Genomic DNA, 69333 nt, shown 5'->3' on the forward strand with positions numbered 1-69333 from the left:
TTCTTTCTTTCTTCTTTCTTTTTCTTTCTTTCTTTCTTCTTTCTTTGTTTCTTTTCTTTTTTTTTGCAAGTTCTTCTGGATCTGTAATTATTTCAAAGTAGAAAGTTAAACAAACAGAGACCCCAAATATCACTGGGAGGGGTCTCTTGCGCTTCAGTTAAGTTGTTGGAAATCGGTCAGATCTTCGACAGCAGAGGAGGTGGCGGGGAAGGGGGGGCCGCTGAACCTCAGCCAGCATCTCAGCTGTTTGCCCTGGCTCCAAAGCAAATGTCAGGTTGCAAAATTAAAGCCAAACAGAACAACACCAACAGGATGTATCCTTGAAAAAGAAAGGTCCAGTGGTGTGCTGGGGCAGTCTGGTTGCACTTCTCCTCCATTTCATGCTCCTTGAGTCATGCTGTGGCTTAAAATCAGCCACGGTGGGAGTATTTACACCACAGAAATTGGCAAACACTACAAATCAGGTTTGTTTTGTTTTTAATGCAGGAGGCCAGTTGTCAAATACTCACCAGCACCCCCCTGAGAATCCCTGGCCAGAACTGTCTTAGACGCGAAAGGACACATACCAGCATCTACAGAGAGGCTCTGAGGCAGGGTGCGCAGGGCTGGCTGGTGCGGTCAGCTGAATAGCGGCCCTCTGAATATACTTGCATCTGCGACTGTTGTAGTCACGTGAGCTGTGTGAACTGGCGCTGGACGCTTCATCCTCTGAACCCCCGTTTCCCTTTCTGGAAATAGGAATGGTGCTAATGCTGGCTGCCCTGCCTCCTGATGGCTTACTGGAATGAGATAAGAGGTGTGGAAATGAAAGGGCTCTGTGAACGGGCGGAGGCTCTGCTCCAAAACAGACCATCAGTACCCGATGCTCTACTGGTCCCACGCAGCTGGTGTGTTTACGAGTGTGTCCCTGAAGATTAAGGGCGGGGCAGATACTCCCCGCTGACGTTAAAAGCCACCCTCTAGAGATCCTAGGTATAAACTCACCGAAGAGGCCATAATGCAGGTGTAACCTATTTGGTCTACGTGACGCTGGCAAATCGTCTCCTGTCTCCAGACTCAGTTTCCCCATGTGCCAAATAAAGGCGTTAGCTGGCTGACATACTTCTGTGAGTACTGAGAGACACAAACCATGACGTCTACACTCGCAACCCCGTCTGAGCACCACTGAATTGTCCCTGCGAGCACTGCACTCTGCCCTTAACCTGCTTCAACTCCAGTGTCCTCACAACAACCTATTTCACAGGTGAGGCATGAGAAGCTCAGAGAAGTTCACGTTCCCGAGGCCGCAGGTCACAGACCACTGGGCCAGGACTTGAACTTGGGCCTACTTGCTCTGACACCTATGTGACTTCCACTTTCCAAACTTGCCATGAGATATTTTCATGTTGTTTTATAGGGAAACCAGATATATTTTCAAAACACTTGAGAGGGTCAAGACTGTGGTCATATAACAGGGTGAAGAGTGAATCCCCCCGACAAACAACACCCTGTTCATAAACTGCATCTACCATCCAGGCCTTTCCAGGGGGAGGGGGAGGGGCCTCAGGGAGGACGGACAGACACCCAGTGGCTCCTGCCAGGCCGGTGAAAGACACAGAGGTGGAAGAAGAAAGAGTAGGAAAGAGGTTTCTTCCCCGCTCAGGTTAGAAAGTGGGGAGAGACAGAGACAGAGCTCGAAAACCACTGGAAGTTCCCTCCTGTCAACCTCTCCCCGTCTTAATTAAGCAGCCAGGCCACACATCCCCCCCCCAAACTGCTTTGCACTCAGCACGAGCCGGGCCCAGCAGGCCCCAGCTAAGCCTTCAAAGGCCAACTGCCTCAGGAAATGCCAGCAGCCCACAGGTGTGGGCAGGGGGGCCCTTCCCGCTCTCCTGCACCAGGCAGAACAGCCGCGAGGTGGCCCGAGAAGCTGCGAGAACATTCCCCAGACCCTCCCCCACGGGACTGTGACCACCCCTAGGGGGAAATGCATTGACCAGGGAAGCCCGGCCTACACCTGCGAGCACCCACACGGGTAAAACTCAAACAAAACCTCCTATACTTAGCACTGTGATGTGCAACGCACACGTGTTTTCTACCCTCTTTTTTTAATGCTGGTGGCAGCTTCGACATTCATTTTACTGCTCATGGATGGCTTTTGAGTTTCTTTTTTTTTTTTGGCTGCATTGGGTCTTCCTTGCAGCACACGGGCTTTCTCTAGCTGAGGCGAGCGGGGGCTACTCTTCGATGTGGTGCGCAGGCTTCTCACTGCGGTGGCTTCTCTTGTTGCAGAGCACGGGCTCTAGGCACGTGGGCTTCAGTAGTGGTGCACGGGCTTAGTTACTCCGCGGCATATGGGATCTTCCTGGACCAGGGCTCGAACCCGTGTCCCCTGCACTGGCAGGCGGACTCTCAACCACTGCGCCACCAGGGCAGCCCCTTGAGTCTCATTTTTGAAAACCCAGCCCACTGGATGGAGGGACCAAGTCCTTTCTTTCTTTTTTTTTTTTTTTTTTTTGTTAAATATAATTTTTATTTTTAAAAAATTCAACAGCTATATTTATTTTAAAATTGCACCTAAGTTTGATTCTAAAAAAAGTTTCAGTTATGTGTACTTCCTTTTAACAAGCCAATCTGTAACTTGTTTTTAAAACTTATGTATACATTCTTTTTTTATACATTCTTTTCCGTTATGGTTCATCCCAGGAGATTGAATCTAGTCCCCTGTGCTCTACAGTAGGACTTGCTGTTTCTCCATCCTGTATATAATAGCTTACATCTGCTGACCCCAAACTCCCATTCCGTCCCTCCCCCACGCCCTCCCCCTTGGCAACCACAGTCTGTTCTCTGTGTCTGTGAGTCTGTTTCTGCTTCATAGACAGGTTCACTTGTGCCATGTTTTAGGTTCCACACATAGGAGGCGCCCAGGCCTTTTGAGGGGGCCTGGCCCGGTCCCCAGGCTCACCGCTCCATTCCAGGGGCCCCGTGCTCCTGCAAACCCTGGCGGTTCCTGAATGTCTCCAGTCCTTCCACACGTCCGGGCCTTTGCCCACGCTCGTTGCTGAGCCTGGATGCCCGTCCTTCTGTCTGCTGATGTGTCCTACAGTTGCGACCACCTTGATGAACATTTCCTGAAGTTCTCATCTGTGCCATGGGCCGTGTGCAAGCGCCTCTGTTCTCCCCTGATCACACGAGGTGTGGTCATCCTATGGGGCCCAGGCGTGAGCCCTCTGGGACCTGTTCCTCCTGCCTGGCCAGCATCCGACAGATCAAAGTTTCTCCATTAACATTTGTGAATAAGAGAGAGTGGCAGGTTGCAGAGGGAGGGCCGGAGGGGTAGGATTCGGACCTCCTCCAACGGCAGGCCCAGCTCCTAAGGAAGGAGAGCAGGATTTATGGGTTCGTCGCTGTGTCACGGACAGCGCCCACCTCTGTCTCCAGGTGGGGGCATGAGTCATCCTGCAGGTAAAATGTTTAAGAAAACCCTTAGAGATGCTTTGACAAACCTTCTTAGAAGAGAAAAGCACAACCCCTTGACTTAATCCAGAAAGGCAGGAATGAGGTAGAGATAGGGAGATTTGGGGGCAGGGGGCAGTGGGAGAGAGGAGTGAGGGGCCCCATTTCTAGAGCAGTGATGCCTGGCCTTGACCCTAGAGCCCCTCCCCCATGCCCACCCCGCCGACAGACCCAGCCTTTAGTGTCAGTGGTCCTTCAGGGGACAGAAGGGGGATGGAAGGGAGACCTTCCCCACCCGCACGTGACGATAATAATAGGACCCATCTCACAGGGTTTTGTGAGGACCCAGGGCGTTAACAGAAATAAAGCACTTAGAAAATGGCCTAGCATGGAGAAAGTGTTCCGTTCATTGTATTTCATCATCACGTCAACACTTCAAAGTGAATATTATTATTCCCAGTTTATAGAGAAGGAAACTAAAGCAGGGAAGTTCTCCAGGAGAATCAGCTCAAGGAGAAATACATCACAGAATCAACTCAGCGAAGAGGATTTCGTGAGCCTCTCTCACATGAAGGGCCCTGGGAGGGTTCCAGGAAACTAAAGGTCCTCCCTGCCCTGAAGGGCAGAGAAAACCCTGAGGGGAGGAAGGGGCTGTGGCTGTCAGGGAGAGCTTGGCAGGAGCGACCACACCTGGAAAGTTCTAATCAGGGTGTGATTAGGTGGAGAGAAAAAACCATCAAGAGCTCAGAGGCGGGGAGATGCTTTAGTTAGATTTACCTCCTCCACCCTCCAGCCCTGCACGAGAAGGTGCTGATTACAGAAGATGAAATTGCTCTGCGTGAGAGCAGGTCACAGGACCCACTTATCATGAGCCTCAAAGTAGGCTTTTGATCTCCAAGTGAGGATGCTACCCCACCTCACTCCACCAGGGTGGAAAAAAGCACCCACCCTCCATCCTCACCATTAAAGGTAAAGCCCTTCAACCTTGGGGGCACATTAGAATCCCCTGGGGGAGTCCCACCTCCCAGCTCAATTAAGTCTGAATCCCCGGGGGTGGTGCCCAGGTATCAGCAGGGCTGACACCCATGGCTGCTCCAAAAGCAAGTTTGCAGCTGTTTCTTTGGCTTATTATTATTATTAATTATTATTTTTAATGGAAGTGGCCAGAGCCTCTTTCCAGGCGAAGAACAGAAAGCAGGGAAGAACGGCTTCTCCTTGTGACCAGCGTCCAAACCTCTTTTTCTCTTGCTGAGGGATTCTTCCCAGCAACCTCCAAGCAACTGGCCGAGAGACGCTGCCCTGCGTTTTCGGTCCTCAGCTATAGAACGAAGAACGCTTAGAGGCCTAGTGAGAAGCTGCTCAGCACTCTGGCCCCTGGGCTAGTAAGATCTAGAGTGAGAATCCGGTGGCCCCTTCTAGGACAGAGCAAGCCCAGAACAGGGCTGGAGGACTGCAGAGGCGGCAGCATCTCTGCCACTACCTGCTGCCCACCTGTCCCAACCTTCAAGGGAAGCCTCAGCAAAACACGGGGCTGCAGGATACAACAGCCTCAGGCAGCGGGCCACACCCCGAACCCCATCCCTTAAATCCACTTGAATTCGACTGGTTGGTGGGAATCTCTGTCAACGGACTATCTCCCAAGGCCCCTGCTCCCCGAGCTTTGTTCCTCGGGGACGCGACTGCAAGCTCGTCTGAAGTGGTCCTGACCCACCTCGTGTTGGGGGTGGGGGGCTAGGCAGTGAGCGCTGAAAAGGACTTGGGTCACGTGAATGAGGCGAGGGGTGGAGGGGACATTGCGCCCACATTTTCACTCTCTCCAGGAGATGCTGTGTGGCAGGTGGACCTCTCTGAGCCCTAGCGTGGGACCTGCCAGTCACACCTTCTCACCCCTGCGGTTTCCACAATTCACTCTTGCCTGGGTCCTCTGCGTTTAGCTTTGTGAACATTTGTGTCTCTCCAGGGTCATCCTGCCGGCACCCACATCTCCTCCCGCCTCCCTTGCTCTTTCGGGGTCTTCACCTTCTGCTCCCGCCCAGTCCTTCCGCTGGACTGGTCCCATCAGATGACTTCCCAGACCTAGTCCACTCCTTTTGCCCAACGTCTCACGGCCTTGGGTATTGCTGACCACACAATGTAGCTGTGGTGGTAGGGTGAAAATGACGATCTTGATAGATGGATGGACAGACAGATAGATAGATAGATAGTTGATAGATAAATAGATGGTAGATAGATAGGTAAATAGATAATAGATGGATAGACAGATGATAAATAGACAGATAGATAATTGATAGATGGATGGATAGAGAGAGAGATGGTAGGTAGATAGATAATAGATAATCAATAGATGGTAGATAGATGATAAATAAATGATAGATAGATAACAGATGGATGGATAGATGGATGTAGGTAGATAGAAAGATAGCTAGTTAGCTAGTTAGCTAGATAGATAATAGATAGATGGTAGGTAGATGATAGATGATAAGTGATTGATAGATAACAGATGGATGGATAGATAGATATAGGTAGCTAGAAAGATAGATGGTAGATAGATGATAAATAAATGCTTGATTGATAGATAATGGATGGATAGATAGATATAGGTAGATAGAAATATAGATGATAGATAGAGATAGGTAGATATAGGTAGATAGAGAGATAATAGATGGATGGGTAAATAGGTATAGGTAGATAGAAAGATAGATGATAGATAGATAATAGATGGATGGATAAGTAGGTATAGGTAGATAGAAAGATAGATGATAGATAGATATAGATAGATAGAGGATAGATCGATAGATATCACCTAGTGCTTAAAGCATGCTTGCTCTTTTCCGCCATTTCTGCCTCCCCTCTTGCGGGTTTACGGTGCTAAGTTTACCTGGGGGCTGCTGCTGTGTGGGTCCGAGGTGGCTGGAGGAATGTGTTCAGAGACGACAAATCACTGGTCTGAGGCCCCATGGAAGTGGCCATCCCCAGCCTTCTGGGGCCGCCATCCCTGGAGTGGGAGAGTTAGTGAGATGGTCCCTGCCTCACCTTCCCATAGAAGCAGCACGACCAGGAGGTGGGACGCTCTTGCGACGGAAGCAGCTACAGCCCCGGCTTCTCCCCCGGCTGCGCTAATAAGGAGGCAATCTTTCTTTTCCTCTGTCCTTTGAAGATTTGGGTCTAATTTGCAAGGGAGCTGCTAGCCTGATTGTTCCATTTTAAGGACGTGTAGCCCTGGAGGAAAACACCAACTAAGAAAACGGATTATCTTAAAGAGGCAGACAAAGGAAAGAGAAGAAATGGCGAAATTTATAATTTTTTAAAATTTGGTAAGAGAAAAAGGAAAAATATTTGTGAATAGTTATGAGGTCAGGTAGGGAAGCATTTCTAAGCATACACATATTAAGAACATATAGGACTTCCCTGGTGGCACAGTGGTTAAGAATCCGTCTGCCAATGCAGGGGCACAGGTTCGAGCCCTGCTCCAGGAAGATCCCACACGCCGCAGAGCAGCTAAGCCCGTGCGCCACAACTACTAAGCCTGCACTCTAGAGCCCATGAGCCACAACTACTGAGCCTGCGTACCTAGAGCCCACAAGCCACAACCACTGAGCCCGTAAGCCACAACTACTGAAGCCTGCGTGCCTAGAGCCTGTGCTCTGCAACAAGAGAAGCCACCACAATGAGAAGCCCACACACCACAACGAAGAGTAGCCCCCAATTGCCGCTGCTAGAGAAAGCCTGTGCACAGCAATGAAGACCTGACACAGCCAAAAAGAAAATAAATAAATAAATACACATATTAAAAAAAAAGAACATATAATGGAAGGAGTGAAAGATTTGAATACTTTTTTTAAATGTAAAATTTCTCTATGTGAAACAGAACAATTTCTATAGGTAAAAAGAAAAATGTGTACAATTATAAATTATATAGGTTAACAAACAAAATATTAGAACATATATGAAAAAGTAAATGCCCTTCATATATAAAGAGCTCTTAAAAGTGAATAAGGAAAAAATGGAAAATTCCAGTTAAAGAAAAGTTCAATGAACATGTAATTTACAAATGAAGACATACAAGAATACAAAGTATATCCTGTCTAGTAATAAAAAAATACAAACTAAAATAACAGTGAAATTCTATTTTTTTCACTTAAATAAATACTCAGTGTTGCTAAGAGTATGGGAAACAGGAATTCTGATTCAAAACTACCAAAAATATAAATACATTTCTGGGGGCAGTTTGCTAATATGAATTAAACTCTTCACATCCCTTCACTTAGTCACTCTCACTTTTAGGAATGTTGCTTAAGAAAATAAATATGAAGATTTGCATATGAAGATGTTAATCACAGAGTTCTTCATGCTGATTTTATTTATTTTTTAAAAATTTGTATTGGAGTATAGTTGATTTACAATGTTGTGTTGGTTTCAGGTGTACAGCAAAGTGAATCAGTTATACTTATATGTCCACCTTTTTTAGATTCTTTTCCCATATAGGCCATTACGGAGTATTGAGTAGAGTTCCCTGTGTTCTACAGTAGGTCCATGAAGATCTTAAAATTAAGAACAACCTAAATGTCTGAAAATAGGAAATTGATTTAATATAGTTTAGCATAAATATATTGGATAAAATACAATACAGTTAACAAAACTATTTTCAAAGAATATTTAGGGATACACAAAAATGCTCACAATATAGTATTAAATTTTTTAAAAGGCTACACTGACTTCCCTGGTGTTCCAGTGGTAAAGAATCCGCCTGCCAATGCAGGGGACACGTTTCCCTGGTCAGGGAACTAAGATCCCACATGCCGCAGAGCAACTAAGCCCGTGCGCCACAGCTACAGAGAAGCCCACGCACCACAACAAAGATCTCGCGTGCTGCAACTAAGACCCGACACAACAAGAAATAAATAAAATAAATAAATAATACATCTTTTTAAAAAAATTGAAAAGTAAATTAAAAAGGCAGGCTACACACTTTGTATGCATTCGAAGGCAAATATGCCTTTTTAAGAAAACAAAAAAAAAACAAGCTAAAGGAGTTTGGGAAGCTCTGTGTATCCCTGAGCCAAGCACGGGGCCAGATAAACTGAGTGAGTGAGTGTTCCGCCTGGACCCCTTACCCACGTCTTTTTCAGGGGAGGAAGAGCCCTGGATCGGCAGCTCACCAGAGTCACATGGAGTCGGGCAAGGAGATTCCCCACGGGAGGGACTTGGGGAATACAGATATAGCCATCCTGCCTACAATGACATTGACTGTGATGATGGCAGTGGCGAGAGGGGGAGGGGCTAGAGGGGCACTGAAGGGATGCCACCTGCCGTGCTGGGGTTCCCAGGGGCAATCTAAGCATGTACTTGGTCACTGACAAAGCCGGGCGCCAAAAACTAATTTTTAAATGTTTCCCAAAAGCTTTGAACTAGAGAAAGACCAGAAATGATCGATTTCTTTATATTTATTTTGTAGCTATTATATTGAATTTGCCCTTGAGTATTGTTTTTCTTTTGAATTAAATAGGGCAGGGAGAGGAGTGGGGCTCGTCTGGCCCTCATTATCACTCTGTGTCACCACCAGACTGCTGGGAGGGGTCTGATCTCCAGCCCACCCAGAGGAGGGGGGCTACTGGCTGCAGGACTGTGGCCCCTCCTGCCTGGGAAATGGAAGGCTGGAACCAGAGTCAAGGTCAGGAGAGCCTGCTGGTGGGCACCAAGGCTCCCATACCAGAACTCAGCGCAGACCCTACTCACTGCATGAGACAATTGTGCACCTAGAAGATATTCAGGAAGCTAAGAGAAATGAGCGAGTTCTGCAAGAGCACAGGATATGAGGTCCAAATTAATACTCAATTATTGAGACTTCCCTGTGGTCCAGTGGCTAAGACTTCACCTTCCAATGCAAGGCGTGAGGGTTTGATCCTCGGTTGGGGAGCTAAGATCCCACATGCCTTGCAGCCAAAACACTAAAACATAAAACAGAAGCAGTATTCTAACAAATTCAATAAAGACTTTAAAAATGGTCCACACCAAAAAATCTTAAAAAAAAAAACTCAGTTATTATCTATAGACTATCAAAGAACAATTGGAAAGTAACATTTTAAAATGCCATTTATAATAGCATTTAAAAAAAAAACCAAGAAATACCTAGGAGTATATTTAACAGAATATATCCAAAATATGAAATATGAGTGTTTTGAAAACAACAAAATATTACTGAGAAAAATTAAAGACCTTAACAAATGGTAAATTATGCTGTGTTCATGGGTTGGAAGACTCAGAGTTGTTAAGATGTTAGTTTCACCCAAACTGATCTATGGATTCAACTTAGTCCCAATCAAAATCCCAGAGTCTCTGGTCAGAAATTGACAAGCTGATTATAAAATGTGTATAGAAATGTAAAGGACCTAAACTAGTCAAGAATATTTGAAAGAAGAATCAATTGGGAAGACATACCATCTGATTCCAAGACAGTATAAAGCTACAGTAACCAAGACAGTGTGGGACTGGCATTAAAGAAAGACACATTTATCAATAGAACAGACTAGAGAATCCAAAAATACACCCACAATCTATGGTCAGTTGATTTTTCAGTGAGTATGCTGGAAAAACGTCAACAGGGAAAGGAGAGCTTTGGAAAAGCTGGGGATCCACATGAGAAAAAAAGAAGTGAAACGTAAATCTAAACTTACACCATAGACAAAAATTAACCCAACGTCAATCAGAGAGCTAAACTTTATAAAAGCTAAACCATAAAAATGTTTGGAGGAAAAAGTCTTTTTGACTTTGGCGTAGGCAAAGATTTTTTTTTAGAAAAAACACAAAAAGCACTATCAAAAAAGGATAAATGGGGCTTCCCTGGTGGCGCAGTGGTTGAGAGTCCGCCTGCTGATATAGGGGACGCGGGTTCGTGCCCCGGTCCGGGAAGATCCCACATACCGCGGAGCGGCTGGGCCCGTGAGCCATGGCCGCTGAGCCTGTGCGTCCGGAGCCTGTGCTCCTTAACGGGAGAGGCCACAATGGTGAGAGGCCCGCGTACCGAAAAAAAAAAAAAAAAAAAGAATAAATGGATGTTTGACTTCATCAAAGTAAATACCTGGTCTTCAAAGATATTTCTTATTTTTCATTAAAGAATTGAAAACGAAAGCCACAGACTGGTAGAAAATATTTGAAATACAAACATCTGACAAAGGACTTGTATCCAGAATATATGAAGAGCTCTTTTAACTCAATAATAAGAAAACAAATGACCTAATTTTAAAAATAGATAAAAGGTGCTATCAGATATTTCCCCAAAGAAGATGCATTGATAACCAATAAGCAGACTAAAAGCTGATCGATGTCATTAGCTGTCAGAGAGATACGACGGGACATACTATACAGGCGCTAGAAGACTGAGAATTAAAAAGCCTCATCACTCCAAATGGTAGAGAGGACAGGGAACTCTCACACATTTTCATCCATTGTTAGCAGAAATATAAAATGACAAGACCACTGTGGAAAACAGTTTGGCCTTCTCTTATATGGTTAAAAACATACTTATATAAACTAACGCAACATTTTAAATCAACTATAATCCAATATAAAATAAAAAATTTTAAAAAGGGAAATTTAAAAAAACATATACAACTCAATGATTTCACTCCTTACTTAAGTGAAAACATATGTTCACACAAGTTATCAATGGATCTTGAAAGGAGACTTATGCATGATGTCCTCACACTGACAACAACTCAAATGTCCGTCAACAAGTGAATGGACACACAAGTTGTGGTACGTCCATACAATGACTAAGACTCAGCAATAAAAAGAACGAACTAGACACATAACAGGGATAAATCCTCAAAACTACCATGAGCAAAACAAGCGGACACAAAAGAGTACTTCGAGGGTGATTCATTTATCTGAAATTCTGGAATTGTCAACTGTGGATGAATTTGTGCTCCCAGGGGACATTTAGAAAGATCTGGAAACATTTTTGGTCTGTCTCAAGTTGGTGTATGCTACTGGCATCTGGTGAGTAGAGGCTAGGGTGTGCTAAACATCTTAAAATGCAAAGAATTATCTGACCCCCAAATGCCCAAAGAAACCCGGGCAAAACCAACCTATGGTGACAGAAAGCGGATTGCTGATTGCTCCTGGCTGGGCAGGGGGAGAGTGAAGATTGACTGCAAAGAGTAAAGAGAATGTTTTCTATCTTGATTGCAGTAAACAGAAGCATTTCATTTTATGCAAATTATACCTCAATAAAACTGATTTTAAAAAATGACCCTTAACACTACCTTGAAATCCTTTTCTGTTGTTCTCATGCACCAGGTCACTAAAAATGCCTGGTTCTAAGCGTAAAGTACCCTGAGCGATCTCTTAGTTCTGAAGATACGCCTCTCATCCTACAAAACGGAACCTATGTTTCCTAACTAGAATTTGAGGAGGGTGAAACCAGGAGGAGAAGCAAGAACAAAGACGTCTGCGGTCAATCCATCGTATTATAATATTCGATTATTACACACACATAGATGCGGATATGGACACATCCATTTCCACAAATGCCGTTTGCATGGTGCCCGACATCAGGAAAATATATGTGTTAATAACCTTTGCTGCAACCCCACATTCTTTATGCTTTGATCTCTCCATCCATGGATGTTTTCATAAAGCCAAAAGACGCTTTAACCTTTTGGTGAGGGGCAGGCTTTGGGAATGGAGGCAGGTGAGGAGAAAGCAGTTCTATGATCATCATCTCAGAAACGTTCATCTTGGAGCCCTTTTCCGTGGTGTCCTGGGACCAGCTCACAGAGGCTTGTGAAAGCTGACCTCAGGTTTCAGTCACAAAGCAACCGTGGTGGGAGCATTTACACTATGGAAGCTGGCCGACGCTACAAATCAGAGCTGGTTGGTACACGTCTGCCGGCACGCCACTGCCTCTGACTCAGAAAGAAATGAAATTCATACCCAAAAGAGGATGCCCACGGGGTGTGAACATGGACATTGCGGTTTGGAATCTTTTGCCTCTTAGGTCATAAAGACAGTTGCAACCGCGCTGAAGATGCATCTTCCTGTAAGACAGAGGGTGGGAGTGGGCGGTAGGGAGGAGCCTGGACCACATTCCATGCAGAGGTTTAAGTGAAAACTGTACTTGGTAGCATGGGGGCTTCTGGTTAAGCAGAACCCCGTGTTTATTCTACAGACCTGTTCTTTGTACTGCACTGAAGCTGGATGCGGCACAGAGTCGGGTGGGATCTCGGCCGTGACCTCAACGCGAGGGCAGAGAAGCCCTCATCTAGGGAGGGTCCCACCACAGCCTCTGCTCACTGTGTTTCCCGACGGTTCATGATCCTGCAGTGAGGCCGAGGAGGCAGGATTGCTCGAGGGGCCACACGGTGAGCCCCAGGCAGAGCTGAGGCGCCCTGCGGGGCTTCTGGGGCCTGACTCAGTGTCTGCTTTTCCACGCGAGTAAGGCCAGGAAGGAGAGAGCATCCCCAGGGAGCAGCTTCTGGGGAGCTGTGGCTCTGCCTCTGGCTTTCTGGGTGCCAGCCTGGCCCACGCGGAGAAGTTCGTTTCTTCCTGGTGCGGGGAGCAACGCGATGACCAGACGAGACCCCAAGTCTGTGCAGTCAGTGGCAGCCCACGGCGGCCTTGGGGGCGGGACATGCAGTCCTGTGGCTTGAGGGCCCTCCTAGCATGTATTTAAATCACCTTGAACACGGGACCTCTATTTTTTTTCATCAAGGAGCAGTTTGGGGTCCCGGCAAGATACTGGCCCATGTCCCTGGGCTTGGAAATCAGACCTGGAAACCTGAAGACCTTCCTGCCCTTCTGAGGGCAGATGCCAGGGCCAGGTCCCCTCCGTCATGCTGGGACACAAGGAGGAGCGGAGGGGGGCGGAGATGCCCACCACCAGCAGCCCCGCTGGGCCACCGGAGCTGGGCACAGAGTCTAGGCTGCCCCCCTGGCCTCCTAAAGGACCCTGGGCTACTCGGGCTCCCGTGGGACCTGGGATGGGGGGTGGGGAGTCTTCAGCTCCGTCCCCACCCTCCCAGCAGAACAGGATGGCAGGGCAACCTGCTCTCCTGGGTGAAACTGTGGGAGAAGACCCCCCAACCTGTCTGCCGCTGTCTGCCTCTGATAGCGGGATCTTAAAAACTTGATAAAAAGAAAAAGAAGAAGAAAGCAAGCATAAAGGATTGCAGGGGGGCAGGGGAGGCAGTTTGAGGAGTGGGGAGACCCTAGGTGGAAATCAATGAAGCCTTGAAATCTTCTGCACTGAAAAAGCCTGCCCTTCTCTGTTGTCTTTGGGAAGCCGCGGAATGGCTGGGAAACTGTTTTTAATAAACAAGAGTTCAAACGCTGAGGCTCCGTCACCAACAGTCACGTCTTAAACTCTAAACTTTACATGAAACTCTCGCGGTCCCTTTGAACTGGCCTCCCCTCTCCGGCAAGCATTCCAGTGTTTATGCATTTTTCGAGATTGCTGGCAGGATCTCGGGCGCTTTGAATACTTTCTCTCTCTTTAGCAATCGCCTGCTTTCAGAACCCATTACTGCTCCACTCAGCAGCACCAAGGTATTGCTTTGAAGTCCCTTCTGGCTACAGGCCTCTCACACTCTTTGGTTACTGTGCAATCAAATAATTAAATGGATTCTCAGGGAAAAAAAAATCATTCTTTTCCTTGGTAATTAAACACTCCGGGTTGGACAGGAGCGCCGGCTTGCCAAGGAAGCGAGGCTCTGTAAAGACGCGGAGCCCAGCAGTCTTTTCTCGCGGTCCCTGGGGAGAAAAATAATCACAAGCACTCAGCTCGGTTCTCACTTCCCTTCTGCACGAGCGGCTTCCCTGGGCTCCGGGCTCTGGTCTCAGGACCGCCCTTCCAGGGCTGGTGGCGAGGGGATCCCCGCCCGGGAGGCTCCCTGTGGGGGTGGGGGATGGCTGGGGTTGTGGGAGGGGCATCTAGAGGCCAAAATGGGCCTGTGAGAGATGGTAGGTGCAGGAGGGCAGGGACCGGGGCTGCCCCAACCCCCCTGTGAGTACTGGGAGGGGGAGACAGAAAGAGGAAGGGGAGAGGAGAGGGGGAGGGGGAGGGGAGGGAGGAGGGGGAGGGGAAGCAGGGCACGGGGGCAGAAGAAGGCTGCTGCCACCGGTTCTGTGTCTCCATCTTCCAGGTCTCCATCTTCTGTCTCCATCACCTGTCTTCCAGCCTCCACCAGGGTTAGCTTCTCCCAGAACCATCAACCCCCCACCTTTGATGGGGGTAGAGCCCCAACCTGGAAGACCCCAAGGTCCCCTTCATCACCTGCTCCACCTCTAGACCCTCCATTCTCACTTCTGTCCCACCTTCTGGCCTTGGCCAAAGTGGTCCCCTCTCCCATGACCACCCTCCCACTCTTTTCCTGATCAATTCCTAAGCCCCAGTAAGTCCCAGCCCCGAAGTGACCTTCCTCTGGGGAGGCCAAGCCAAGGTGCCCTCCTCTGCGCCTCCAGACAAGCTTCGTTCAGGCGACACCTCACCCCGAGTCACATCAGAACCAGGCCCTCCTCTAGGGCAGGGACCATGTCTTCATCGTCTGTGTTCCCCCATCCCAGTACGGGCACACAGCGGTTCTCACTAGGTGCCGGTGATGCTGGCGATGAGGAGGTCCAGCAGAAAAGAGCCAGAGTGGGCTTAGGTCCAAGAGTCACTTTAAAAAAAGGCCATTACATACCCGAAGCCTCTGGTTGCAAGCATGTAAAAGTGGCATCCTCTAGAACTTGAACTTGAGATAGCTCTTCATCACTCCATCCTGTTTCTCAAAGTGGCAAGCGTCCCCCCTCCAACCTCTCTCTCCCCACTTCGGACCATGTGGTGTGTGTTCTTGGTCTTGAGAACACATCCGCCCACTCCAGGCACAGGAGCTGTACTATTAGTCAGAAGTCTTCTGGTTGAGTAAAACAAAACCCAAGTCAAATTGAGTTAAGACAGAAAAGGGATGACAGGATTTACTGGCTCCCAAGGCCAAGTTTGGGGGCCGTTGAATCTGAGGATACAAGTGATGTCATGGAAGTTGGTCAGTCTTTCTCTCTGCCCCCCATCCCTTCCTCTGTGGCTCTGAGTTCTTCTCTGTTGGTTTCAACCCTGGGGGTGGGGTTGGGTCACTCTGCAAACTGTGGTCTCCAGGAGCTCGAGGATTCTGCGCCCATTGCAGAAGCCCCAGCAGAAGGAGAGCGTTCTCTGAATTCCTGGCACGAGCCCGTGTCTGACTCTCACTGCATCCACATTAGTCACGTGTCCGTCCTCGAACCCGTCATGACAGCCAGAGGGATGGAATGTATTAATTGCCCAGATCCTGTGCCGTTTGTATAGCTGAGGGGTGTTCCCCAAAGGAAAACCAAGGGACTATTATCAGGAGACAAAAACAGGGACGCAGAGCCAGCTAAAATAACAGTGGGGACAAATGCAAGAAAAACATCTCACCGGTGTCATTTATGGAGATTCTCGCAAGGAAGTGGGGCCCAAAGGGTGGCAATCAGCCGGGATCAGAAACGAGACGTCATCAGATGTGGTACAAAGTGGGAGACGCAGAGCAGTGGAACCCGGCAAGCAGCGGACGAATCAAGCAGGTGTGATCCAGAAGGAGGACCTCCCAACAGGTAAGGGGCGGGGCGAGGCAGGCAGGTGTGATCCAGAAGGAGGACCTCCCAACAGGTGAGGGGCAGGGCAAGGCAGGCAGGAACCCCAAGCCATCCCTTCCCCGTCCAAAAGTGAATTCCACAACTCCTGGGGAGTCAGGAGCCTCTGCTGGGCTTAGCCTGCCGCCTGCCTCCGAGCAGGAGAGCCTGTGCGATGGGCTCTCGTTGGAAGAGGAGGTCCAGGTGGCTGGTCTTCACAGTGACGAGGGCGGTCTGCAGAATGGCCACAAAGTTTGCTTGCAGCAATACAAGCCTTCACACATGTAGGGATTTATCCTCAAAAACTGGGAGATGCTCAGAAGACTGAGCAAGAGATCATGCCATATATTGGAAATATTATCCAAATATATGCCAAAATATTATCAGTTGGTGTCTATGGGTAGTGGGATTATAGATGGATTCGGAGGGTCTTTTCTTGTCATTCTATGTATTTTTCAAAATTTCTACCATGACTATTTATTTCTGTGGTTAGCAAAAAAAAAGAAAAAATTTAAAGGAAAAATCTCTAAGTAACTCATATCAAATGTTCTATAAGCCAGACTTTTACTATCATAATCCACTCTCCCATTTAATTCATTTTCTCCCCATCTCTCTGTCCCTTGCCCTGGGACCGGCTATCCCTCAGTCTGGATAATTGGCCTCCGGCTGACAGGGAAGCAGGTGGCCCGAGCAGCCTTACCCCCTAAAGCAAGGCTGGGAGGCGTCTCTGCTTCTCCAGGTGGCCTGGCGCTGAGGGGACAGGGCTCAGATGCACAGCAGCTGCGCCCCTCCCCCAGCTCACGCCCCTCCCCGTTCTCTCACCCGCTGGGCGTTTTAGGGCGGGAGGAATGGACAGCTAAGGCCTGCAGCCGTCTCATGTCTGCCAAGCAGTGGGTGTCATCTGGCGGCCCTTCCGCCCAAACCTTTTATGTTGATGAACCGTGTCCATCAGAGGACTAATTGAGCCTTGCTGTCTCCAGCCCGGCCAAGGGCTCCGCAATGATTCACAAACCATCTACACAACTGATGATCGCAGAAGACTTCACCTCCGTGGAAACAGATGCCCGAGCACCCAGTGCCTGGTTGAGGACGGGAGCTGAGGCTCGTTTTCCCGATGCAGGTCCCTGCCAGATCAGAAACCTTCCCCAAAAGTCAGTAAGACTCGCCCGCCACCAGCTCTACCTACCCCCATCCCTCCCAGCTGGTCCCCAGCAACCAGGGAGCCGACCGCTTCCCTTGGGAAACATACAGTCACCCAGGCCCGTGCCAAACTCAGAATCCCAGGGAGGAGGAGACGTGGAAAGCCCATCTAGTCTCGGGCGCAGCCTTCGGGCCTAAAGATGACCACGGACGTCGTCTTCTCAACCTGGCAATCTGTGGAGACAGAAATTCCGCAGTTTCTCCCAAGGGTTTTATATCCTGGTAGCCAAGAGGGTTTTTTGGAAAGATGGTGGCATCCTGCTTTTCGTCCTGTCGTGTCTTCCAGGAGAACAGAGGGAAAACGCCCAGATCCTGGCTTCATTTTCAGATGGTCAAAGATTCGGACAACCTGGAATTTCCAGCGTGACCCAGGCTGAGTGGAGATGAAAATCACAGGTGTGTGTAGTAGTCGGGATAGGGCGTGTGGACGAAAAGCCGGCAGAGTCTGCTGGGGTCTGTGACAGCAGGCAGGCTGGGAAGATGCAGTTACCAAGTTGACGGGCAGGCGGGGGGAGTGTGGAGGTCTTTCACGCGGTCAGAGGAAGTTTCTCCTTGAGACGATGCTTCAAGTTTTTCTCTTTGAAAGATGTGTGCTTTTCTTTTTCTGTTAGGACAAAATGTTTGGTGTCCCCATTCTATCGGTCGGGAGACAGCCACCACTCTAGGTATTTGTTATGGGTTGAAGTGTGTCCCCCCTCCGGGGAAGTCCTAATACTCGGTACCTCAGAATGGTACCTCATTGGGAAATAGGGTCTTTGCAAATGCAGTCAGATTAAGATGCGGTGGCGAAGGTGGGCCCTAACCTAAAATGACTGGTGTCCTGATAAAAAGGGGACATTTGGGCTTAGTCACAGACAGGTACAGAGGAAGGGCTGTGTGAAAAGACACAGGGAGATCGCCATGTGAAGACTGGGCTCGCGCAACCACCAGTCAGGAGCACCTGAGGCCACCGGAAGCTGGGAGAGGCAACGAAGCCCACTTCCCTCCAGGTTTCCAGGGGAGTCCGGTGCCGCTGCTACCTTGACTGGGGATCCAGCCTCCAGGACTGTGAGAGGATACATTCCGCTGTTCTCGACTACCCAGTTTGTGGTATTTTGTTACCGCACCCCAGACTAATGTAGCGTTCTAACATAAAGTAAACCCTGATACAGGGTAGGAGACGCTTAGAAACTTGGTGAACTCAGCAACAGGCCAGGCTGAGCCTGTGGTCATGACTTCCCAAGCTCCGCAGAGCTCACCTGCCCAGGCAGCGCTCCTGGGTCCACTGCTACGATCCTACACGTCCTACACGCACCACACACCCGCGAGCTGGTGGCCGGATGCCACCAAGGGGAGTCGGGCATCTCTCCCAGCTCCAAGCCCCTCGGGGACCAGGGAGCCGAGAACGGGCGCCCACAAGGCTGCAACAAGCCCTGTGGCTCCACCACTTGGAAGTCAGCCGACGAGCCAGAGGGAAGACACCTCTGCCTCCTACTGAGAGAAAGGAAGTGGTGGAGCCCACTTCACATCCAGACACAGAGGGGTCGGGAGAATGCGGTGCTCAGCTTTCCAGCCTCTGCCGTACAAGAGAGCGTGTCAGCAGCAAAACGGGAGGAGGACCAGGTGAGAAATTCACAGCACCCATCACAACTGGACTTGCCAGGTTAAACGCCCGACACCCCGCTACCTTTGAATTTCAGATATGTTTTTAGTATAAGCATATCCCGACTGTGGTGTGAGATATACTTACACCAAAAAAATATTCATTGTTTATCTGAGATTTAACTGGCGTCCTCTACTTTTATTTGCTAAATCTGGCAAACCCAAACACAATGCCCTAGGGAGCCGACCCCCGGCTTCCTCTTGTTGGTAAGATCACTTGGAGAGGGTAGGAGACAAAGCCAACCCTCAACTTCCTGACCATCGGACTGTCCTCTGATCCTCTCCATGCACCACGTCTGACACGTCCGGGGCTCCCGATGACATAATTGGCGCCGAAGCCGAGTTTGGGAAAACGGAGCGAAGTCGAATATGGGGTTCAGGAGGGTGGTGTGGTCATGGGATGTCTGGATGAACTTGCCCTCGCACTTTCTCTATCTCTCCGGGTGACCTTCTATCCGTAAAGTTCTTGCACATTGAGGTCTGAGCCACAGGCCTTGCTCTCCAAGTGGCTTATAGCTCAGGGGAGGAAAAAGAAAAAAATAGCCGACGTGAGCACAGGCTGAGCGAGTTCTGGGGTTCTGAGACGGAAGGCTGGGGAAGGGGGGAGCAACGGCAGGGGGACAGGGCTTCATTACAGGCAAGAGGAAGAAGGAAGAGGGCTGAGCAGAGTCAGGCCTGAACCCAGTCGGCAGGGGACAATAGCGGCCGACGTGTACGAGACCCTTATCGTGGGCCAGACTCTCTTCTGAAAACCGCGCACACCTCAGCAACTGTCATCAGCACGCTGAAGGACGCTCATGACTCGTTTTACAAAGAGGCAAAGCCAAGTAGAAGGAAATTCACTGGTCACGACTACCCAGCTCGCAAGTGGAAATCACGGCAGAGAGACGGGCTGGGCTCAGATTAGGGCAAGCCTCGACTATTCAGGCTTGAGAGGGAAATTGAAGCCACAAACCCGGCTTGAGTGTCGCCCGTGAGCCAGTCACTGGGGAGTCACAGTCAGGGATTCACAGACAGGATGTGGCCAAAGCCCTAAAAAGGACCTTCCGGGCTTCCCTGGTGGCGCAGTGGTTGAGAGTCCGCCTGCCGAGGCAGGGGACGCGGGTTCGTGCCCTGGTCCGGGAAGATCCCACGTGCCGTGGAGCGGCTGGGCCCGTGAGCCACGGCCGCTGAGCCTGCGCGTCCGGAGCCTGTGCTCCGCAATGGGAGAGGCCACAGCGGTGAGAGGCCCGCGTACCGCAAAAAAAAAGGTAAAAAAAGAGGAACTTTTTTTTTTTTCCACAAAAGAAAGAAAACAAACAAACCAACAACCGCAAAAAACCCAGTCTTACTTGATTATTCAGATACACTGGACTACTTTCTTTGGGGTGATTTCCAATTTCCTTCCTTTTGACAATACGATTACGGTCCCTGAGGCTGGGGGAGAAGAAGACGGGATCCTTTTCCCCAAACCCCACCTCTCCACGTGAACCGTCCCCCTAGGTGAGGGTCCGCACAGATTTCCCAGGTACCGTGTAAGGTCAGACTTGATAAGGAAAAGTTTAAAGATGTGCTGGGGTCAAAGCGAGGCTCCGGCTGAAAAGTCTCAGTTTCCGACTCCAGCCGCCTGCCAGTGCCTTGCCCCCCACTTCTAGGTTCTGTGCCAGGGCAGGAGAAGCCGGACGCCCGCGTCCAGATGTTGCAGGAGGAAGAGGGGCAGGGCTGGAATTTCCACGCGAGGAGCTAACTCACCCAGGGAGCAAGGATGGAGCTGTGAAAACTCCAACAAGCGCAGCCCAGTGTGGACTCAGCCCCGTGGTCCGTGCTGCCCCTCTGACGAGCTGGTCGGCAATTAACCAGGAAAATGAGGCCGGAGAGCCTAGGAAATGAAGATGAGGTTGGTGAGCCCGATTTACAGCTGGGGTTTCGAGAGGGAAGGTGGAAGAGGACCGGAGCAGTGAGGCTCCATCGCAGCCAGGCCCCCCCGGGGCGTGGACGGGGGCTGGGGGCGGATCTGGGGGGGGTCGCAGCCAGGCCCCCCCGGGGCGTGGACGGGGGCTGGGGGCGGATCTGGGGGGGGGGTCGCAGCCAGGCCCCCCCGGGGCGTGGGCGGGGGCTGGGGGCGGATCTGGGCGGGGCAGCTGTGTCTCACCAGCTCCCTGCTGAGACCGGAGGGCCCGGAGGAGGCAGGGCTTGCGTTTTAGCTTTTTCTTTCGAATATTCTAGTAAAGCCATAGACCCTCTCGTCAGAGGAAGGCACAGGTGATTCTGCAAACAATGTCAAGCGTTCAGGGATCCCAGAAGCCCATCCCCGCCAGGTGAGGAGCCCCAGACGGTGAAAACAAGAAGCAGAGGTACGGGGCCCCTGTGAAGAGGTACAAGCACGAGTGGTCACCTCATCTGGTTTCTGTCCCACAGATGCTGCTGGGAAGGTGCCCACGGTCCCCCAGGAGGTGGTGGCACCGGCACTTGGGTTCAGGTTTGTCCGAACCCCAAGCCCGTGTTAGACCTCATTACTCTCATGAGATGAACCCAAAGGCCTGAAGACGAAAAGCCCTAACCCCCCACACACCCCCAGGCACAATGGCTTGAGCCTCTTCATCCTTCCGGATTGGAAAGAGCCTTACGATTCTGGGAGTGGGTCTGGGATACCCCGGTATGAGCCCCCATTCCAGCCGGAGTGAAAGGGTGCAGCCACCTGCATCCTGAGGACCAAGGTCACCGAATCCTGCAGCCCGGACTCTCTCGGACCCTCGCCAGCTCCCCTGGCAGCCGCCCCATCACACCGCCACGCGGAGGCTGCGCACTGCAAGCCGGCCCCGCCCCTATCCCCGCGCGGCCCCCATCCCCTGCCTTCCTCTGCCTCTTCGGCCCTGAACCAGCTTACAGAGGAGCAAAAAGTCAACCAGATCCGCCGCAGACCCCGCTCCTGAGAAGTCAAGTCCAGCTGCCATCACAGACACTTTTTCTTACATTTTATTGTAGTTGATTTTCAATGTTGTGTTAATTTCCGCTGTACAGCAAAGTGATTCAGTTATACACATATAGACAATCTTATAATATATTCTTTCCCATTGTGTTTTATCAGCGGATGCCGAATATAGTTCCCTGTGCTCTACAGTAGGAGCTTCTTGTTTCTCCATCCTGTATATATAGTTTGCATCTGCTCACCCCAAACCTCCCACCCCGTCCCTCCCCCACCCCCTCCCCCTTGGCAACCACAAGTCTGTCCTCTGTGAGTCTGTTTCTGTTTCGTAGATGAGTTCATTGTGTCGTATTTTAGATTCCACGTATAAGTGATATATGGTATTTGCCCTTCTGAGTTACTTCACTTAGTATGACAATCTCTAGGTCCATCCATGTTGCTGCACGTGGCATGATTTCATTCTTTTGTATGGCTGAGTAGTATTCCATTGTATAGATCTGTACCACATCTTCTTCATCCGTTCATCTGCACATCTGTATGGCGGACATTTAGGTTGTTTCCATGTCTTGGCTATCGTGAGTCACGCTGCTATGAACACTGGGGTGCAGGTATCTTTCTGAATTATAGTTTTGTCCAGGTATATGCCCAGGAGTGGGATTGCTGGATCATACGGCAACTCTATTCTTAGTTTTCTGAGGAACCTCCATACTGTTCTCCATAGTGGCTGCACCAATTTACACTCCCACGAACAGTGTAGGAGGGTTCCCTTTTCTCCACACCATCTCCAGCATTTATTATTTGTAGACTTTTTTAAAGATTAAAAATTTTTTTTATTTTGAAGTATACTTGATTTACAATGTTGCGTTTCAGATGTACAGCAAAGTGATTGTCATATATACTTTTTCAGATTCTTTTCCATTATAGGTTATTACAAGATAGTGAGCAGAGTTCCCTGTGCTGTACAGTAGGTCCTTGTTTTTTATCTATCTTATATATAGCCGTGTGTATCTGCTAACCCCAAACTCCTAATTTATCCCTCGCTCCCCCACCTTTTCCTCTTTGGACATTTATTTCAAAAAGGGTTCATCATAGGACTCCTTTACATGGACTTGCCCTCCGGGATCTGAAATGCAGCCCAGCCCTGAGTGCTCTGAGCACGGGGACGGGACGTGTGTTTGTTGGATGAACAATGGCCACACGAAACAAACTGTCAGTGAACAGTGCACTCTTCTCACTGAACCGTCTGGTCTACCCAGCCATTGGGAGGACGGCTGAGTAGCACCGAGATCAAGGTTCACTGACCCCACTGGGCATTCACGACCTGCACACCATTTTCAGTGGCTTTTCACCCCCGAGACACCTATTAAAACACAAGTACTCCTGGGAGGACCACATCCCAGCTCCTCACCTGTACCTACCTGGCCAGATGGCAGGCATCTGCCTGGGAGGAAGAGGCTGAATCCAGGTGGCAGATGGGGGGAGGACATCAGAGGAGATGCTGTCCACACCTGTTCCACGACGACAAAACCCTCAGCCGGTCAGCGACCAGGTGATTTTGAAGAAATCGTTTTTCAAAACACCAGGAGGGTAAGAAGAGCTCCAGGTCAGATAGAAATGGGCTCGAGCAAAGTGGGAAAAACCAAGCAAAGAATGTTCACGTACAAAAGGGTGCCTCTGACCCACGTCCACCCCAGGGGATTCAAAGACGAGGCCGATATTTTGAAAAATATAAAATTTTAATAAAGGCTACATCTCTTAATTACAATAATTATTGTACCAAGTAATTTTCCTTAAATGAACTCTTTATAATGCATAATTTACAGTATAAGTAGGACAAGATGCCATGGCAAAAGTCATTGAGTACAAGACTTGTAATAAAAAGGCATAAAATATATTTGTACATAAACCCCTTTCAAAAAACAAGGGAAAGCTGGAGCCCTCAATATAGGGCGACACACGGCGTGGACACCGTGCAGGTACAGGTACTGTACTGATTCAAGGTCAAGCACTAGAGATAGTGGATTAATACTCTTTTCCGTACAATATATACAGACGTATGGTACAAGGAACGATGGCAAACAGAATGCACAGATTAAGTTAATGTAAAAACCCGAACGTCACGATGAAGGTGTCTGGAGGAAAGGTGCTGCTAGGTCTTCCCACAACTGTTCGCTTCTTTGCCGGGCGGGGCGCAAGGGGAGGGGGTAGTTTCCAGAATGGCTGGGGTCCAAAAACTACTTTTAAAAGACTCCCAAGGAGTTGTCCTCTCAAGAAAAGCACGAGTCGAACCACGTGGCTCCGGAAGGCCTCAGCCGTCGGGTGCTGGGCCCTGATGGGGAGCTCCAGGAAGTCACAGGGTGAACCTGGGGCCCCGGGGAGGCTCCCCCTCCTCCACAATGAACCATCCTGTCCGACAGGAGGGCCCCCAAATCAAACCTCAAGACCTTTATGACAAAATAGAGCAGCGCTGGGGAAAAAAGATGCACCATTTTCTGCGTGTGGCAACGGCAGGACACCGTTGTTTAAAAGCCTATGTTCACTTGGAGAAACGCACGGCACACCTTAAATCCTCTTTCCGTGAAACAGAACCACAAGAACGTCCTCTCTCCCCCTTCCGTGTTTAAAGCAGCATATCCACAAACTGGGGGCAGGATGTGGGGGAGTCGACTGTCCAATAAATAGCAGGAAGGATTCCTGTCCAGGTGAGCTACACACAGTTTCTCCTAGCGGATGGATCCGGAGCCCTAGGAAGTCATAGGTTATGCACGGCGGTCTCTCCAATACCGTCAGCGTCTACAAGAGCCAGGAGCCGTCCTGTCCGAGGCCGGTGGCCCGAGCCAGACGCCGAGGCTCAGTCGATCCTCTCCACCTTCCCCAGGATCCGGCCCTCGTACGTGGGCAGCACCACCTCGTCGTCCCAGACCTCCTCAAACACGGCTCCACACGCGAACTCGTTGCTCGCTTTTTTGAAGTAATACCTTAAAAGGAAAACCCAACACGCGGCTTGGTAAAGCTGCATTTTCTACTGGGTTTGAGAGGAGAGTCTGTCAGCGCTGGGGGCGAAGGGGTCTGAGAATGCCGCTACCGCGGGCGGCAGGGAAGTCTCCGCCCGGGGGTCTGCTTCGTGCGGCTGGTGGGAGGGCAAAGCCAGGCAGGGGCCCCGGAGGCGGCGGCGGCGGGCCAGCAACGCTGAGGCCCAGCACCGTCACCCGACACACACGCTGAGAGGGACCCTTGCAGAGGACGGCTGCTTCTTTCTCCCCACTTTATTTTGGGGGGAGGGGCGGGGGAGCGCAAGGCGTGCCTGGAGGGGTGGGTCCCTCAAAGAGCCCCCGACGCAGCCCCCCGACCCGGCAGGAGCCTGCGGAAGGCCGGCACCTCTCAGGCCCCCTGCCCTCCAGCGCCCAAGGGCCAGCCCTCCCGGCTGGTGTCGGGCACAGCTCGGGCTGGCGGGGCCAGGACAGGCTGCTTCCCCTGTGGTCACCGCAGGAGGCGGGCAGCCCACTGCTTCCCGGGGTTGCAGCCACCGAGACCCCCGCTGCTCTCCCCTCTGCCCGGCCCCTTCCCTCCCCTCCTCCAGGGCAAACGCTAAAGGCCCCTATTCTGCCCGCTGATTAAAAAAGCTCCTTCCATCCCACCCCGGCTTCCTGCTTGAAGCCTGTTTAGCTGTAAGGACGCAAACGACCAGCCTGTCCCAGGAGAGTCATGTGTGAAAACTGCTGTCCCGCTCGGCCAGGCCCACCCGAGACCCTTCCCAGGACACGAAGCCAAGGCCTATCCCTCCCGTCCCAGGCCAGGGAGACCCCTCAGACGCTTTAAACTCGCCCCTGCAAGCTGTCATCTTCAGCCAATAAAGGCCACTCGTGGAGGGAGGGTCACGGTCCCCTGGGGGGAGGGTAATAGCTTCTCAAAAAAAAAAAAGTAATTGTGTCTCAGGGTTACAGTGGTTTTCTGTTTTTGTCTTTTCTCCTTAAAGAGTTTTTTTCAATTCCCCTTGGTTAGAGCTAAATTTCTTTCCTCTTTAATGAAGGCCAGCCAAGTACTTTCACAGGAGATAAGGCTAAACCCAGTGAAACACCTGCATTTAGTCAAGGGTCTGGGTTTCTGGCGTTCCCGGCCAGGCCACGGCATCGGGGTGACCGCCCAGCTCGAGGGGGTCAGCGGAGAAGACGCTCTGGCATGAGGAGGGCAGAGTCCCGGGGGGCCCGATGAGAGCTGGGGAGGGGCGCCGTGCACGGGAGACCCTGGGCAGCGGGGGAGCTCTTTCTAAGTGAGAGGCTCCAATGCCTACGCCACCCCGGGCAGGCCTCGGGCCCAGCGTGGGGCTCTCCCGGCCCCTCTGAGCAGAGACACGCAGCGAGTGACCTTGTCCCTGACTGCGACCTCCTCCCCGGCCCTCCCCTGCGCCCCCAGACTTCAAAGGCACTGCGCTGCCCCCAGCCTCTCTTCCACTGCGACCTGCTTCGTGGCAAGCTCTGCTTCCTCCTGCCATTTGGCACGTCTGCAGGGGCTGCTCTGGAGCTCTGCCACGTTGGGACTGCACAGCGCAGCCCGGGCCCCCGCTCCCCGCCCCCATCCTCGCTGGGCTCCGGATGGCAGGCGGCGGAGAGGGGTGTGAGGAGAGTGTCGCGGTGCCACCCCGCCGGGAGGACGAGGCGCGGCGCGCGGCGCCCTCCCGACCAGCGGGCAAAGGGTCCAGCTCCGGCCCGGGAGCCGGTGGAGCCGCCCAGGGCGGCTGGGAAGGGCCGCAGCCTGACCCAGTCAGCAGGGCATGCCAGTCGCCCATGTGTGCGAGTCTGTGTGCGTGGAAGGGGAGGCCGGGGCTTTGAAGCCAGGCTTGCTGAGTGCGCCTCAGAAAACACCCCGAGCCAGACGGGGCTCGAGTGGCTGCGTGTGGAGCTGTCCCCGCAGCCTCTGCTCAGCGCCCTCGGCCCTGCTCCCCCGAAGGTCACCTGCGCTTCCAAAGTCCAGCCGAGCCAAAGCTGAGATCAAAATGAATCCCTGGGGGGCACACTTGTGTAATTAGTTTCACCTTGTGTCTGTTCAAGATTAAAAAAAGAAGAAGAGGAAGAAGGAGCCAGGCCCGTTCCCCAGTCCCCTGGTTCATTTCCAGAACTGTCTCTGCCCGGGCGTAAAAGGGAAAGATCTCAGCCCAGCTCCGGGCCCCGCTGTCGGTCACCTGCAGGGTCCCGGCCCTGAGCCACGTCCCTTCCCTGCAAACAGAGTCACTCTGGGCCGCTGCCCAAATCAGCACCTCCCCTCCCCCCGCACCGGCCCCGGTGGAAGTGGCTGCTCTGGGAGGGCTGGGGTCACGGGCCCCGGGGGTCCAGAGCCGGCACGCACCCAGCAGGTGGTGAAGTGTGTTAGAGCTCTCCGTGCCATCCCTGCTCGGGGCAGCAGCAGGGAGCACCTTCCGGGCCCGGGCTGTCTCCTCTCTGACCTCCTGCCTCTCCTGTCCCAGCCCTGCACACGGCACTCGGGACACAGCGGGATGGAACCCACGGGTTCCCTTGGGACGAAGGCTGCCGAGAAGGGGCAGGTAGGACTCTGGTCATCACCTGCCCCACGTCGAGGGGAAAGTGACCGAGAGACGCCCAGGGCCAGCCCCCGGCTCTTGAATCCCCTCCAGGGTCCGGCGGGCCAGGGTGGGCATCTGGACCGTGTAGAGGGGAGAGGATGCCGGGAGGGAGGACGGGTTCCCGTCCCGAGGCCCCAGCAGGAGGAGCGGCCAGCCCTGACCCCGCCCCCCCGTGCCCACCCACAGGTCCTGCCCTTCCTCTGTTACAGGCAACCCTGTCCCACATGACTTGGGACGCGGAGGCTGAGGGAAGAGGACGTTGCCACAGTGCAGGCAGTGGTCTCTGCCTGTCCCTGAGCCTTCGGTGAGGACGGCCTCCCCCAGACGTGCCAGGAGGGCAGCCTTTCAGCCTTCTCATCAGGCAGTCTCTCCGTCTGCCTGTTCCCTCCCTAGCTTTCCCCTGCACCCCTCGCCCCTTTCAGGCAGAGCCTCCACGAGACGGCCCCAGCCCAGCTCTCCTTCTGCTCCTAACCCTAACCCTCAGGCTCGTCCACCTGGTAAAAAGAGCCCACCAGGTGCCCAGAGCCCTCCCCGCCGCCACTGCTGCCGTGTCATCTCGGGGAGGGGGGAGGGGACGGCGTCAGTGAGACAGAGCGAAGCGTCGTCGCGCAGCCCCTCCAGCGGCCCCTCCAGGTCTGGGCCGGCCAGGAAGCGACCTGGCTCTTGGTTCTGAGCAAACCAAGTCCGGAGCAGAAAGAAGCCATGGGACGCTTACCTATAATTTCCCTTTTTGCTGAGCTGCTCTTTAAAGTGGCCCAGGGTCAGGCTCTGCGCCTTCAGCATCCGCCGGTACGGGATTTCCTCCCCGCAGAAGAAGTAGGTGACCACCAGCTCGCTGGCCTGGAGCGCGTGCACCCCTGCCAGCTTCTTTGGCTCTTTGTGACTGAAAATAAGATGGAAAAGCAACAAGTCCCGCATGTGAAGGCAGCAAGCACGTGTGCACGTACACAGCCGGCGGCGCTGTCTTCAGAGATAAAGTCGGGCTGCAGCTGTAAACCACGCGGGTGCGGGTCCCGATTCACAGAGGCAGCCACCTCCGGTGGACACACGGTCCTCCCTCGGGTCCTCTCTGTGGGGCAACCAGGAAGGGACCGTCTCCTTCCACCCAATGGGAGGACAGGGCAGCGTCCATCGGGGGGCACCAATGGGGTGCTTGCCAAGGAAGATGAGAAAGAAGAAACCCACCCAGAGCCACAGGGACACACCCAGGAGTGGCATGAGCCCGGAAAGCCAGAGTCCACTGGCGGGGGGTGGGGTCAGCCCTCAGTCATCTCAACTTCTGCGTTTTTGTGGAGTGGCTTAAAAAAAAAAAAAAAAAGATGCAGGCCCGGACAGCTGGTCAACTTAAGGTCCACCAGCTGTTGACAGGGTGGAGGTCTTCTCAGTTCAAACACTGTTCACTGCTCACAATGAACAAGCTAACCAAAAACACTTTAATGATTTAGGCCACTTTAGATCTCTGCAACCTAACGCTTTTTCAACGCACCACCCTGGAGTGAAACGAAGCCTGGCTTCCCCGCCCAGTTTACAAGAGTGTAATGGGACCAGTGGGGAAGATGTGCTGCTCCCCCCACAAAACAGCAAAGATGGTCCCCTCTCCGTCCCTGCAACAGTGGAGAGGCACCCTCCCGCTCAGTGTGACACAAAGATGGTTTTCCAACTCGCTAACTTTCTGGGCTAATGGGGACAAGTTTTCCATCTGGGTTTGGGGGTCCCTCTACCCGTCAGCTAAAGGCTTCCCGTCTGAGCTTGAGTCCAGGAACCCTGACATCCACCACTTCAGGAGGGAACACTTGTGTACAAGTCACGATGCGTTTCTTGGTGCAGGTGGGCTTTTTCGAGATCCTAATTTACGGCAACATCTGGGTTTACCGTTCCTTGTCGCTAATGTGAAAACGAAGGTGATTTTATAGACTAAAAAAAAGTTTTCAAAAACCACAGCCCCCGATAGAGAATTCCCTGAAAACTAAAGCCTCTGGGCGGATCTCAGCAACACCAGGTAAAGACACTCACTCTTCCGAAGCCAGGCTTGGGCTGGAGAAGGGCGTGGCTCCTGGCTGACCAGTGGCCGAGTGGTGCCTGTCCCTCTGCTGACTGGCCACGCAGCACCTGAGGACACCAAGGACTTAGACGGAAGCCTGCCGTCCCCGGGGCCAGTGGGAAGCAGTCAGAGAAGCGCTCTCCCCGGCCTCAGACTTGCGTCCCCGCGGAGACCCAACCAAGGCCTTGTGTTGAGGGCAGCCCCTGGAGACCCGGCAGAGCTGTGCTAAGCCCCCCAGGAGCCCAGCCCTGGACGCCGCAGCCCAGGCAGAGGGCTGAAGGCTCTAGAAGCCCCATCGGTCACGGCTCCTCGTGAGCTCACCTCACCGTCGGGACCTTCCTAAGGGAACGGGAGCTGTGAGGGCTGCCTCCTCCCACGCCTCGCCAGGTCCCGGGGAGCCCTTCGGCTAGCTCAGGGGAGCCGTTCCTAGAGGCCGGCGAGGGGACCCGCCACCGGCCGCCCCAGCCACTCACCGCTGCTTCGGGGGCTTGGACACCTCCGCCAGCCGGCGGCAGGCCTCCTCCAGCTGCGCCAGGGTGTTGGGTGGGGTCAGGGGAGGCACCGCAGGGTCCTGGGTGAACGGGTGGGCGCGGGGGGCGGCGCGGGGGTGCCCGCTGCTGCCCACCCACAGGTGGTGGCGGCCGGCTGGGGGCGCTCGGGCGCACTCCAAGGGATAGGCCCGCTTGGTGCTTTGGGCGCTGAACGGGCAAGGGCGAGAGAGAGCCGAGGGGAGACACGGGATTAGGGGGCCGGAGGGCACGACTTCAAGAGAAATCACAGAGACAGGGGAAAAAAGAAAACGCGACGGTAACACGGCTAGGCGCATGGCCCCAGCGCGGCACTCCTGCGGGCCGCCCAGTCGGACGCTCACGACTAGAAGGGCGGGAGCCGCCGGCCGTGGCCGCGCTCGGCGCAGAGGGGCCCCCACCCCCACCCCGCCCCGGGGGGCGAGCCGGCGTGTTCACCTGTGCGGCTTGGGCTTGCCGGGCCGCTCGCTCTCCAGCACCCACTGCCATACGTCCTGTGCCCGGTCTCCCTCCTCCCCGGGCGGCTGCAGCGGCCCCGCTCCGCCGGGGGCCCCTCCTTCCCGGGCTGGCCCAGCCGGGCCTGGCTCCGAGCCTCTCCCGCTCCGTCGGGGTGGGACGGCGCCTCGGCCGCGGCCGCTGCGGGGAATGAGGAGCGCATCCATCCCGGGGACCCCGGCCGCCTCTGCCTCCGCGGCCCCTCCAAGCCGGCGGGCGAGGGGCACCTGCTGCCGAGCCCCACGCCCTCCCTGCGGCCCAGCGCCTCTGCCCCCCGACCCTCCGACCAAGGGACACCTACCCAGCCTGCGCGGCCGCCGCGGGCTCCGGCGCCCCGGGGCGGCTCTTGCACTTGGCGCAGCAGGGGTAGTCGGCGCCCCCGGGGGTGGGGACGGGGCAGGGGCAGCGTGCGCGCTGGGCGGCCTCGGCCTCCACCTCCTCCCGGGTCCGGGGGCCGGCGTGGTGGTGGATGTAGTGGTGGTGGACGTGCTTCGTCGTCTGCCTGCTCACGAAGCCCCGGGCCCCGAGGAGGGGGCAGCCGGCTGGGGCGGCGGCGGGGGGGAGCAGCGGGCCCCCGGGGAGCGGGGGCGCGCGGTGCTGCAGGAGGTGGTGGCGGCGATGCTGGTCCGGGGAGCGCGCGCGGGGGCTGTAGCGGCCCACGCCCGGGGACTGGCAGCCGGGGGTCTTGAGGACCCTGGACAGGTGGTCGTCCAGGATGGTCTGCGGGTCCTCCTCGTAGCTGCCCGATGGCAGGAGGGAGAGGGGGTGCTGGGCGGGCCCCGCCTCCCGGGCGCTCAGTGCCAGCTCGGAGCCCTCCTTCTCCTCGTCCTGGAAGGCAAGGTAGCGGTCGGGGGGCGCCGGGTCAGCAGGAGGGCACCCCCCCCAGCCTCGGGCAGGGGGCGGGGCGGCGCCCACCTCTCGGATCTGCTGCAGGCGCTCCTCCAGGCTGTGCCGCGTCTCCAGCTCCAGCTTCAGCTTCTCCAGCCGGGAGATGAGCTCGGCTGCGAAGGCAGCGGGCTCCACGGGGGTCATCTCCTTGGGCAGGCGGTGGGTTCTCTGCGGGGCGCGGGGAGGACACGGGGCGAACGCAGTCAGGGGGCTGCCCGGGCCTGGGGACGGCACGTCCATGGCTGCGCGGAGAGCGGGCGGCGCGGGGCCCGGGCTGCTCGGCCGCTTTATGCGCCGCGGCCTCGGCCTCATGGAGAGCCATGGTCCCGGCAGCGCGTGCCGCAGGCAGGAGCAGTTGGTCGCACTGCGAGGGGCCCCGCTTGCCCTCCCTCTGGAGTACAACCAGCCCATCAGACGCTACTCTGAACTAGAAAATCTTCAAAGACTGTTGTCAAACATCAAAAAAAAAAAAAAAAAAAGGCAGCTCTCTGCGATGGGGAGGGGAGAGAGCCCACCTCAAGGAATAAAAAGTAGAGCCTAAACAGAAAGGGACCTGGAAATGTAAGAAATAAGATTGGAAGGGCGGTGGGCGGGGGGAGGAAAAAGGGAAAAAAGGGGGAGGGGGGAAAAAGAGGAGTCACAGGGCCCAGATCAGACGCAGCGGTAACGTCTCTCCTGGCCGCACACTGCGCACCTTTGAGGCGGCGCTGTCTACCGCTGCCCCGGACCCCCTCTGTTCCCCGCCCCTCCTCCCGTCTCTTTGTACAGAAAATGAAGCAAGTTGCTGCCGGCTAACGGCAGAACACTGCTGCGCTCAGCTGCCGGAAGCGCAGCTACCGAGGGAAAAGGGCGCATCTCCAAACCGGGATGGGATACAAACAGGCACGAGCACGCCGGCCACCGCCGCCAACAGGGAGGACCCCCGCGGCCGGCTTTCTGTCCCCCTGCCGTCGTCTGGTGCCCACAGCCCCCGCCCCTCATGGTTCTGCCCCCTACCCCTCGTTTGCCTCCTGCTTTGGCCCTTTTCTTTGGGAGGGGGCGGGATGGGGGCAGCAGAGAGCCAACCTGCAGAGGCTAGCATCTCCCCACCCGAGCCGCAGATGAGAAAACAATCGCACACCCCAGGACAGAGTCACCGAATTCACAATCCTGGGGGGCCGCACAGCTTTCCTTAAACACACATACCTCTCCCCAGTGCCCCCACCAAGTCAAAAAATATATATATATATACACACACACACACATATATGAATACATCATCAATACTGCTGTACGGGTGGGGGGGATGTTACTGAGGGGGGGATGCTGGAGGTCCCCAGAAAAGCAAACTTAGTAGGCTAATTTTACAAATTTAAGTCTTCCCTGGACTGTCTGAGGGGCTTCAGAGAGAAGTGGCAACAGTCCACACACCAACGCAACGTGGGATTAGCAACCCGATGCGTCCGCTTCCGACGTGTGACATCACCGACGGACAAACCGGATTCTCTGAAGCTGGCAGGAAGGACTCTGAGCAGAGATGCTGCTCTAAGCTGGGCACTCTCTTCCCCTCCCTAAGGAGCAGCTGGACCTCCGGGTCCCACAAGCAGCACAGCTCCTGAGACGCAGATGGGGCAGCTCTCTATGTGCGGGGGCCACGGGCTGGCTGCCCCCGGGACTTGGAAATCGTAGGGGAGGACCCGGAAGAGCCCTCCACGCCACACTGGCCTCTCATCTCAATCGCAGGAAGGAGCTGCTCACGGGACGCTCAGACACTTATTGGGACAGATTCAACAAGCAGGCACTAAGCCACGTGCTGGGGTTGGAAACAGACAAGAAGAGGGACGGCCGACCTCCAGGGCTTCGGAGGAGAGAACGGCCGAGCACAGAGATGAACAGTGACTGAAACGACATGGCCACGCGGGCAACGCAAGGAGAACGTCCCAGGACGCGACCCTCACTCAGAAGGCAGATCCCTCCAGCCTCATCCTCTCTCTCTCTCCTTCATGCAGTCAACCAGCAAGTGTTCAGTGAGGACCCACGACGTGCCAGGCACTGTTCTCGCCTCTGTGGTGGGATGGACTTAACGGGATAGCCCAACGCAAAGCACCGGTTCCTCCCACCCTCCCACCCTTCGCTGCTTCGCTTCTTTCTCATGGAGTTTTCTTTTTTGAATTGAGGAAACGGAAAAGGCCGACTAGGGCACCGTGGGCGCCCCTGCTCTGGGTTACACCGCAGTGAACCGCAGATTGCCCCTTGCGTGGCCCTCCCCTGCCCTCCGTCCCCCCAGGTCCCAGGCGCGCCGGCCCCCAACCCCCCACTCTTCCCCCCAGAAAAGAGCTGCCGGCCGACCGTACTCACCGGGAAATGAGGTAGGCACACCTGGCCGTTGGCCTTCACGCTGCGATGCATTTCTCTCTGGAGCTGTTTCTTATTCCCCCCGAGGTAAGGAGGGATTCCATCTCTAAGGGAAAGGAAAGGGCAGAACCCACCGGCTCACGAGGAGGCCTTAGCGCACGGGCCGACTCACGCGCGCCTGCCTGAGACCCCGCCGACAGACGGGGCCGCGCACCTCCTGGAGCTGGGAGCGCCCCCAGTCCCCGGGCGCTGTGGCCGTCCTTGCAGGGAAAGTCAGTCCAAGGCCCAACCGCCACATGTCCTGCCCCTCGAGCCTCTCTGGAAACGGCTCCCGCTCGGATGCAGGAGTATCAACCTGGGAAGAGCTCGTGTCTCAGAACTGCGCCCACCTCAGAGTGAAGGTCCCCCTATTTTACAGGTGCCCCAAGCCGGAGACTAAGACCCCTTTGGTCCCTCCGACGGTCTGTTACCACGGCAACCAGGGACCAGACCCACAGGAGACTAAGCCAGGCGCTGGTGGAGGGTGTGCGTTACCCTCCAGCAGTCAACCTCCCAGGCGTTCCCGAACGTCTCCTTTTTATCAGCCACCGGCAGGCATCTCTGGGCTCCTTCCTTCCCTCAGCTCCAAACCCTACTGCCCCCAACCAACGGATTCTCAGATCCGTGACCAACGTGGGCATAAAGGGAAAGCCCCTACTCCGCAGTGCTCTGTGCAGTTCATCCAAATATCTGAGTACCTACTACGTGCTAGACCTGGTTCTAGGCTCCGGGCAAGAGAGCAGCGAAGGACGGGGATAAAAGTGCAGACGACTGCCCTGAGGAAGCTCGTGTTCTAACGGAGCAGAACAGGTAACAGGCAAAAATTAAAAAGCAACATCTATGGTAAGTTCGAAGGTGGTACAAGCACTGTGACGAAACACGCTGCGGGAAATGGGGAGTGAAGACGGCTGGGGCGTGGAGCTGCATTTTGAACAGGAGGCGGTGGCCACTGAAATCCTCTCCGTGGAGGTGATTCTGAGCAAAGACCAGAGGCCAGAAGGGCCCCTTAACGTCCTTCTTCACTATATTTTTAAAAAGCAAATGGAAGAAGTTTAAAAACAACTCTACCACCACCACCTCCACTCCAGCTAGTCTACACTAAAAACAGGACCCGGAGTTGCTGTGATTTTTGTTTTAACTTTTGTTCTTGAAAGCAGCCGGACGGTCACGGGGGGATCATTTTCCCATTGCTGTTCCTTCCAGAAGCCACTTATTGACAAAAGCCTCAGGTTCACACATTTCCGCACTGAATCACCCTTCGAGGCTGTAAGTGTTGAAATCAGCTGCTTGGCTATTTCCCTCTCCCTGGTGTTTTGTTCATCGACGGGTGGCTGGCTCACCAGCAGTGGGTGACCATCAGTTGTGCCTAAAAATGCCAGGAGCGGCCTGGACCAACTGGTCAACCTCCGGCTCCTCTGCATGGCCACGGATTCCGGAAGGCTGCTGACCTGGGCAGGAGAAAAGGGCTGCCGCCCCAGGGATGCAGTACAGATACAGATGAACTGACCTACGAGCCAAACCTTGGAAAAGAAGCACTTTATAAAGTCCGATCGTACCGAGGGTACAGGCGGGGAAGACAGGTCGACATAAAGCAAGGACTGACGCGCGCGTGTGAGTCCTGTCCCAGGGAAAGGCTGAGGGGGGTCAGACAGCAAGCGCTGTGGAAACGGTCAGCCCGCTGACCAGTGAGGTCAGGTCTCCTAGGCAGCCTCCTGCTCACTAAGGCCTGGGATGGAACTGGGCCCGTGAAGGTCAAGTAGGGGAAAAGGTTCTAAGTCCAAAAACTTCCCAAACCACGTGGGGCTTCATTACAACTCCTCACCCCAGGATCACCCACGAGACGTGGGCCGGTCGCAAGCAGGCCTGGCTTGACCAGCCGCTGAGGGCCATGCCCGCCAACTCCAACCCGAGGCTGCCGGCCCCCCATGGACCGAGTGATGTATAATCCAGCTGCACCCTCACAAAAGCCCTAAATCCCCACCATTCATGGACGAGCAGAGATGCTCCAGAGCTCTCCTGGAATCAGCCGGCAGGTCAGATCCAGGCTTCTGACCCAAGCCGCTGGCGGACTCCAGCACAGGCGTCCTTAACTCAAACACGCACAGTCCAGGCCCAGCTGGAGAAGCCAAGCTCCCCAATGGTCTGAACGCGGGGACACCATTTCCTACGCCCCACGGGGTCACCTGGCATTCTGAAGGGGTGAATGGGGGGTCTGGGGAACATCCTGAAAGTCCCACTGACCACTCAGTGCTCGCTGGCTGTGGGGCATGCTGGCCCCCCATCTCCCGCCTAAAATCCCTTGTGGGGTGTGGGTAACGGCAGGGGACCAACAGACTGGGTCTCACAATGGTCTGAGCAACAACTTCTGCTGCCCCAGGGCTGCAAGACAAGGTCCACATCCCAACCAGCAACTCTTCCAAGGGCCGTAATAAGAGGATGGCTCTGCTCCAGGCCTCTTCCAGGCAATCCTGGGGGTGGGAGTCAAGCACCCCGTGGATCCCACCGTGACACACACGGGGCTGCACGAGTCCCAGGAGGCCCCCGCCTGTCCCCTCCAAGACTCTGACCTTGAGTGTCCCCCAGAAGCCTTTGCTCCTCCCCCTTGCCTCCCAAGATGAAACGAGTGGTAAGCCTTTCACACCTCTCTCTCATTCTCTGTATAAAGCAGGAGAAAGAAAAGTGAACTGGGGGAGGCAGAGGGAGCAGGTCCCTGGTCACTTGAAGGCAAGAGGAACAAATGCGTTTTTAAACCACTCCTCCAACCAAGAACGTGCCCACCACAGCCAGGGCAGGTCAAGGGTCCAGCTGTAGGCAAGGAAACGTGAGACCAGCACAGAAAAGGGAGACCGACTCGCAAAGGCTCAGAGGCTCAACAGGCACCTTCAAGGAAGTGTGCCTTTAACCCCACCCCCACCCCGACCCCCCAGCCAAGAATCTTCTTCCAACACAGCCCCTCATTCCAGAAAGGGGCCTCTCTTCTCTGTACCCAGACTCTGAAAGCCTGTGATCAGTTTCCTGGCTTCTCAGGACCATGAGCTGACCCGTGTCTGCGTCTCAGTCCCCGGACGGCCTCCTTTAATTATAAACATTTTAATTAGCGCGCCCGCTGCCGGGCCCAGCTGTTTCTGGGGAGCGCTGGTTCCGAAGTGTGGACTCCACTCAGTTGCCACTTAAGCCAAGCCAATGAGTTTAGCCTTTTGACTCGGCCGTGCCCGGCCTAACCTGAATGTCGCTTTCCGGTGGCCTTGAAATAGCGGGCTCACGTACACACGCGTCCACTCGCATTTTCGTCTGGCCACCACCCCGAAGGCGGCCTCTGATCACAGCCAACATCAAAAGGCCGGTTTGTAAGATAAGGCACTATTTGAAGTTCACTCAGATGCTTTCCCCGGGGTCCAAAGTAAACCCATAAGTAAGATATAAGGAAATAAAAATTATAAAATAACCTGGGCCACTCTCTGTGTGAAAGGCGACAAGAAGGTCTCGGGCTGATTTTGTGACACCCTGAGCAGAAGCACCCTCCGATCGCGCGGATGCTGATTTCAGGAGCAGCTCTGCGCAGAGAGAGGTGTCTGCCACCTCCATGCTGTCCTCCTAGCTTTCACTTCCTAACAGAGGCCACACCTGGGCGCCAGGAACCTGCTCCTTCTGATGTTTCTAGCGTGCCCCCCGCTCCCGCCACTGCAATCCTCCTACAGCTCCCCGCAGTCCTTCTGCCCAAGGGCTGGGGTTGAGGACTTGGCTGGGAGTCTAACTTTCCAAACAACAAAACAAAACAAAACTAAAACTAAAAAAGCCATTTCTTCTGACAATGTAGGTTTCAGAGCAACGGGCTCGCGAGAGGGCCTGCGCAGAGGCCTTGCCTTGTATGAAGACTCAACTCCCCAGCCATCTGAGACAGGGCTTTCTGCATGGCGGGGAACCAGAAGTCGGCAGCGGGCCCTGGACTCGCCAAGGACAAGGCCCCCCCCCGGCCCAGCTTCTCCCGGGCCTCGTGCAAAGGCCCTGGGACTTAACTGCTTCCCTGGCAAGTGAGACAACTGCTTGTGTCCGATGAACTCCACCTTCTGGAGTCTACTGAAGGCGTCCCGTGACCCCCGCCCAGCTGTGCCCCTTCCCCAGCCCCAGCAGGGCAGCCAGCCCCGCCCCCCGGCCTCTGTGCCCATGAGAAAGGGCCAGGGCTCCTTTCATGCCTTACGGGGCGCTCCTATTCACTAGCGCCAGGAGGTTTCAAAGGGGCCTGCTGCCCTCTCGTCCCGCTAAGCTCCCCCGACTCGGTTCAGCTCCGCGTCCCCCTCGCACTCCATCGCTCGCTCGGGCTCTGCTCTGTGCTGGGCCCCAAACTGGCCCAGCCGAAGAGGGCTCTAATCCCGGCCCAGGACCCCGGGGGACCTGCCCGACGGGCCAGCCGGCCCGAGAGCACCTCGGCCGGCCCGGCTTTCAGTGCCTGCCAAGCCTGCGGGCCCGCCTGCGCACCGTCGGAATGGCTCTCGTGCCGAGACCCCTCTCCCACGCTGATGGGAATCGTGGGCCCGGTGGCACCAACATGCCCACGTGGGTGTGGCTGCGCCGGCTGCATCCAATAAGCTGCCCTAGAGGCTGGGAGGGGGACCAGAGGCCCCCAGCGCTGACGTCAGAAGGCGGGCTCCAGCACACGAGCCCCAGGTCCCCAGGGACCCTCCCCCGCCCCTTGGGGTCCTGGTTTCCTCATCCCCAGCCCGAGGCAGCCGCGCCGAGGGAAGGGCTGGCCACGCCCTGAGGTTCTGCCACCTGGGACCCGGGGGCACCTGCTGTGCGCCGGAGAGAAAGTTGCCGAACGAGGGATTTGCCCTCTGTCTCGATTACCAACACGGACCCTCCTGGCCCACACGCTGACCCGTGCCGCCCAGGACAGCTGGCTTCTCTGATCCCGGAACGCGGCTTCCCCGGGTGGTGAGGGCCTTAAGCCCACGATCGCTCTAGCTAAAGGCGGGAAGGGCGGGCAAGGGCTCTAAAGTCATCGCTCGACAGAACTGGGGGTTTTTCTTCTGGGCATAAAAGGGGGTTAAAAAAAGAGGGGAGAAAGCATTACTTACTCCTCCCTCCCCCTCCCCCTTAAAAAAGAAAGCTGTGTGGTCACTAATAAATAAAAACAAAAGAGACTCAAGGTAGCTCAAAGGTCTCATTATCAACTGTGGGGCCGGAGGGAGCAGGCCAAGGGCAGGGGCCTGTCTGGCCCGGATCTGAGTTCTGTCTGTGACGGGAGTAGTTACGGGAGCGCTGGGCGTTCCTCCCTCCTCTGTAAAAGTCACAAGCGTCGGCCAACCTTTCCAACTGGGTCCTGCGGGGCTCACCCGGGTATGGGGACTACACCCGAGTTATCTCATCCTGAACCCAGAATCGCATGTCCGTGCCGGGGAGTCGGAGGCCAGCCAAAAATAACCTCGCAGAAAACTCAACGGAAGCCTCCTAGTCGAAAGGAAACTACATCCGGCGAAGGAGGGTCGCTCGATGCCCTCGTTCAAGTCCAGCTCACTCTTACTTTACACATGACGCTGACTACCTTGTCATCCAGACACTAGTTCAAAGCTAGAGGAATGGTGCTGCTGGAGACAAGCGCACGAGCGAAAAAACGACAGCAGGCAGAAGGGCAGAGAGAAGAAAGGAAAACCGTCGTAAGAAGGGGGTGAGGCACCAATATCTCCAGGGGCAGAAAGCCTTACACGATCTTGAATTCTGTGAGATGAAATTACAACGGAGAATGAAAACAGACCTTGGGATTAATTATTTGAATCAAGAAACAAATTATGCCTTGCCTGATACTACTGAATAAACCCAGAGCGAAAGCACGTTGCTTTAAGGAATACGTCCGCCAAAGGATAATATTTTTCAAGTACAGTAACTTAGAGTTCAGTCGATATGGAAAACTGACCTCTGTGGAAGCCCTCATTCCTTCACTTTGGATGAAAGGTGTGTTGTTCCCTCCCTCCATTTTCACTCCTGCCAAAGGGCTATTCTCCTATTAAACTGGAACTTTTCACCTTAAACATCTCCCTCCTTTTACTAACAGGGGAATCTGAGGTAACACAATAAAAGCCACCAGGAAAATCAACAGTCGAGTCCCAAACCAACCCGTCAACTTTCCTTTCAACTGGTTCCACACCGCAGGCCAAGCAACAGATCACTGGCCAGTGGACGCCAGATCATTTCAAACAAACTGGAAGAAGAGCCGGTCCCGTTCTGGGAAGCAAGCCAGAAGGAACAACCTCGACACAAGCACACCAGAGCTTACAATGGCTCCACGGGCCCGCCTTGCAACACGGTTCCCCTAGCAGAGGATCCTCCTCCAAAATGTGTGTAGAAAAGCCTCCAAAGACCACTTTTAGGACGGTGGTTCTCAACTGGGTGCTGGGAGACGTGCCCTGGGGAGTCTCGCCCAAGCCCAGGCCCCACCTCCTCCGAGCCTCCTGAAGCAGGAGACGGGGATGCCTGGTCCACCTCCCCCCTCCGCTCGCACCCACCTGAGACTCACAGAGGATCCCTGTTCTCCATCCACAGAGGTCACCACTGCGTGACCTCAAATGACCTCCAGCTCAAAGCATGACCCTGCCCCATGGCCTGCTGACCACATCAGACCACCCCGATGGCTTGGACTGCATCCAGCAATGCCAGCCGTACATCTGCAAAAGAGCTGAGGTCAGAAACTGCTTTGGAGCAAACCCCCAGCTAGGGGCAGAGCCCCGGCTGCAGAGGGAAGACGCCCGCCGACACCTGACGAGCTGAGCGACGGCCGCTTGAGCACATCCGTGAGCGAGCCTGGCACGCAGTGTCCTGGAGGGAACCCTGGCTTTCTGACCCCACCTTCACTGAGCCCCCAGACACATAACCTTCCCAGGCCACCCCACCTCCCCACCTGCTGGCTCTGCAGAGGGACACCTGGATTCAAGACCCTCTTCTGCCCACCGGGAAGGCAGGCGAAATGATAACCGAAAGAGGGTCTTTTAAACTCAGGGAATCTGTGCATATTCACCTTAACCTCCTCCCTTAGTTTGGCTTTCTTCTGTGAAGGTACCATTCAAGCCCCTTCCAAGGCTCTAAGCTTCACTCCACCCAGGCGACCACGGGAGCCTCCTGAGCCAGACCAGGCCCACCCCGGGGCCTACTCCCCTCCCATCCAACAAACGTCCACGTGGACACAGGTGGGATTGGCAAAGCCGGGTGAGCCTGGCGGGTCACACCGCCAGCCGCGTACGTGGTGGGGAAACCAGAATGTACTTACACGCTACTGTCCGTCATGGACATGGAATCGTCGGTCAGCGCGTCACTGGATATCTCGCTGTCGTTGGCGCTGGTGGCTGGCGCGAAGACGCAGCCGGAACCCACGTGGTACGGATTCACCGGATCGCTCCTCCTGAAGGACCACAGCACTGCATCACCGACTCTCACCCAAAACCCAGGGAACCGGGGGACCCCAGGACAATCCCACAACGTGCTCCAGGCCAGCCTGCTGCCAGGGCTGGGTGCTGCTCTGGGCGGAAAGCAGGGGCCACAAAGGGGCCTGCTGAGCCGCAGCTCTGCCAGGGGACAGGGGACGCCAGGGGCTCTTACAGAGTTCTTGAGAGACACCTGGAGGGAGGACCCTGCTCTTAGAGGGGAGGCTAGGGAATGACGGACGGGATGGAGTGTCCTCTCTCCCTGCGCCCACCCCCAGGCCTGTATGGGGAAGGAGACAAGAGGACAGCGAAACTTCCACACTCCCCTCCCGGGTTCTGTTAGCGGAGATCTGAGAGGCAAACAACTAGCGGCTGGGCCTGGCGAGCGGACAGACAGACAGATAGGCAAGTTCAGGATGCGGTCTGGGGCTTCCGTCCTGCCCCGAGCTGGGCCTCGGACCACAGCCAGGCTGCCCCCCCAGGGCCGCCGAGGGCCTCCGGACGCAGAGGAGCAGCACAGCGGTTTCCAAGGAAGGTCCAGGCCCTGCTCCGGTGCCTCTGGCCCTGTTCTGCCCCCCCCACCCCGACCTCCTCCCAGAAACGCCAGTGTGCCGGCCCAGCTGGGCTGCATTCCTCTTGTGTCACCTGCTGTGTCACCGCGAGGGCCTCAGTGCGGGAGGGAAGGGAGAGGCAGAACCCACCGTGGTTGGTGGGCTGCAGGAGGGGCCCTCGTCTGCAGAGACCCAGGCCCGCTCTGCCGGGGCCACTGAGTCCAAGTAAGGGAACTTACTCCATCAGGCCGCAGCCGCCAGTCTGTAAAGATGGCCTTGGGGTTGGCGGATGAAAGGGGCCCCTGAAAGGTGACAGCACCTCCTGCCCGTGCTCACCGAGCCCCAGCCCTTTCGTGACGTGCACAGCCCCGGTCTCTGGTCCCCTGGCACCCATGGCTTGGCAGGCGGGTCCCCGTGACGGGGGTTGGGCAGGGGTACCAGAAGGAAGGCATGAAGGCGCCCGACACACGCCACCTCCTCCGGCCCTCTCTGCCCCTGGGCGAGGAGCGCGTGTGCCCGTTTGACAGATGTGCCCCACAAGCACAGCAGCCCTGGATGTCAGAGCGGGAAGCAGCGGGCGTGGGATGGATTCGTGCGCCTCCCATTCAGCCTCTCTCTCTGCCCCTGTTCAGAGACCAGCCTCGACGTTTCAAAGAGCTCTCGCATAAGAGGCAGCATGAGTGACCTGGAAGAGGAAGTCCTGGCCCTGCAGTGTCGGAGGGGGCGGGCCGGGAGGCCGGGTGGCTCCCCAGGACGGGGGGGAGCAGATGTGAGGATCAGGGATGGGAGAAGCGGTGGACAGTCCTCCCCAGCCTGGGGCAGGAGGGCGTCAAGCTGGCTGGGTGAGGGGGAGCCGGAGGCTTCCCCAGAGGCACGAGGGGTCTGGGGGGCCACCAGGCTGCACTGAAGTGGCCGTGGGGCAGGCAGGCAGCCGCTGCACAGTTTGGCGGGAGGCAGGGCAGCGGGGCTGGAAAAGGTGGGAGAACAGCTTGGCAGCTGTCCTCAGGGGGCCTATCCTCTAGCTGCAGTGACAAAACAAACAAGAGTGACAATAATTGTCCAGCCCAACCCCGCCGCCCCGAGATGCTAACGAAGCCCGAGGGGCACCAGGACGTAGGGCTCGCTGTGGGCAGGGCCTGGTTTACTCCCTGCTGCACCCTCCCCCGGCCCCCGGCAGGGGCTCAAGGACTGTCTGCTGCCCGATCGTCTTCACGACCCCCCAGGGAGGTAACGGGCCCCAAGCAGGGGCCGAAAGTCTTGTCGGAGGCCACCCGCTGGAGGCCCGGCCGCGTGGAACCCACCTCCGGTCACCTGGAGGAGGTGACGGCAGCAGGGACCCCGAGTCTGTTGGTCTGAGCTAGGCCGGAACGTCAAGCCAGATTCCAGGAATGTGACGTGGTGAAGTGACCAGAAAGTGCAAACGAGGAACGTGGCGCTTGAACCCATTGACCACCACGGCCCAGCGACCCTGACCTGTCAACTAGACACTCTGGTCATTGAATACCACGGGCCAGCGACCTTGACCTTGTCACCTGGATACTCTGCTCCCCCCCCACACTCCGCCCCCAGGATTTTCTACGATGATGCAATGAGGCTGGTGAGATCTTCCATGACGTAGAACTGGTCCCCACGTCCTCAGTGTGGGATCTCCAGACACCAGGGCAAGAGAGAGAGGAAGGTGGTGAGAACCAAGGAGAGGCAGTTGGTCTTTCTGGAGAAGAGACGAGATGAGGGATGATTTAGTGAGAACAGTCTCCTAGCCGATAAGGAGGAGGGTGGCTCTGGTGGTATTGCCACTGAAGGTGGGACAAGAGGAAATGGCGTACAAGCCAGAAAGAAAAAATCCCTTCTCCACGGCCAGGGCAGCCCCAAGGGGCGGGTGAGTGCAGGTCACGGGGTCGCCCAAGGCTTTAAAATGGCCCAAAGCCCCCAGCTGCCTCGATGGGCCGCTGCCTCAAAGCAGGATGGAGAAGCTGATGGACTTCAGGAATCAAGTAACACAGAAATCAAGAGGCCGCGGGCTGGTGCTGGCCTGGCTCCCGGCCAGCTGGGTGACCCCAGGTGTCACAACCTCCGTGGACACAGGGCTCCACTAAAACAGCGCGCAGTTCAAACACGGCCACCTGCACGGGGTCCGTGTGTTCTCCGAAAGGCCCAACGAGGGCACTGTTTACGGGGTTGGCATAGGAACGCTCCAAAACACCACCGCCAACAAAAACAAGACTTCTTGGGTGACATTGATCATGACAATTACACAGCGTCAGTGCGTTTCCATGGTGAAGGCCTGTCCCCTGTACGCGACTGCAAGCTCCACGAGGGCAGGGACAGGTCTGTCTTCCCCATCTGGGCCTCCCCAGCCGCAGGCAGCGTGGGGCTCGTGGCAGAAGCTCAAAGCTTTTTCCAGTCTCCTTCTTTAAGGACCCAGGACCACGCGGGCTGCTGCGGAGCGTTTTCGCCTAAGAGGCGTAGCAGGGAGATCAAAAGAGCCAAAATGGCCTTAAACCGCCTTCACACACTCTTTCCATCCCTTCAGGGTGCTACCTTCGTGGTATTAACACATTAACGGTGCCCCAAGCATGAGGGTTGTAACTCAGCCTCTGCAGGGAGAAAATGACTCAGCAGAAACCCCTCCCTCCCCCACAGAAAAGGGCACCTCGCTCAGATCCCGAGCGTGGACACAGTTCTGTGCTCCCGGTCAGACACACGGGTCCCAAAATAAACTCGTCTCCCTCCCTTCCAAAATAGAGGGCTACTGTGTGACCGGTAATTAAAAATGGAATCTACTGCTCTCAGCTCAGCTGCCTGCAGTAAGTATTGGGATTTTCCTACCATCACAACAGGACAAGGCAGAGGAAGGTGGCAGGCCTGTGGGGAGAGACAGAGACTCAATTTTTGAAGAGCTCAGAACTTTGTCAAAATCATCACGTAATTTCAAGAAACTGAATTAGAGCTGCTTTCTTGTGATCGCTTTTAAAAAAAAAAAAAGAAGAAGGGAAGAAACTCAACCACACTGCAGTAATTGTCCCCAGATGCTTTGAGTGTTTCCTCAGGACTGTTGTGCTCCCAGTTGCTGCAAGGGTTTTAAATTGCTCTGGAGAGTAAAGGCCTATGTACAGATTTTGCACTGGGCATCCATCCACAGACCTGGTTTGCAATTTCAATATGCAAAGGGCTTTCAGCTGTCAGGTAGCAGAGGCTCCTGGGACCTTAAGGGAAGGGAAATGTGGGCTCCTCCTCTGCCCCCCACCACCATTCTTATCTCTTATCTCAGTGAGATGCTGCAGGCCCCCGCCTGCTCCCCAGACACCAGGGCAAAGCCCATACAGAGAGCACAATAGACGTGACCTTTGGGACCCCTTTCTGGGTCCCCTCTCACAACAATGCAACTTAAAAAGTATTGGCTTCTAAGGCTGTGTGCTCTTCTTTTCAAAAGCCCTCTGACACGGGCTTCCCTGGTGGCGCAGTGGTTGAGAGTCCGCCTGCCGATGCAGGGGACGCGGGTTCGTGCCCCGGTCCGGGAAGATCCCACATGCCACGGAGCGGCTGGGCCCGTGAGCCATGGCCGCTGAGCCTGCGCGTCCGGAGCCTGTGCTCTGCAACGGGAGAGGCCACAACAGTGAGAGGCCCGCGTACAGCAAAAAAAAATTTAAAAAAAAAAAGCCCTCTGCCTGGAGCGAGAGAGGCCAGGCACGCAGATGGCATCAGGCAACACCCTTCTGAGAGCAGGACAACTTCGACAAGCGACAAGCGTGTCCCAGCAAAGCGCCCTCCTCAGAGCCTGCACCGCTCGCTGTGGCCCGCTGCTTCCAGCACAGCTCTCCTCTCGCCTCATTTGCTTTGAGGATGGAGGCCAAGCTCGATTCCAGTGGCTTCGCATAAACCGGCCCCATCAGCGAGCGCTCTGAGGGGACAGGAAGTGCTGGGAGCCGGCAGAGGACCACCTGCTGGGGCCCCCTGACTTTACGTGAGGCCAGAGCAGAGGGTCCAGTGAGAGACAGGTGAGACCGCCCAGGGCAGGACAAGGAGAGCATCCCGACCCCGGCTCCGAACTCCACAGCCCCTCCGCACACGCCTCCATGCTCCAGGTGTTGTGTGTGTCCGTGTGTAGTCTGTGTCTGTAGTCTCTGTGTGTGTGTAGTTTGTATGTACGTGTGTGTGTAGTCTGTGTGTGTCTATGACTGTGTGTGTGTCTAGTCTGTGTCTGTGTGTATGTGTGTGTAGTCTGTGTGTGTCTGTGTAGTCTGTGTGTAATGTGTCTGTGTGTCTGTGTCTGTAGTCTCTGTGTGTGTGTGTAGCCTGTATGTCTGTGTGTAGTCTGTGTGTATAGCCTCTCTGTGTGTCTGTGTGTACCCTGTGTGTGTGTTGTCTGTGTGTGTCTGTGTGTAGTCTGTGTGTATAGCCTCTCTGTGTGTCTGTGTGTAGCCTGTGTGTGTGTTGTCTGTGTGTCTGTGTGTAGTCTGTGTGTATAGTTTCTGTGTGTCTGTGTGTAGCCTGTCTGTGTGTGTCTGTGTGTAGTCTGTGTGTGTCCCCGTGTGTGTGCTGTCTGTGTGTGTGTCTGGGTATAGTCTGTGTGTATAGTCTGCATGTAGTCTGTGTGTGTGTGTAGCCTGTGTGTGTGTTGTCTGGGTGTAGCCTGTGTGTGTCTGGGTGTAGTCTCTGTGTGTGTGTGTGTGTCTGTGTGTAGTCTGTGTGTGCCCCCGTGTGTGTGTTGTCTGTGTGTCTGTGTGTGTGTGTGTCTGTGTGTAGTCTGTGTGTGTCTGGGTGTGTGTCTGGGTATAGTCTGTGTGTCTGTGTGTCTTGTGTCTGTGTGTCTGTCCGTGTGTAGCCTGTGTGTGTCTGGGTGTAGTCTGTGTGTGTGTGTCCCCGTGTGTGTGTTGTCTGTGTGTGTGTCTGGGTATAGTCTGTGTGTGTGTGTGTCTGGGTATAGTCTGTGTGTGTCTGTGTGCGTGTGTGTCTGTGTGTCTGTGTGCGTCCGTGTGTAGCCTGTGTGTGTGTCTGTGTGTGTGTGTGTCTGTGTGTGCATCCGTGTGTAGCCTGTGTGTGGGTGTGTAGCCTGTGTGTGTCTGTGTGTAGTCTGTGTGTGTGTCTGTGTGTGTGTGTGTCTGTGTGTAGTCTGTGTGCATAGTCTCTCTGTGTGTCTGTGTGTAGCCTGTGTGTGTGTGCGGCCGTGTGTGTGTGTGTCTCTGTGTCTGTGTGTAGTCTGTGTGTGTCCCCGTGTGTGTGTCTGTGTGTGTGTGTGTAGTCTGTGTGTGTCCCTGTGTGTGTGTGTGTCTGTGTGTGTCTGTGTGTCTCGCCCTGGCTCTGGGTTACTTACAGGGACCATCAGAAGCCCAGGCCTCCTGCTGGACCCCTCTCCAACCCGAGCCCCTCCCTCTGAGGACCATGCCTGCTCCTAGGCTCCAACTCTACATGAAACCTGACACCACGTCAGTAAGGACACAAACAAGTCATTAAAACGAGGCTGCTCTGAGCGCTCAAGGAAATCAAAGGGCTTAAAGACCAGCCGTGCCCTTGGCATCCAGCTGCCCAGACTGCTGCTCAACAGCTGGTGAAAGGGACCGACCCTCGGCAGGGCAGGACTCGGGGCTCCTGGTTCATTCACTGCACCTGGCCTGACAAGTGGCGGGGAGGCGGACTTGACTTGGGGCCGATCCCACATCCCAGAACGAGCCGCGAACGCGGCTCAAGTTCCGCCAGCAGAGAAAGCCGCGGCGCGGGGAGGGGACATGCTGAAACTTCACAGTGAACACGCGCTAGAACCCAAGGCTCACTCTCTGAAAGCGGGACCCGAACCTGGCTGGCGCTTCTCACACAGCCGGTGATGAGTACTGTTCAGACATTTCCCTTCGCAACGGGCTTTCCCGTCTATTATTTTGGTCCTAATGTTATAGCGACCTGTGACATAAACTGAAGGGAGGGTTGTCCGCTCCCTTTACAGAGGACACACGGGCTTCAGAAAGACTTCAGCCCAGGCGGTAAGAGGTGGTCCGGGCTGCAACTCGGGCCTCTGAATAACTCGGGGCAGCTCCTAATAGCACACCTCAGGCACCCTTGAATACCTCGCATGTTAAACAAAATACCGGGGTGCGTCTTAATTTCTCTCTGATGATGCCCAGGTAAGACATGTGCAGTCCAGGTAAGATATGTCATCTCTTCCCAACAGTGGGAGAAAACACACACATGAATCTCGTATGGAAACCCCAGAGGCCAACGAAAGGTGTCATCTGTATGTGAACACCCACGGTTCCCATCCAAAAGGCAAGTGCTGACACGCAAAGCACCCCAGGCCCTGCATCCGGGGTCTCCGACGCTCCCAAGGGCCCGCCCCCTAAAGCTGAACCCTAGTGACAGCCCAGCCGCGGGGCTGTGGAAGGGGGAGGGGCTCGCCAAGGCTGGGTCCTCCTGCCCACCCGCGAAGGGGAGGGGTCACAGCAGGGTCCCACCTGGGGAGCCTGTCTCGCTGTTTACAAAGGTGGTGCTCTGGGCCCTGACACTGGGGGACACAGAAGCCGCACTGTCTGAAGGCTCTCGGAGAAGCTGCCTGACCACAGGCCTTAAGTAGCCTTGGCGACCGCTGCCAACCTGGAGGGCATGGAGGCCAGCGGGTTTACCCAAACGTCCACCTAACAGAACAGGGCAGGGGTGGCAGGTGGCCCGTGACTGCCAGCCACAGAAGCCAGAGCCAGTATCTTCCTCCAAAACAGCCTGAAGCCATGAGCTTAGAGATGCTGAAACAACTCCGTTCACGTGATCCTTGGCTCCCTCGCAAAAGCCAATCCGTTCCCACTTAAGGTGTAGACCAGATGTCTGCGCGCAGACGGCCCGGCTCCCGAGGCTGCAGGCGCGCCCCCTGGTGGACCCAACACAATCCTTCCCTCCCTGCAGGGCCACCCCGAGATCACAGGCTTCCAGGCTCAGACCCCGCTCCTCTGCCCCTCCTCCTACCTCGGACCCTACAGAGGGAGGGTAACCTCCAGAGAGACAGCCGCCAGATCGCGTCTGCCTTTCCGAACCCACGGAGCCGGACACAATGGACAGCGAGATAAGCGGCTCCCGGCCAGCCCCTCCCCTCATGCTGTCCGCAGCAACCTGGGATTGAGAGGCTCACTCTCTTTTTGGACATTTGGAAGGGGAGAGCGAGAAAGAGACAGAAAAACTCATTCTAACAGGAGGTCTGAAGTTGCCTCCAAAGGTCAAGAATCTTGAGACTTGGCCATTCTATAAAGAACCATTGGTCTTTGAAGCCTCGAAGGAGAAGGTGCTCTTCCCTTCTCCAGTCTTCTCCGGCCAAGACCTCTTCTCCATCAGCACCAAGCAACGCAATAATCAACTGGGGTCTGCTCCTCGGACCGCAGGTACTGAAAACCCAGAATAATGTATCAGCGGCTCCAAAGCTAAGGGTCCTGCATTCGGGAAAGTCACAGGGCCTCCCCTCCTTAGGAGGGTTTCTTGCAGGGTTAATACCTCATTCCACAAAGAGAACCGCAAGCCCAGCTGTTACGCCAATTGCTGGCTCTCATCTGAACGGAAAGCTCAACGGATCCCACTTATCCCCACGGTCGTGGGCACGCACGTTATTTCCTGGGGCTCCGCCACAAGCCAGGTGCCTCCTTGGCCACGTCCATCCTACTCCCTATGTCTTAGCTGTGAACAGCCCCTTCCCAAACCGGTGCCTGGTAGCTGGTGAGTCATCGGCATCAAAAGCTGCCGTCCTCTCTCCACCACCCCACCCCAAGACTGGCCCAGGATAGGAAGTGACCCGCATGAACGCACACTGCCTGCCCCTGTGTGAAGCCGGCACCGGAAGACTACAGGTATTCAGCTGTGTGTGCATCGCTTTCCCGCCCCTTTCAACAGCAAAACGCAAGGTCGAAGGGTTCGTGGCCAGCGGTCCGAGCTCAGGACAGGCCTTTGTCAGCCTCAGCAGCACATGCATCCGTCCATCCACCCTACTTAACTCAAAACATCTGCAAAGGCCAGCTCATCCTCCAAGCTCCCCCCAGCCCCTCACCCTCCACCAAAGGCTCACCTGTATCCATTCTCGACAGTTTCTGTGGACCTCACACCGACTGTAGCCCTCAGGGTCTTGCTGGACAAGCCGACCACGCCGGGGGACAGTTTGCACTTGAAGTCGGCGCAAGTCCACTCTTCCTCCTCGTTCAGCGTGGGGAGGTAGCCGCACACGAGCTTCAGGCTTCCCAGCCCCCCGCCGCCCACGCAGGCCGGGTTTTCACCCCCACTCCTCACGTACTCGAGGTATATGTCAGAAGTCAGAAACATCTGGTAGGCATTGTCCTCCATCACCGCCTGGATCTCCGTCTGCGCCTGGTCAAACATGACAGAGTCGATCTGCTGCTTCTTGATGCCGTCTCTGATGTAGGTCTTGGTGGCAGGTTTCAGCTGCTTGGAGACGATGCTGTTGTTCTCGATGTACCTCTTGTAGATCGCTTTGGCTACTCGTAAAGTTTTGGCATCCTTCAGGTTCATCTGCCTGAATCCGTTGCAGGCAAACCAGAAGTCTAAGGTATCCACGCATTTCTCCCTCTCCAGGAAAGTCCGGAAGAGATAAGCACCGTCTTGGTCACCCAGCAAGGAGTGCAGGGACTTGGTCCACCTGGTCAGAGGGGAATCCGGAGACGCCCGCCCCTCCGGCTCCCCCAACCCGTCCTCATTCCGCCTGGCATTGGAGGAGACAGGCAGGGGTTTGGCGACCGGGCCCTTTCCCACCCCGGGCTGGCACGGTGGGGTCTCCCCTTCCTCGCCCGGCACTGGGGGCCGCGGGGCATCCTCGCGGAAGCTGCTGCTGGGGTCTGGGAGGCGAGGCACCAACACAGCGCTGCTCATGGCGAGTGAGTTCTTCTCGCTGAGTTGAGGAATTTTTTTTTTCTCCTTCCAGTTCCTCTCAGCAATCAGCGTGGTCTCTCTTTCTCTCTCAAGTCAGCAGGGACTCATCTGAGCCTCCTTTCTGGGAAGAAAAGGAAGGGGGGGGAGGTAGAGGGAGAGAAAAGGGTATTGATATAATCAAAACCAGATCTACCCAACATCAAAGCAAGAAAGTAAACAGGCTTTTCAACTCCTCAAATTCAAATCAAGCAACCCAGCTATCTGCGAGGTGCTCATCTAAAGTATCAGACGCTGCTTTTTCAAAGGCGAAATCTGAGCTCCCTGCACGCTTCGGGGGGAGGAGGGAGGAGGAAGGGGCGGGGAAGGGGCGCGGGGAGGGGGGAGCGGGGGCGGAGGGCTCGGGAGGTGGAAGACACCAGCTTCCAAAAACCCACCGGCCCGGGCGCACGCAGGGCGGCCCTCCCCTCCCCTGCCCTCCCCTCGCCCCGACAGCATCCACTCCAAAGACGCGCAACCCCGCGCCGCTGGGCTGTGTGCAGGTGAAACCAATTTCGGTAAATTTCCCCACTCGGCTCTCCGCACAGATAACTCGAGCTCCAAACGCGCCCGTCCCCGGCATCTGGTTCCCATTCCCCCCACCCACCCCTTCCCCCTGCGCCCCCCCTCCCACTCCTTAAAAATTCAGAAGAGCCTCGACCGAGGAGGAAAGCCCGCCCAGCACAGGGCGGAACGGGCGCCCGGACTCCCGGCTGCAGCCCCCGCCCCGCAACCCAGATGGAAGCGTTCGCTGCGCCCCCACCTCCCGCCAAGAATCCGGCTCAGTCTACACCTCGGTCTTCCGGGCTCCCCCAAACCAGAAATCCACTCACTCAGACAAGGCTTTGATCTTCCAACTTTGCCAGGGAGCAGAGAAGCCTCACGACCCGTCGCCCCCGCGCCCCCCGCCTCCTGGAGCCGCAAACCCTACAAAACCGGATCAGAGACCATCTCACGCTAACACTGCCTGTGCCAGGAATCCCAGACTCGGCTGACCTCAAGCCTCTTTTTCCCAAAAGCAAAAAGTCTTATCTAACCAGTAAACCAGCCGCTTTCCCCAGCAAGGGGAGGCTCAAACTCGGGAGAGGGCAGGGGCGGGGCGGGGGGCGCGACCCCGAACCGGGGGCGGGAACCCTGGGCTCCGGGTGGGCGCGCGTGGCCCCCGTGCGGGGCCTCAGGCCGCCGGTAGCGCCGCGTTCCCCGGGCGGAGAGGAGGTGGGGCGGCCCCGTTACCTGGAAGACCAAGGCGGCCCGAGGCCCGGCTCTCATCTCCGCCGAGCCCCCCCGGCCCGACGCCCGGCCCCAATCCACCCCGACACGTCCAGAGCCCCGGTGGGCGCTCGCAGCCCCCGAGCCCGGGTCGGAGGCGCCCGCAGGAGAAGCGCGAAAAGCGGCAGCCGGTCCAGCAATGGCGACGCGCGAAGGCTCGGCCTCTCTGCACGAGGGGCCGGGGCGGCCGGGGGCGCGGGGCCGGGCGGCAGGAGAGACGCGGGGGACGCGGGCGCCCCGGGCTCGGGCCGCTCGGGCGCGCAGACTGAGCCTCGGCCGGCGCTCGGGGCCCCTCTGCGCGGACCGGGGCTGGGAGGGGAGGACGGGAGGGGAGGAGAGGAGGGGAGGAGAGAGAGGCGGGAGGGGGCGGGGGGAGGGGAGGGGGCGGGGGGCGCCGCCACCCTTTCATCCCACCTCCCAAAGGCACTCCGGCGCACACTCGCACCCAGACTCCCATCCAGCACCGTCCCGGCGCGGCGCCCCCGGGGGAGGGGGATCTGCCCCCGCTCCGCCCCCGCCGCGGCCGCCACTCGCACAAGTCTCTCCGCCGGGCCCCCGCCACCCCGGCCGAGCCCCCCGGAGCGCCGGGCGCCGCGCCCGCCGCCCCTCTCCGCGCCCGCCCGGAGCGCGCCCCGAAATAGCCGGCCTGCCCACTTCAAAGAGCCGCCCGGCACATCAAAGTGCGCGGGCCGCCCGCCGCCTCTGCCTCGCACTCACCAGGGGTCCGCGCGCGCGCTCAGCGCCCAGACCTCGCGGGCGCCCTGGGCAGGGCCTCGGCCCCGGCCCCCGGATCGGCTCGCCGCCGCGGCCCCGGGCCCCCCCGGGCCGGTCCCGGCGTCGGGGAACATGGGGGAGTCGCGCGGCCGGGGAGGGAGTGCGGGGAACCCGGCGGCGAGGGAGGGGGCAGAGGCGCGCCCCGCCGCCCCTCTTTCTGCTGAAGATCCGCGTGGGCCTCGCCCCCGCCGCGGCCGCCCTCGGCCCCTCCGGCCCCCGCCCGGCCCGGCTTTCGACACGGGCCCCGCTTCCAGCAACCACTCCGGGCACCCAACGTCCTCCGGGCGCTTCCAACAAAAACTGCGCCGTGGATTTCACTGTGCACTTCAAAGGCGCGAGCCGGCGCACGGTCCTGAAAGGGAGGTACGCGCCCGCCGCGCTCCGGGCCGTCCCCGGCGCCCCGGCCGCCCCTCTCCGGGGCCGTCCGGCCCGCGGCCGCCCTCCCGGCCGCCTCTCGGCCGGGCCGGACCCTCTCCCGCGCCCTGCGCCCGCGACGCGGCTGGGCGCGACCTCGCCCCCGGCCCGGGGGGGACCCGGCTCGGAAGCGGCTCGGCCGGGGCCGCGCCTCCGCCCCCACCTTTTACAGCACAGCTTTCGCCGGGGGAGACGGGCGCCTTGGACGCCCGGCGGCCCGGCGATCCATGACTGCGAGGGGTTATTTTTATTTCCCGGCGCTCGGGTGGTTACCGAGTTGCCAGGACCTTATCAAAGCGCAGCCGGCTCCAGCCGACTCCCCCGGGCCGGGCCCGGGCCGCCAGTGATCCCGCCGCGCCAATCACTGCCGCGCTCGGCCGGCCCGCGCCTCCCGCCTTAAAGGGACAGCGCGCCGCGCCCGCCCCGGCCCGGCCCAGCCCGCCCCCGCCCCCCGCCAGGCCCCCGAGGCCACCCGGGCGCTCCCGGCCCGAGTTCTGATTCCGCCTTTCAAGTGCTCTGGCTTCCTCCCCCGGCCTGCTCCGTCCTCCCCAGCTCGGGAAAGCAAGTTTATTGTGGCATCCCGGCCATCGCAAGAACTGCAAGCAGGCAGGTTTTTTTGTTTGTTTTTTTGTTTTGTTTTGTTTTCTATCATCGAACACTTTTCTACCTCTGTTCAAGTTTCCCTGGGACTTTGGGCTTGGAGTGGCTAGTCCCCGGATGGGATGGCCAAGTGTCACAGGAGGGACGCGGACCTGGACGCAGAAGGCAGGGACGTGCTTGTGCGCTCCTGCCTCCGAGTGTGAGTTAGTGTGAGTTAGGGTCAAGGTGCGTAGTTTGTGGATGTGTGAAGATGGGAGTGTGACTCTGCCAGCAGAGGCCTGAGTGCTGGAGAGGGGCCCTGACACCTCGCTGGGAAGCAAGCCTCAGTGTCCTGAAGATTTAACCCCAAATCCCCAAGCTGGCCATCAGGACTCTCCCAGCACACACATCGACCGTCTTTCTGTATCAGCTGCATAGGCAACGCTCTCTTGGAAGCATCCCCCCCATCCTCCCATACGTTACATATTAAACAGACATGGGATGTCTTTTTTCCCCATCGACTCTCAGTTTTAATGTATTGAAAACTCTTCACCCCACTGCCACCTTTGAATCCTTCCCAACATCCATCCAATAACGTTTAGGAGGTACAACCTTCTCACTTAAAGTACTAAGAAAACATACCACAAACCCAGAACATTATTTACTTGTCCGTTGCTATAGAATGATCTCTCATATGATGAGCTAATAATTGATTTTTCCTCCTCTTAAAAAACATAAAGGTGCAGCCCAAATTTGTCCCGGAGGTGAGAGGAAGAGCTTGGCATCCTCAGAGCTGCGGCTTTCAACTCTACTCACTTTTTCTTTATTTACTTCCTTAGTGAACTGAATGGGTGACAAACCCTTTTCAATGCAGAGGTGCCTCGAACCTTCATTAGGCCTTTAGGACTTTAAAACATGCAAGAAGCGTGTTTCTCTGTCTGTTTAGGTTTCCCTAGGAAAAGGGGAAGAGGATGCACCACCCCGTAACCTGCTGGAACACGACAAGCAGCAGGGAAGATGCTCTCCTGGCTGTGACAAGGGACCAGAGCTCTGGAAAGCCACGCTGCCGGACTTGTCAGCTCCTGGGCACCGTGGGGGGGGTGGCATCTCCCTCCCCAAGACCTGCCTCTCTGTGTCCATGCTCTGCTCCTTGGCTCACCTCCCCAGGTGGCCAGGCTGGCGTAAAGCCAGTGGTCCAGGCTATGAAACACATGGCCACCTTGGGGCAAACCAGGCAGGCCAGTGAGCGGGTGTGGCCAGATGACTCAGCCCTGCCTTGGGACAGCTGCTGGGTGCAAGGAAACTGGAAGCCGGTCCACTTGAGGTCAGCTCCCTCCAACAGCCCAGCCTTTCAGAGTGCTGCACACCCACCCCCTTGGGTGACCCAGGAGAGCCGGGAGCAAAGCTGTCCCTGTGGTTCCCAGGAGTCTTTCAGCCACAGAGGGTGTGATCCTAGGGCCAAAAGTGTATACAGAAGGGGATGAATTGCCATAAAAGCGTCTGCAGTATAAACAACAACAGCATGTGTGTGAGTGCACACGCACACACACATACACGCACACACGTGCGCACGCAATGTGAGGGAGGGGAGGTTGCAAATTCCAAACATCCAAAATCAAAATAAACAATGATCAGAAAGAGGAGGCTTTCAAGAAGGAAGTGGAAAGCTGCTCTTCATGGGTGGTTTTCCTCCCCTCCACTGCCCTCCCCCCCAGCCCTAACCATCACAGGCTCCGCTTTAACCCAAGGGCTCGCCTTCTGCTCCCTCATTAGCCCAGGGCTGTAGTGACAAGAAGGGCGGATGGAGATAGCGCCACAGGAACAAGGCTGAGTTCAGTTTGGTCCTCTCAGTAATAACCCTTCGGAGAGCCTGGTTTCCAGAACAGGTGCTCGGTCACCTTGGGCCAGTGACTCCCCTCCCCCCAGTTTACCCCTCGCCTGTCCCCTGGTGGTACATTTGCCACCCAGCAGTGGGGCTGGACTGGGGACCCAGAAGCCGGGAGTCCTCTCAGGCCTCCAGGTCTCCGACTACTTGTTGATAACGTTTCTGGAGGAGAATCCAAAGGCCATTGCTCACACCCGGCCCCTTTCTCAAGATAGCACAGTTTTCCATTCTCCCCTTCTTCCTGGCAGCCGCAAGGTCACGTGACTTGTTGTAATCCTGCGCGGTTGCCTGGAAACTGCAAAGCAAGGTGATGGATTTCTGCACATGCTCGCTCCCCCCTCCTTTAAAGACAAACCCTACCCAGGACCAGCAACCCACTTGGCCCAGGTGCAGACAAGGTTAATAAAGCAGAGAGTGATTCTCTTCTGCAGTTATGTACCGGCTGAAATCCTAGAAAACTCAGCGCTCCCTGACAGGCATCCGGCCAGATCTCCAATCTTCAGTCAGCCCAACAAAAACCCCTCTGGAGGGGAAGTCACACCAGCTGCGACTTCAGAGGAGCTCGGACCCAGGACATCACTCTTTAAGACTCCATGACTTTGTCTTTTATTTCTTTGGAAAAGTGGCACCTTAGACAATGTAGCTTTGTTTGGGGAGGTGGGGGGGGGGGTGGAGAGACACTCAGGTAGCCTTTCTAGAGACTGCAAGTCACCTAAACGCTCTGAGGCCCTGCCCCGTGTGTTTACCTGTGAAGTGCAGGGAACACCCCTCAAAAGGCTGCTGTGAGGTAAACACCCAGCGCCATGCTTAACACATCGCAGGAGCTCAGAACCCGGCAGTGATTTCTGTGCAGTCACCCCATTTCCTGAATAGCCTGTTAGCTGTTCTGGGAAGAAACTCCCATCTCCGCAGCAAAGATGCCCTCCAGTTAGGAGCCACACTCCGGGCTGGAGGCCTGGAAGCTGAGCAGGGGGGTCCTGCTGAGGTGACACCCCCCACCCCCTGCTGACTTCCCAGGGGAGAGGGGCAGAGCTGGGTGGCACAGGGGGCTGTGCTGTCTGCCGGCTCTCAAAGGCATCCTATCCAGTACTCCCCCAATATATCAGCATCTTCTAGCCAGGGGAGCCCTTCAAATGTCATCGAACCCAACCCATCATTTAAGAGATGAGGAAAATTAAGCGAAGAGGAGGTGAGATTTCCCCAAGATTTCTTGGCCCGTTTCGCAGCTGAGCTAGAACCTCGGAGGGCCCGCACTCCTGCTGCACCCTCTTTTCCCCCATCCTATGGTGAGGAGACCCAAGGCAGGGCTGTCTAAGGGGGTCCTGAGCACCTTGAGTCTTTGGCTGCCATGGCAGGGCTGATAAATAGAATTTAGCTAACACAACATTGTAAATCAACTATACGCCAATAAAATTTTAAAAAATAATCGCCAAGTTAAATGATCACAAAAAAGGTGAAAAAATCATCAGCCATCTTAATTACTACAATTATGAACGTAATCAAATATTCTCAAGTGAGTTAAATAAAGGAAGGTTGCTACTTTAAAGAATAATAATAATTTGGGATGCTTTCCTAAAAACATCATCACAGGGCTTGAGCTGGAAATTCCGCAGAAGCACATGTCATTCAGCACCTACCAATGAACAGCCTCGACCCCCGGAAGTGGGCTCCCTTCAGCCGGCTCCGGGGGGAGGGGGGTTCCACCAAGTCTTTAATGGTGACAGACGTTTCCACGTGCATCTCAGTGGGGTTGGTGCACCTAAGGGAGAATTGGCTTTTACAGAGTCTGGGAGGAGGAAAAGACGGGTTCAGCTTCCTGCCACGCTCTCCCTACTTCCTCCCATTTGGAGAGGGGTGGGGGAGGAGTGGGGATGTCAGGGTGGAGACTTTGAAGCCACAACCAAAACAGTGAGGTTTCCTTAGGAAATCCCATCCCTAGCAGCATTGGGGGGAAGCTTTTTTGTGTGTGTGTGGTATGCGGGCCTCTCACTGCTGTGGCCTCTCCCGTTGCGGAGCACAGGCTCCGGACGCGCAGGCTCAGCGGCCACGGCTCACGGGCCCAGCCGCTCCGCGGCGTGTGGGATCTTCCCAGACCGGGGCACGAACCCGCGTCCCCCGCATCGGCAGGCGGGCTCTCAGCTACTGCGCCACCAGGGAAGCCCAAGGGAAGCATATTTTTAATAAAAATGATCGTCTTGGGTCTGTTCAATTTAAAACACAGTTAACCAAAGCGATCATTTCAAACTTCCTAATCTGATTTACCTTCAAGTGCTTTTAATACTTATTATAAATGGAGCTACAAACTGCTGGCATCGTTGGTGTCCCACCAGGAATCATTGTGGACTTTGACTTTCAGGGGTTGGTCTGCGCGCAGAACAAGAAGAGACCATCAATATTCAAACAAATCCAGAAAGAGGTTCCGATTTCCGAAATTATCTTCTCCAAAGTGTCAAGCACGTGCACACACACACACAGGTTATTTTCAGAAAAGGAAGTAAAAGATAGGAAAAAAAAATCCCTGAAGTCAGCACTCCAGCTGGCAACATGGGAAACTCTGCAGATAAATAGGTCTGTGCTCCCAAGCTCTCTCCGCAGACGTTTTTGTTTTCTGCTCCTGAGGTTTCGTCCTGCTCCTTTTCAGCCACGTCTGGAAGGTGAAGCTGTGCCACAGGCTTGACGGCGGCTCCTTTATCTTTCACATCAGTGCTTCCTGACTGGTTCTCAGCATCTCTGCCAGCTACGGGTGCCTCCCCGGCTCAAAGGATGGGCCACGGTGGCCCGGCATGCTTGCCAGGGCCCCAGGCTGCCCCAGAACACCTGGGAGGGTCTGGACTTTGCTCCCTGTGGAATCTTCCCTCCGTCAGGTCTGCGCTGATGCTCTAGCGAGGTCCTCATCCCCTGCCCCCCGGCATGAAAGCACTGGGAGTGAAAGGTGGCTGACGGACATCTTTCAAGAGGCGTCTACACTCGCGTCTACACTTCCTCCCCCTCACGGTCTCCTCCACCCACAAAAACCCTCGGCAGCCAGGTAGACGGCATCCCACGTGAGTCACGTGGCCCACCTGGATCTGCGTATGTGCTTGGCCTGCCTGCAGCTCCCCTACTTCTCAAGTCCCTCGCGCTTCTCGGCAGGACTTTCTACCAAGGACCGACTCCCTCTCCTGCCTCTCTGGGTCTTGCCACCTACGGCGTTTTCTGGGCCAGTCTTCTGTCCCCATCCACGGCTCCAAGGCCCGCTCTCCCGAGACCCGGACCTCCCAGCCCTCTAGCCCCACCTCTTTCATGAGCCTCCTTCATCCTGCCCACTGTGGACTGCCGGCCACAGGTTCTCCAATCTAAGGCTCTTGAAACAAAAGGAACTTCCTTTGTGCCTCGTGGAAGCCAGGCGTCCTCCGTCAGGCAGTGCCCAGCATCCCCGCCGCCTCGGCGAGCAGCCCGGGCTGCGTCCAGACTCCTTGTCCCTCAAGCACCCCCGTCCAGCGCCCAGCCCTGATCATTCTGCCTCCTAAAAATCGCCTGAAAGCACCACCCTCTCCCCATACCTGCAACCACCACTGGGCTCTGACCCTTCTCATCTCTTGTTGTCAGGAAGAGCGGAATGTTCTAACCGTCCTCCCCACCTGCAGTTTACAGCCCCCGGTCCCAGGGCCGCCTTCCGTGATGCTACCACGGAGAGCGCTCTGTACTCCCAAGTCGACTGCGGCCTTCCTGGCTTCAGATCCTCTCCTGGCTGCACACGACCTTCAGGATGAGGCCCAGAGCTCTGAGCATGGCGCCTGGGGGGTCGGCCGGGCTGACCTCCGCTCAGTCTCCTGCTGCCCCCGCGCCCACCAAGAGCAGCCCACACGGAGCCACTGCTTTCCTTCCTTGGCGCCTTTACACTCAAGGGTCCCCCGGCCACCCGGCCACCCTCTCTGGCTTCCTCACTCCTCGCCCGACCCCTCCCGCCCAGACGGGGAGCATCTCTTCCTGCCTCCACGGCACTCGGGCTGCGCCTCTCAGCAGAACATTCAGGTTGCTCTGCTCTGGCTCCACCGCTCCACCGTGAGCCCCAGGACGAAGGGGCCGTGTTTTATACTTGCACCCCAGCCCCTGGCACAAGGTCGGGACTTAATAAACGGTTGAACTGCACTGTGGGCAGAGGTGACCTGTGAAATAGTGAACAATGGGTGAAACACGTGCACAGGCCGAGCAGCGCGGATGCTGGCCTGGGCGCTGGAGCTGGGTCTCGGAAGCGCCCCTGTCAGAGTCAAGCCTTTAGTCGCTGCGTCAAGGACAGCGGTGGTCGGCAGACTCTAAGGTGGCCCCCGATGACCCCGCGTCTTGGCCTTCATGCCCTGTGTAATTCCTTCCCGCCGAGCCCTTCAAGTGGGACTTACTGACTCACTTCCAACAAGTAGAATATGGCAGACGTGACAGGATGTCCCTTCTGAGATCAGGTCGTGAAAAGACGAGGACTTCTGTCTCGGGTACATTTTTAGGATTATAAGGCAGCCCTGCGGAGTGAAGAGGCCCATGTGGAGAGAGACGAGGCCTGCTACCCACCAAGCTAGTGATCTTGGAAGAGGATTCCTACCCAGCCAAGCCTGGAGATGCCTGGAGGCCCAGTTGGTAGCTGGCCCGGAACTCCATGGGACACCTCGAGCCAGAGGCAGCCAGCCGAGCCATGCCCAGATTCTGGGCCCCCAGACTGAGCTGCATCCTTCGCGAAGGGGAATGGCAAAAACAGACCCGCTGCTAAGACTGTTGCCCTGTCAGTCAACACTGCTGATGCTAAGAACCAAGTTGCAATATACGCAGGTGACAGGAATCTTTTTTGCACCTCATTACATAACAGCACATGGATGGGGGGCGGTGACCAGCATGAATTGGCCATAATTATAACATGTTAGAAGTTCTTCAAAGGTCACTGGAAGTTTCTACAAGAAATATATCAAATTTCTCCAAGAAGTTTATGAAATGAACACCAAAATCGTTGAGATTTTAGTGGGTTATGGGATAGTGACATTTGATCACACTCAGAAACATTTACTTTGTTGTCACATTTTCCCAAGAATGTTCTCCCCTAAATGGAGACACAGAACTTATCGGTCTAGAAGGTAAATATGAACGTTACTGGTTAGTTATCACATTTGAATTTAGAAGAGGGAAATGAATCTTCCCTCTGGAGTGATGGGAACCTCGAAGAGAGATGCTAATGAGAATATCTTTGGGATTAAAAACGCTGCCCAAAGTAGCAGGGACTTAGGGCTGATTCTCTGAACGATGACGTTCTTTACAGAGTAATTCTCAGAATTCCTGTCGATGAACTTAGATGGGGGTGAGGGGCCACTCCTGAATGGCGTGGCCCAGAACTACCTTGGAGAAGTCTTTTTTTGTTCTTTGATGATCACCTTAATGATGTACCGTGAAGAGTAGGTCCCCTGAACGGACCAGGAGAAATCATCTGCACGTTAGTTATGGCTTCTTAGCAAAAACGTTAGTATCCCAAACATAAATTAAAATGTGTGAACTGAACTTCACTCCTCTTACTAACGTTCTCTTGATATAACCACTTTCCCCAATAACTCGAGCACAGAACAAGATACCGTCATGACTGAAACTGGCATTCCGTCTTCATAATCTCGAGGAACCAGCCCAGCACTGCGAAAATGTTAGGGAAAAATTAAGTGGAATATTCGATCTTCTTGAAAAAAAAAATTCAAATTCTGCAGAGAAGAAATACTCAGTCCAGGGGGAGGGGACTAGATATTATCAGCTACAAGCCTGGTGTCCGGGCCTCAGGCTTCTGCTGAAGTTGGTGGAATCTCACTCCCTATCTTCCTGTCTGAAGAGTTGGGCCAGAACTGAGTTTGTTTTTGCAAGAAGATCAGAACTTTTCACGTGAATCCATTACTTCACAAATCAGAAAATGGTCAAGACCTTACAGAAGAGTCAGTTTTAAAATGATCACTTGTGAGACCAAAATATAAATTAAGAATCTAAAACAACAAAAAAGAAAACGGTCAAGACCTGGTGGCTTGATCTGGGGGCCAGAAAATATGGTCACCAATCGGGAGTGAGTGAGGGGCTCCGTCCCCTCCCCCCATCTCTAGTCCAAGCTCAGAGAAGACCTGAGAACAGTGGGCCAGGTGTTCGGGCAGGTGTGAGACAGCTGCCTGCTGAGTGGAGAAGCGGGGGGGGGGGGGGGGGGGGGGGACGGGAGGGGGTGTCAGGGTCTTCCTGGTGGATGCTCGGCCCCCGGGGGGGCCCCCAGCTTCAGGAAGGCTTCCAGAGGCCAAGACCGTGAAACTGGCGAGGGCGAGCTCTGCCACCAGGGCGGGCAGGGCGGGGGGTGGCCGCGAGCGCTGTGTCCACTTGGGCTTTTCCTAGGCAGCCAGCGGCTTCGTGTAGGTCGGGCAGCTGCTTCACCCAAGCTTGGCTTTTCTGCGACCGACCCGGCCCTCCCCAGCCCCCCACCCTGAGCTCCGACCTTTGCGGCCCGACCTGGGCCACGCCCCCCCCCCCCCCCCCCCCCCCGCTCCAGCCCGCCCCAGGGCGTCCGGACTCTGGATTTCCCTGTGAAAAGGTGTCAACCTTAAACTCTACAAGACAACGGAGGTCCTGCGTGCCCTTGGCCTGCCCCAGAAGCCGGGCCTGCTCTCAGGATCCAGGACGGGAAGAGGAAGGCGGGCGTCCACCCCTGGGCAACGAGGCCCCGGAGTGGAAGGGAGGCCGTGGTGCTGGCCCTGAGCAGCCTGTCTGGGGGCGTCAGGGAAGAGGGAGACTTCATAACCCCACAGCTGGGTCGGTATTTTTTGTGCAGGCGCCGGGCAGGAGAAACCAGGGGCACAAGATGGGGCTCTGATCGCCCTGGGAGGCAAAGCCGGGGTGGGCGTGGGGGTTGGAAGAGCCGGCACCCCAGAATCTTCCCCGGAGTCGGTGAACCGCAGCCCAGGGGTGGCTGGAGCGGGACCCGCACAGGCCCCAGGCAGCCCTTTTCCGGAAACCCGTAGAAAGCAAGAGCAAGGTGGGCAGACTGGCCTCGTGGGCCCCGGGGAGGGGGTTTTCTTTAATCCTGAAGTGTCACTACGAACCAGGAGAGTGTGGGTCACAGGTCAACACGGAGGCTCTGAAAGTCCTCAGCTCCCCGCCACCGGAGAGCTGTCGCTTCCCCAGGCCTCAGTTTCCCCAAGCATGGAATGAGAGGAGACAAGTCCCTGTCATGAGGATGAAGTGAGGTGATACAGTGAAGTGGTGAGCACCCCGGTCGGGGACACGGAGCCCCGGCCGAGAATGAGTCCTGTGGGCGGCTGGGGAGGGCAGCCTGGGCTGGGCCCGGCTCCCCGACGAGGACGGCCTACACGTCTTTGGGGCTGAGACTCTTCCCTTAACTCTAAAATGGGAATAAAATCCTGGCACAGCTAAGGTGGCGTTTGCGCGGACACATGCTAGCTGGTCAGTGTAGCTTCTGAAAGATGTACGTGCTCCGCTTCCCGGCGCAGAGGTTTCCCAAGGTGGACACATCTCATCTCCCCGAGGATGCGGCTCAGGGCTGCAGCCAGCTGCCTTCCTCCTGCGGCGACCGCGTGCTTTCCTGCCGCTTGAAAACGGCGCCTCCTCCTCTGTACAGCCTTCACGGCGTCAGCGCCCGCGGCTCTGCCGTGTGTTGACGTGTTATATGATTCTTGCTGCTCGTCCCAAGAGCGGGGAGATGGGCCCCACGGGGTGAGGTCGGGGAGCCCGGGGACCAGCTTCAAGCCGCACCTTCCACAGAGCTTCGCATAACCGGCAGCAGATACCCACCTCAGCCTGCTGGATCTCTTCATTTTAACAGTTTTTTAATGATCGAGGTTAAAATCCTGCGGGATGCTGTGTGTCATGGAACCTTTTCGGTGGAGATTCCAGCCTCCTTCATTTTCTGCGTTGGCAAAAAGGCCTGTCTCACTAGAATCCTCGGGTGAGTGTCTCGGTGGCCATCGACGTGTCCTGTCTTCCTGCCGGGGCGCACGCCCTGCCGCTGGTGCAGCCGGTGGGATGCAGGCGGGTCTCACCCACCCAAGGCCTCGAGTGCCTCTGGGGCTCCTCTCCGGCCCTCTGTGCTCTCCTCCTGCTACAGGTGCCTGGTCTACGTGTCCTGGCCCTTGGTTTCCCAGAGGCCTCTGGGCAGAGCCTTGTCCACAGACACCAAAGTGGGTACGCAAGCCCACCTGCGTCTCCCGCCGTCTTTGAAGCCAGCCCAGTGCCCTGCATGGCGGGCATTTACTGCTGCCCCTTGGAGGGAAGGGAGGTGGGAGGGAGGCCCTGAAGGGATGTCTGGCTGCCCTGCGGTGACCACCGGCCAGCAGTTGTCAGATTTCAGTTCCCTCTCTAGGGAGAGGGGCTGGGTGACCTTACCGGGTACAGTGGGCCCAGCGCGGAGATTCACTGTTTTTCTGACTCAGGAGGGACGTGCGGGGAGGGGGGGCAAGGGGGACAGCTTTGGGTTTTCCATGCATGGCCTTGCCCACTTCTGTGAACAGAGCTCAAAGACTTAGGGACGGAGGCACGGGGAGGTCTCCTCGCTGACCACGTCTTCCAGCCGCCCTTGTGGGCACAGGCGAGCTCCGTCCTCTGCCGGTCAGCTGGGGGGCTGCGTCTTGGCCATACGCCCTGCAGGGGGCCATGCTTGCCTTGCTTATTCCCCTAGTTTCCAGGTGGGGGGCCCTGGTCCCGGAAGATGATGGGGCTTTCCAGCTCTGCCCCTTCCTCTTTGGGGTTGGGCTGCAGCGTGCCCCCATCACCCCGTTCCCCTAGGACAGGCCCGACGGGAAGGTTCGAGGTTGTCTCTCCAGCCCAGTGTCAAGCGGCGAGTGAGCCTGCCGGGGACCTGGCCCGGGGCAGCCCTGTCGCTGGTCCCTGCTGGACGCTTCACCTCCATCCGCCTGACCCTCGTGTCTGCTCTCCCTCCGCTGTGCCCTGGGGCAGAGGAAAGGGGTGCTATTTCTTAGCCCCCCCTAAAATTCCAACACCCAGTTTAGAAGGTGTTTCCCCTATAAATATACTCTTTGAGGTGGGCCTTACCCAAGGGTACCCAAGGCTCGGAAGAGATGGAGACAAAGGGGGACACACGGAGACAAGAAGCCACGGTCACCCATCACGGAAGTGTTTTTTCCCGCACTTCACCACGCAGCCTGTGCTGGGCTGTTGGGCACATATACAAAGTGCCGGACCTGTGCAGGGGTGCTCGTCAGGACAGCCTGACCGACACGGAGCTCCCAGAGCTGCCAGGACCAGGCGCTCCATTTCTCCCGAATGCAGCACAGTGGAATGAAGGAAGGACCAGGGGAATTAACGAACGGCACATTTTGGACTCAGGAGTCAGGAAGATAAATCAAGTTTCAAATCCTGACCCCATCACCATTGAGGTGTGACCTTGAATAAGCCCTATCTATCTATCATCTATCTACCATCTATCATTTATCTATCATCTATCATCTATCTATCATCTATCATTTATCTATCATCTATCATCTATCTATCATCTATCATCTATATCTATCATCTATATCTATCATCTATCATCTATATCTATCATCTGTCTATCTATCTATCATCTATCTATCTATCTATCTACCTACCTACCTACCTACCTATTTATATATCTTTCTGAGGCCTTCATTTTCCCATCCATAAAATGGAGCTAAGTTTCTTTGGTTTCTTTGCCACTTTTCCGTGCTGGTGCCTGATAGACCCAGGACGTTATGAGGATCAAGAGAATACGCCCAAAGCACCTGCCGCAGTCGCGGGCGCGGAGGCAGCAGTGACGCTAGTGCTGGGATGTTCCTTTCCTGGAGACATGGGCAGGGTGACCACCCTCAGTCCAGCAAGAGCTGCCACGGGGCTTCGCCAGGCATCGCCAGAGCCAGACCCTGCCCGGCCAGACCCTGCCCGGCCGCAGGGGCTCCAAGCTGTCCCTGTCCCCTGAGGGAAGGTGGGGAGGCTCCCTCCTTGGCGCCATGGGGCAGTAAAAGGGCCATAAAGAGAGCCAGCGGCCATAAACCAGAGACAGAGTCGTTAGCAGTTTCCTTTCTGATAAGGGCTTCAAGGGCTCCGAGGAGACGGCTGTGAATGCCACGTCTGGGTCCCTGTGCCCTAGATATTTGAACCCTTGGTTTGGAGTCCACGGAGATAGAGAAGATCAAGGAGGGGACGCCCTCCGAGGGCACCGGGAGGAAGCATCCCGCCCAGGGCAAGCGACAGGTGACACCAGCAAAAGACGGCAGAGGTGACGCGCAGAGGTGACGTGGCACCCCCTGACCACCACCGTTATCAGCCTATTTCACAGAAGAGTTTGTAGCGGGACCTGCCGCAGTAAAAAACACAACTTCAGGCCCTGTCCAACCGTTATTAGGAATTTCAAGATGGCGCCAGTAGACGTTAAACCCAGCAGGGGCCCTCCCATCACGGGGCCGTGCGGCTGCCCAGATCACAGACTGAGAAGCAGAGGGTTCCAGGCCCCTCACGAAGGTCACCGTTCAGTGGTGAGCGGCGGGGGCGGGCTGGGAACACAGCGCGCGGGAAAGACCAGCCTCTGCGTCGGTCTCTCCATTCCCCCCAGCCCTTCTGCAAGGTGCACAGGGCTGCCGCCAGCCCAGCAAAGCTGAAAGCTCAGCGGCGCCAAGTCGCAGTTCGAGGTCGCCCAGCTCCCTGGGAGGTGGGCTCTGCTGACGAGACAGGGACTTCGCGGGGGGGCGCGGTCTGGGAAGATGCAGTCCCACTCGTTTAGGTGCCCTTCTGGGGCAGTGCCAGCTCCCTGGCTGGAAGCAGCTGCTGCACGAACCTCCCTCCAGGACGGTGGGGGGGCCTCCAGCTGTGGCCGGCCGCCTTTAGCAGAGGGGCGTTTTCGTAAAAACCCTGGTCCAGCGTCAGCGTGCCGTCCTCCGAGTGAAAGGAGCCAGGGCTCGCGGGCCTACATATCCGAGGGCATCTCCCCTGCACTGCCGTTTTAAGGATGGGATCCACCCCACTGAGAGGACTTTTATTCCTTGTCCAGTTGGCTACGTGTTCTCACCCCCTGAACGTATGATTGGGGAGGATGAGGGAATTCCCTGGCGCCCACCACTAACCCTCCCTGACTTTATTTTTTTAATATTTTTGGCCATGCTGTGTGGCTTGTGGGATCTTAGTTCCCCGACCACGGATCGAACCCACGCCCCCTGCAGTGGAAGCGCAGAGCCCTAACCGCTGGACCGCCAGGGAAGTCCTGACCCTGCCATTTTGAAATGCCTTTTTCTACCCGGACAATGTTTTAAATAAGCCTGGTCTTGCCCCGTTTTTCCAGGGTTGCAGAAGAGCTGCAGTACAAGGCCATCTGGAGGCCCAAGCAACCCAGGATCTCCATTTGTCGGGGACGACCTGACAGGCCAACAGGCCCTCTCAGAAATGTCAGCTTTGAGAGACAGCTCAGCCTCCTCTGTCCCATGCTACCCCCCATGCTCAGACTGCATACGGGTCTCTGTACTGCCTGACGCAGATGCCCACACTCACACACACACAAACCAGAAAACGAACGGCTTGGAAATACCAGATGAGAAAATGGAGGATTTCCTGAGCGAGGGGGCTTGTGTTGGTGAATCTGAACAGGTAAGAGTGCTATGTTCCCCGGCCCTGTGATCCCTTCAGCACCTCTACTCGCCACACAGGCTTCTGCCTTGAAAGTTGTGTTCTCCACACTTCCTGCCATCTCAGACTCTTGGCCAGGTCTGCAGACTTGAAAGGGCCCCAGGGTGGCCGCAAACGTCCTCTCCCCCTGGATGGAATGCACACAACCGCACTCACCTACCTGTTAGCTTTGGTGAACTTGCTTCCTACCCGGTTGAAATGCGGATCTGCAGGGCAGAAAGGGCCCAGGGTGGGCGAAGTGGGGGGAAAGGAGGAGGGAGGGGTCCATGGGCCCTTCTAGGGCAACCAGGCGGGCTGAATGCTATCGCACCACACCCGCACCCCAGGCTGCTGGGAAGAGGACGGGTGTGATGCAGCCAGAGGAAGACTGCAGCCTGGGCTCACGCCCCAGTTGCACCACTGAAATCTGTGTGAGCTTGGGCACAGACTTTACCCTTTCTGAGCCTCCACTGTCTCAACTGTGAAGTGGGAATAAACCACCTTGTTACAGGGAGGGTGAAACAAGAAGGTGGACATGAAAGTCCGTGTATACAGTAGGGGCCCTGTAGATGTTCACCTCTGTCTTAGAGAACCAGAGTGTGCTGCGGCCCCCCGCCCCGGCCTCCCCGTAGGAAAATGTCTAAGATGCTCTGGTGAGCCTGGTGCAGCTGGGCCTGCTGAGCTCAGGGCAGTCTCCCAGGCCAGGTGGATGGCCCCCTTCCAGGCTCTTCCACGAGCTGACTCGCTCCCTTTGCAGACTGTGTCAACAGGCGATGCCACCCCAGCCCAGGGAAGGTTGAGTGGCTGCAACCTGGTTTGGAAACATGTGTCAAACCCAATTCCAACCAGATGAGGCTGGCCTGCTTCCAACGGCGCCTGCCATCCGAGGCCACGCCAGGGGGAGGCCTGTCCAGCTGCCATGCCCAGGCAGCCAGGCCTGTTTGTTCCCTGGAGTCCTTGGGTCCAGACTGACACGCTCACCTCTCTGCTCCGGCGGCTCTGTTCAGAAGGTCTAAGCCACGAGTCAAGGAGCTCAAGGACGCAGCCACCTCGGGGAGAACCTACCTGCCCATCCCCTAGCTGCACAGGCAGGGGAGGGAGCTGGGCCAAAGCAGAGGCCAGGAGGTGCTGGGCAACCGCCATGACGAGGGGGTGGATGCACCCTGGCCTCCCCACCCCCACCCGAGGGAAGCGTCCCCTGAGTAACAGATGGGCCTGACGCAATGGGCCAGGCAGCCACTCTCTGCTGGTTTACAAATGGTGGCTGAAAAAAACCCAGGCCACCACCACCCAAAAAACCAACCCAGCAGAGAATGCGGCATTCCAGCAAGAGTCGAGAAGGAAAGGAAGTCCAAATGTTTCGAGTTTAGCTATTAAGCATAGTTTCCAGCGAGTGTACTCATGTCTTGAAATGAAACAGATGAAAGCAACATGTGTCAATGGTTGTAGGAAGACAATAATGTCATCAACAGGAAATAGAGAAATTGAACACTGAAGCCTCAGCCCAGAACTTAACTCTTGCCCTGCCCTCGTCCCCAGAGCCTTCTGCGGGGAAGGCTGAAGACGCTTCCGCGGCTGGGGCTGGGGCTCTGCCCCGTGGGCCCTGGCGGAGCCCCTGCAGGGATGTTGAGCACCGGAGAAGGACTTGCTTTATTTATTTCTTAAGGGCTGATGGCCTTGGTGCGGGGGAGGCCCACGGGCCCTGGATCAGCTGAAGGGGAAGCTACACAGCCTCGCTCGCTCTCCATGAGGGGCTACAAAGCCTTGGCTGTGGGATCACCCTTACGAGTTCCTGGCAAGGGCAGTGACCGCTGCTGGCAGCAAAGCCCCGGCCAACATGCTGGCAGTGCAGGAGGCAGGGCGCCCCCCTGGAGTCCCGCAGGCCAGGAGGCAAGGGCTGCCCGGTGGCCAGGGGTGCAGATGGAGCAGGTGGGGTCTGGGAGACCCCTTCTCACCCAATCCCCCCACTCAAGACAGAGTAAGAAAGTGCACACTACCCCTCTGGCCGGCCCTCAGAGAACCGGGAAAAAAAGGTGACTTTGAGCCTAGGAAGGTGAAGCTCATGTCCACGCGCCTTGAGAGTGGTCAGAATGCCTCCTCCTCCAGGCTGGCCTCCCTGCCTTCATCTCTGATGGATCCACACTGTTTGGCTTTGGGGATACCTGCCTCCCTGCTGACCTCGTATATCACATGCAAATAATACAAAAAATTTAAAAGTAGAACAGGAAAGGGGGGTAAAT

General features: G+C 56.0%; 2 protein-coding genes across 6 annotated transcripts; one reads left to right on the forward strand and one right to left on the reverse strand.

The window, feature by feature from the left end:
* Positions 1-23522: 23522 nt before the first annotated feature.
* On the reverse strand, positions 23523-53274 carry AXIN2 (axin 2). Of its 5 annotated transcripts, none has more exons than XM_060133090.1 (11): positions 53171-53274; positions 49700-50635; positions 40966-41097; positions 33672-33774; positions 31362-31502; positions 30748-31274; positions 30390-30587; positions 29898-30122; positions 29397-29492; positions 28099-28266; positions 23523-24783 (listed from the first exon to the last, which is right to left on the reverse strand). In XM_060133090.1, the coding sequence occupies exons 2-11, from the start codon at positions 50512-50514 to the stop codon at positions 24657-24659; spliced, it is 2532 nt and encodes an 843-aa protein (XP_059989073.1). In that variant the 5' UTR covers positions 50515-50635; positions 53171-53274; the 3' UTR covers positions 23523-24656. The 5 variants fall into 5 exon arrangements, with proteins under 5 accessions (XP_059989073.1, XP_059989071.1, XP_059989074.1 ...); XM_060133088.1 differs by lacking the exon at positions 53171-53274 and adding an exon at positions 52537-52737; XM_060133091.1 differs by lacking the exon at positions 53171-53274 and adding an exon at positions 51784-51985.
* Positions 51289-53238, forward strand: LOC132511951 (collagen alpha-1(I) chain-like). The gene is made up of 3 exons (XM_060135765.1): positions 51289-51347; positions 51417-52107; positions 52243-53238. The coding sequence occupies exons 1-3, from the start codon at positions 51289-51291 to the stop codon at positions 53236-53238; spliced, it is 1746 nt and encodes a 581-aa protein (XP_059991748.1).
* Positions 53275-69333: the final 16059 nt, after the last annotated feature.

The sequence above is a fragment of the Lagenorhynchus albirostris genome, chromosome 20 (assembly GCF_949774975.1).
Source record: "Lagenorhynchus albirostris chromosome 20, mLagAlb1.1, whole genome shotgun sequence".
In the NCBI taxonomy this organism is placed as follows: domain Eukaryota; kingdom Metazoa; phylum Chordata; class Mammalia; order Artiodactyla; family Delphinidae; genus Lagenorhynchus; species Lagenorhynchus albirostris.

Coding starts and splice junctions, on each gene's coding strand:
- LOC132511951 (XM_060135765.1), top strand. CDS start 51,289: ATGGAAGCGTTCGCTGCGCCCCCACCTCCCGCCAAGAATCCGGCTCAG. Junction 51,348..51,416: donor CCGGCTCAGTCTACACCTCG/GTCTTCCGGGCT, acceptor CAACTTTGCCAG/GGAGCAGAGAAGCCTCACGA. Junction 52,108..52,242: donor AGCCTCGGCCGGCGCTCGGG/GCCCCTCTGCGC, acceptor CACCTCCCAAAG/GCACTCCGGCGCACACTCGC.
- AXIN2 (XM_060133090.1), bottom strand. CDS start 50,514: ATGAGCAGCGCTGTGTTGGTGCCTCGCCTCCCAGACCCCAGCAGCAGC. Junction 30,123..30,389: donor GGCAAGCCCAAGCCGCACAG/GTGAACACGCCG, acceptor TTGCCCGTTCAG/CGCCCAAAGCACCAAGCGGG. Junction 28,267..29,396: donor CCAAGCCTGGCTTCGGAAGA/GTGAGTGTCTTT, acceptor TCTTATTTTCAG/TCACAAAGAGCCAAAGAAGC.